This window comes from Rutidosis leptorrhynchoides, chromosome 2 (assembly GCF_046630445.1).
Source record: "Rutidosis leptorrhynchoides isolate AG116_Rl617_1_P2 chromosome 2, CSIRO_AGI_Rlap_v1, whole genome shotgun sequence".
Lineage (NCBI taxonomy): Eukaryota > Viridiplantae > Streptophyta > Magnoliopsida > Asterales > Asteraceae > Rutidosis > Rutidosis leptorrhynchoides.
In genome coordinates this window covers 179,012,183-179,084,271 of record NC_092334.1, presented here as the reverse complement: position 1 = coordinate 179,084,271, position 72,089 = coordinate 179,012,183, and the positions used below count along the sequence as shown (strand labels likewise).

The 72,089-nt window shown below is 33.5% G+C and overlaps 3 protein-coding genes across 4 annotated transcripts; 2 read left to right on the top strand and 1 right to left on the bottom strand.

The window, feature by feature from the left end:
- Positions 1–29,774: 29,774 nt before the first annotated feature.
- On the top strand, positions 29,775–36,108 carry LOC139891581 (probable inactive ATP-dependent zinc metalloprotease FTSHI 1, chloroplastic). Of its 2 annotated transcripts, none has more exons than XM_071874558.1 (15): positions 29,775–30,610; positions 30,710–30,794; positions 31,139–31,573; positions 31,659–31,712; positions 31,852–31,917; positions 32,026–32,121; positions 32,223–32,351; positions 32,453–32,505; positions 33,363–33,558; positions 33,787–33,901; positions 34,018–34,292; positions 34,464–34,547; positions 34,812–34,924; positions 35,057–35,306; positions 35,640–36,108. In XM_071874558.1, exons 1-15 carry the CDS (start codon positions 29,910–29,912, stop codon positions 35,814–35,816), a joined length of 2,829 nt encoding a protein of 942 aa, XP_071730659.1. In that variant the 5' UTR covers positions 29,775–29,909; the 3' UTR covers positions 35,817–36,108. The 2 variants fall into 2 exon arrangements, with proteins under 2 accessions (XP_071730659.1, XP_071730660.1); XM_071874559.1 differs by having other exon boundaries at positions 35,557–35,669.
- A 689-nt stretch (positions 36,109–36,797) lies between these two features.
- Positions 36,798–39,729, top strand: LOC139888454 (SUN domain-containing protein 5-like). Its single transcript, XM_071871462.1, has 4 exons — positions 36,798–36,999; positions 37,498–38,732; positions 39,064–39,149; positions 39,467–39,729. Exons 1-4 carry the CDS (start codon positions 36,798–36,800, stop codon positions 39,699–39,701), a joined length of 1,758 nt encoding a protein of 585 aa, XP_071727563.1. The 3' UTR covers positions 39,702–39,729.
- Positions 39,730–41,599: 1,870 nt separating this feature from the next.
- Positions 41,600–43,988, bottom strand: LOC139891580 (DCD domain-containing protein NRP-B-like). The gene is made up of 4 exons (XM_071874557.1): positions 43,225–43,988; positions 42,364–42,464; positions 42,082–42,276; positions 41,600–41,983 (listed from the first exon to the last, which is right to left on the bottom strand). The coding sequence occupies exons 1-4, from the start codon at positions 43,880–43,882 to the stop codon at positions 41,942–41,944; spliced, it is 996 nt and encodes a 331-aa protein (XP_071730658.1). The 5' UTR covers positions 43,883–43,988; the 3' UTR covers positions 41,600–41,941.
- Positions 43,989–72,089: the final 28,101 nt, after the last annotated feature.

Below are 72,089 nucleotides of genomic sequence, written 5' to 3'. Positions count from 1 at the left end.
TTAAAATCGATAAATCGGTCATTAAACGGTAAAAATCCCCCTTTATAATAATAATATTACTTATATATATATATTTGTATTTTTATAAATTAAACTAATATAGCGTTAAGCTTTGATTAAAAGATTTTTCCTGTGGAACGAACCGGACTTACTAAAAACTACACTACTGTACGATTAGGTACACTGCCTATAAGTGTTGTAGCAATGTTTAAGTATATCCATTCTCTAAATAAATAAATATCTTGTGTAAAATTGTATCGTATTTAATAGTATTTCCTTGTAAAATTTAATAGTATTTTATACCCCTTAGCTTTAACTTTCAACCCTGTATAGCTAACTCCAACATTACTGCATATAGAGTGTCTATGGTTGTTCCGAAAGATATATATAGATGGGTCGATATGATATGTCAAAACATCGTATTCGTGTCTATGGTATCCCAAGATTACATAATATATGTTAGAGTACATGTATAATACAATAAAAGTTAGCTAGGATATGATTAATATAGATTTGTTATCAATTTTCACGTAGCTACAACAAGCAAAATTATCCAATCTTGTTTTACCCATAATTTCTTCGTTTTAAATCTGTTTTGAGTGATTCAAGTTGCTATGGTTTCATATTTAACTTAAGTTTATGAATCTAAATAGAGAAAGTATAAGTTTATAGTCAAAAATACAGGTTACAAGTCATTTTTGTAAAGGTAGTCATTTCAGTCGAAAGAACGACGTCTAGATGACCATTTTGGAAAATATACTTTCACTTTAAGTTTAACCATGATTTTTGGATATAGTTTCATGTTTATAAGAAAAATCATTTTCCCAGAAGAACAACTTTTAAATCAAAGTTTATCATAGTTTTAAATTAACTAACCCAAAACAGTCCGCGGTGTTACTACGACGGCGTATATCCGGTTTTACGGTGTTTTTCGTGTTTTCAGGTTTTAAATCATTAAGTTAGCATATCATATAGATATATAACATGTGTTTAGTTGATTTTAAAAGTCAAGTTAGAAGGATTAACTTTTGTTTGCGAACAAGTTTAGAATTAACTAAACTATGTTCTAGTGATTACAAGTTTAAACCTTCGAATAAGGTAGTTTTATATATATGAATCGAATGATATTATGAACATCATTACTACCTCAGGTTTTGTGGATAAACCTACTGGAAATGAGAAAAATAGATCTAGCTTCAAAGGATCCTTGGATGGCTTGAAAGTTCTTGAAGTAGAATCATGACACGAAAACAAGTTCAAGTAAGATTTCCACTCGAAATAAGATTGTTAAAGTTATAGAAATTGAATCAAAGTTTGAATATGAGTATTACCTTACATTAGAAAGATATATTACTGTAAATAAGAAAGATTTCTTGAGGTTGGATGATCACTCAAAGTGGATTTGCATGATTGGAAGTAAGCTAGTAAACTTGGAAGTGTTGTTGGTGTGTTCTTGAGTAGTTGTTTTATGTCATAACCCGTCCTTAACCATAAGAACGTGTTAGATAACGTATGATTTCATTGCGAGGTATTGACCTCTATATGCGACATTTTTTAAAAGAAAAACTGCATATATTATACATTACAAACCATGATCCTTATTTTTGATACAAGCTTTGGACAAAATAAAGATGATTATCGTTTAGCGATAATCTTCGACTTACAAACTTTACAAATGATTATAACAACCCGATTTCTAGCATATTTTACAACACAAGTTCTTGGATATGCAGTCTTATTTTTGACACAAATATGCGTACGCAAGATCCTGCTTAGATTCAACATGATGCAGCGGAAGCTTCTAATTATCACCTGAGAATAGACATGTTTAAAACGTCAACATAAAGTTGGTGAGATATAGGTTTAATGCCGGCAGCGATATAAATATAGACCACAAGATTTCATATATAAACATTTTAATAAAAATATTCTAAGTGGTTGAGCACTTGGTAACCATACTTAACATTTAATCACGTCGCATATTCCCTTTATTATGAAATCTTACTACACCGTACCAAGTGTAGTCACGAAACGAAGTACTGTGCAACCGTTGAATACTGGTCGTCCAGTCCGGTTGGGGTTGTCAGGCCCGATAGATCTATCAACAGGATTCGCGTTTACAATACCGCTGTAAATAACAGTTACCAAGCTACAGGGAAGTATGCCAGTGGTACAACTCAACGTAGAATATATTTTTCAGTTACTTGTGTCCATATCGTAAAACATAAAATACATGTATTCTCATCCCGAAATATTTAGAGTTTAAAAGTGGGACTATATACTCACTGTTGTCTTGAAGATATATATAATTTGACTTGGTCTCCGGTTGATATCACGAACCTATCCATATATAATATATCAATACCTTTTCTTTTTAAACAAACGTCACATATATATACTTGTTATACTTTTAATACTTTGAATAATTCCTTAGTCCGTAGTTAGCAGTTCGTTGTTAGTAATTCAATTTTAATGGTTCATTTTTAGATGTTTAATATACCCGCAATGAAATAAATAAAACCCCCTAACGAAATAAATAAAACCCCATCGTATATGTATTGGTCGAGATTAATCTTGACCCACGGTACCGGTGTTGTCAAATGACGTGTTGCGTACATAAAGTACCGGTGTTGTCAAATGACGTGTTGCGTACAAACATGGGATCTTATGATTAATCTTCTCGTGTTGTTTGCGGGTGATCCTGAACCATATAAAATTGAATTATAAGTACATATATATAAAATATCATGTTATCTTAGAAATATGTGATTTTATTTAATTTTTCCCAATTAATCCCGAAGTTAAACAAGTCTTAGATATACGATCTCGTTTTGGTCATAGTTTCTTCGTTACAACTCCGTTTTCGTTGATTCAACTTGTCACTTCCTTGGATCGAGTCCCTATTTAAGACTATGAACTGTAAATACCTTAGTTTGTATTCGAAATCACAGGTCATAGGTCAAACTTTAGTGAAACTTATGAAGTTAATCATTTTCCATCATGTAAACAACCTTAAATGATTATTTTTCTAAAAATGCTTATACTTTGAGTTAAATCATGAAATTTTTATGTGTTATCATATTCATAGTAAAAATCATTTTTCCAGAAAATAAACCTCCAATTCAAAGTTTAAGATGGTTTTTAATTATCCAACCCAAAACAGCCCCCGGTTGCACTCCGACGTCGTAAATTCAGTTTTTAAGGTGTTCTTTGAAAAACCAAGTTATTCCTTGTTAAATTAGCATATATTTATGATATATTACAGGTCTTGAAGTATTTTAAAAGTTAAGTTAGAAGGATCTATTTAGTTTGCAAACAAGTTTGAAAACATTCAAACTATGTTCTTGTTGTTAAAATTTTATACCACAAAATAAGATAGCTATATATATATGAATCGAATAAGGTTATGAACATAGATTCTACCTCAAGTTCCTTGGACAAGGTTGCTGTAAAAGAGGAGTAAAAATCTAGAACCAAAAGGGTGATGGAATTGGATGAAAGATTGGAAGTAAGTTTGTGTTCTTGGAAGGATTTCTTGAAGTGTTTTTGTATGGTTTTCTTATGGTGATTAAGTAAGGTTTTTGAAGCTAAATGATGGGAAAAATGCTTGGAGATGATCAAGTATGAAGTTAAGAGTATTTTGAGAGAGAAATGGAAGTGTAAGTATGAGAAAATGGGGTGAAGAAATGGTGTGCATGCATAAAAACGTTTTTAGGTTATAAAGGAAAAAAAAGATACCTAACTTTGTTTTCTTGCTAAATAATTCATGCTACTTGACAAATGGTTGGTTCCACATGTTTCTTAATCATTTAAGGCTGCTAAGGAGCAGATTTTTATTGGTATATACCAATAGTAAATACATCTAGAAGCTGCGTATGATACGGGTACATATACTCTAGGTATACGTATAGAAATCTTTGAGGAAACGGAACGAGGATTCAAATATAGCTATCTTTTGTAAATATACTTATATTGTTTTATGTATGTAAGCCCTTTAAAAGTGATAAAATACATATCTATACGATGCATGTATAAGTAATATAGGTTATAAGTATTTACGTCGAAAAACATTACGTATAGTTATCGTTTTGAAAACTTAAGTTAGTAGTTTTAAAATATACTTATAACTTATTGTTATTAATACAAAATGAGATATTAAAACATTCTTAGATCATGTTAAATATGTATATATACATATATATACACAAACGTATAATTATCATATGTTATATAGTTCGTGATATCATCGGTCAAACTAGACGGTCAAACGTTGTGTAAACTCTTTTCGGAAACATAAATCTCGACAATTTGGATTGCTTATCATGTTGGTAAGGTTTAATTTATGTAAATATTAATCTTATAAGTATAGAACGATCGAAAAAGTGCGGGTCGTTACATTTTATGACTTGGTTTATGTATGGATTTATGAACTAGATTGAGCTAGATTTTGATGAAGATGATGAAGAACACTTAGAACAATGGAAGAACACTTGAGAGAGAGTAGTTTGATGCATGTAAGTTGCAAAATGAAAGTGTTTGTGTACACCATTCTTCACGTGAATATTGATCAATCATATAGGCTCCATTAGTTTGTTATTTTGTGAGATATTTCATACTAGATATTAAATGATGGTTCCCACATGGTTAGGTGACTCACATGGTCTGCTAAGAGCTGATCATTGGAGTGTATATACTAATAGTAAATACATTTAGAAGCTGTGATACGAGTAGGATTGTTGATGAAAATGAATGACGATGTAATTGTAAGCATTTTTGTTAAGTAGAAGTACTTTGATAAGTGTCTTGAAGTCTTTCAAAAGTGTATGAATACATATTAAAACACTACATGTATATACATTTTAACTGATTCGTTAAGTCATCGTTAGTCGTTACATGTAAGTGTTGTTTTGAAACCTTTAGGTTAACGATCTTGTTAAATGTTGTTAACCCATTGTTTATTATATCTAAAGAGATGTTAAATTATTACATTATCATGATATTATGATATATTAATATATCTTAGTATGATATATATACAGTTAAATGTTGTTACAACGATAATCTTTACATATATGTCTCGTTTCGAAGTCATTAAGTTAGTAGTCTTGTTTTTACATATGTAGTTCATTGTTAATACACTTAAAAACATGTTTACTTATCATTTATCATGATTAAATATAGTGTAAAAATATCTTAATATAATTCATATGTATTTAGTAAGACGTTGTTATAACGATAATCGTTATATATATCATTTTCGAGTTTCTTAATTCAATAGTCTCATTTTTATGTATATAAATCATTATTAAAATACCTAATGAGATACTTACTTATCATAATATCATGTTAACTATATATATATATATATCCATATATGTCATCATATAGTTTTTACAAGTTTTAATGTTCGTGAATCACCGGTCAACTTGGGTGGTCAATTGTCTATATGAAACCTATTTAAATTAATCAAGTCTTAACAAGTTTGATTGCTTAACATGTTGGAAACCGCATCCTCTATCCGGTTCCTGCCTCTTCGATTATGGTAAGGTTTTGATCGTTTCCTTTTTCCAATTTGTTCATATCGATTGAAGGTTCATAAATATATGGTTATATCATAGCCACGTTGTTAAAGATAAGGTTATTTTTGTTCTCTAATCTTGCAAAATGTGTTTACTTATAGTGTTGCACAGGTTGTTGTTAAGGAATTGTTTTGGAGAGAACACTTCAATTATTCAAAGATCAGCAGGTAACAGCAATTGCTACGTTCAATCGATTGTATGTATATGTTTAAAAATAAGTTGTTTAACTTTGTATTTTTTTTCCATTAAGACATTTCATTGATTGATTAATAAATATTTATATTTATATTTAACGAATACAAACCCTGGAACTTTTTAATTAGAACTGTGATTTTATCAGTTTGTTTTCCAAGTTCTGTTTGATTGATAACAAGTGGTTCTTAAAGTGCTCAACATATGTTCGATGAAATGCCTTAATGAGTAAGTTTTTAGTTTTTGTCAATATAAAATGTCATTTGAATCTATGGTCTATCACTTTCACTAATTTGTTTTTGTTTATTAATTTGTTATTTTCTACTAAAAGGCATTAACACACTTCTAATATATTCTATTACATCATCATTCTTAAGACTATATAATCTAATTGTATACAACAACAACAACAAAAAATTGATGAACACTCTTTGGGCAGATGGTTTTTGGTCAATGGAATTCCTTTATGAACCTTCATGTTATGATCTTTTACAACGAAGCATTCATTTCTTACTTATTGCCATACAGTGAAACGGTAATAAGGTATAATCTTATTTCGCATACAATTAAGTTAATTGATTTTGATTAAACTTTTGTTGTTGTTTTTTTGTTGGATTATAGGTGAAAGTGATTTGTTATTAAAATTGGTTATTATGTAGATCTCATGTCGAAATTGGATGAAGCATTAGCTATTGGTCCAAATAAACATATTGCATTATGGTGTAAATCTTCTTATGTTCTTTTGACTAATGCTGAAGATGAAGCTAATGACTATTTTGATTATTCTAATACATACTTTCAGGCTATTCTTGATAGGTAATTGCAATATTATGCTATGTGAAGAGTTTAAACTGTTTAAAAGGAAGTTGTGTTGAAATGATGCCGGCATTGTACTAAACTACGTAGGCGCAGCTGACTTGGACACAAAGAAGGTTATGAGGCAAGTTTGTGAAAATCATATATGTAAATATTTTGATAATCTTATCCACGAGTAACCTTTTTAGATGATGTGTGACGCAAAATACTAATGTATAAAATACTATGTGTTTCAAATGTACTTAATTTGGCTTGCTGGTCAATTGCAGAGTATTGAAGAAGTGAATGTAACTTATGACCTGCACATTGTAGCTGAGGTCTCAGACACGTCTGAGGTAATTAGTGCTTTTGCCTCTTGATGATTTGACTTTTTATGTTCTTAGTCTTCAAGTAATTTACAATGTTTTATGTGAATATAGAGCTCAACTTGCTTATTAATGGAACCTACTTTATGACAGCACTACATCTAAGTTAGAATATTGTAGTATTATTTTTTAGGAACATCTAAGGGTCTAATCCATTGAAAACACACTTTTGTGATTACGTGTCATGAGAAGATTTTACATGAATAATTGAGGAATAAGAGGGGGTCTCGGTTATTAGGTTGACGCCATTTTAAAGAGTGGACTTATTTAGGCTTCAAAATGCACCATGGATAATATTTCTCATCATATCGAATTTGATATGTTGACTCAGCAACAACACGTTATCAGTCGAACATTGTTGTCATGACCGTTGCGTCATCAAATGGTCTAAGAGCTAAATTGAAAGTTGCATTAACAATCATACTAGGCTTATATTCTATTCATCACAGTTCATACGAATTGAAATATAGATATCGAATGTTGTATTATGTGATAATAGTAGGTATGGTAATTGGAACTTATGAAGATAAAATAATTAAGTCTGAATTTAAGAAACATGCTTTCATTAATGTTTTCAGCTTTTAAATTTCACTCGTAATTTTGTAATGGTCAGATTATTTAATTACTTCAAGCTAAAATTTAAATGGGTTAAATGGCTCAAAAATGTTTGTTGCAACTTACCTCCTTTTGTTTAATTTAAAAACAAAGCGGACATTGTTCTAATAGCATCGTAGCCTTACATCAAACATTTTATGAAACATATAAAATATAAATGACAAAAAGAAGTGTTGATGGTCGGGCTGATCCATTTGTCATTCCTTGAAAAATAGTGGTAGCAACTTCAACCCATTTACATATGTGCGGGTTGTTTTGCGTTTAACACGAATTTGGGCCAGTCTTTTTTGTGTCTACCCTTGCTGACTTGGATATATTTCAACCCATGCTAAATAATGATCTTTTCTGATCCATATTGTGAGTTACCCATTTGCCACCTATTTTATTGTCTGTACTGCTCTATTGAAGTCTAAAACACAATACGTGCACCAACAACATCTTTGGTGTTTTATTTGTAAGTGCACATTTATGGATATAGTTTCATATTTCTTACAGCACCTAATAAAAATAATTTACATTCGCAGAAAATATGGGTTGTAATGATGAACATGTGGGAGCTGGGTTGAGCAATGAGAGTATACAGGTTTGTATCTTGGCGCAGGTTCGTAGCTTAGTGGAAGGTGAGTTTGTATTTCATGATTCTCATATTCAAGTAAAAGTGTGTATGTATGTGTCATATGCTTATAGTGACTGATAGTGTGTTATGAAAGTGATTATGTGATGATAAAAAGTATGTAATTAGCTGTTATGAAATGAAATGGGCTGTAAGGATAGTGTGGACGTGGATTTGCACTTTTGCTAATGGGATAATCAGCTGTTACATATTTTGACAAATGCAGGCTAATTACTTACTTTACTGACTAAGGAAGGAGTTTTTTGTCAAAAAGAAAATGATATCCGTCTTTGTGAAATGGGAGTATGAAATACGAACTTTTCTTTGTAAACTGGGAAACTAGAAAAAGTGTTCAAATTTGTGTTTCCATAATGATAAATCGAAAAACAATGGCTAACACTAAATATGCGAAACGTAATAATCGCTCAGCGGGTCATGATTCATTGCTATGATTTGTAATATCACGATCTGCTATTCAGATACTTAGTTTAATTTATCTACTATCATTTTATGTCTGTCATAAACAAATTTGATATTCGTAGTAGTTGTTTGTATAGGTAATTTACTTTAGTGCATTTCGATTATATTTATTATTTGTGTATTGCTCTTTCAGCTCAATATGTATGTAATATGTAAGAATTAAGTACTTAATGTATAAGACATACAATATGTAAAAATATTAACGTATTACTATACCAATTTTTAAAGCCACCGTGCAACGCACGGGCTATTAAAGCTAGTTCATATGTATTTAGTAAGACGTTGTTATAACGATAATCGTTATATATATCGTTTTCGAGTTTCTTAATTCAATAGTCTCATTTTTATGTATATAAATCATTGTTAAAATACCTAATGAGATACTTACTTATCGTAATATCATGTTAACTATATATATATATATATATATATATATATATATATATATATATATATATATATATATATATATATATATATATATATATATATATATATATATATATATATATATATATCCATATATGTCATCATATAGTTTTTACAAGTTTTAACGTTCATGAATCACCGGTCAGCTTGGGTGGTCAATTGTCTATATGAAACCTATTTCAATTAATCAAGTCATAACAAGTTTGATTGCTTAACATGTTGGAAACACTTAATCATGTAGATAACAATTTTATTTAATATATATAAACATGGAAAAGTTCGGGTTACTATAGAGGTTAGCCTCGTAGAACACCCAAGGCCTAGGTAATATAAATAGAGACCATATAGCGGGTGATATGGTCAATCATTTTCATTTCAGTTTCTAGCAATTCAAGAAAAGATGGTCAAAAACGTTTCACAGCCCATTTTAAATTCAATATGGAAAAACCAAAATTTTCAACACATTCATGTTAGCTCTACCGGACGTTCCGGTGGTATATTATCCATTTGGAAAGACGTTTGTTTCTCTTTATTGAATCAATGGTCTAATCGATTTTGGATTGCGACATTGTTAAGATACAAGCCTAACTAAAAAGTTCTTCTAATTATTAATGTGTATGCCCCACAACATGAGTAAGATAAAAACTTTGTTTGGAATCATAATAGTACGATGGGCAATCAATGGTCGGGGCTATTTGTGTATTAGGAGACTTTAATTAAGCTGGGCTGGATCCTTAAGCTTAACGGGTCGATTGTGTTTTTTCAAGTGATTGGTTTTATGGCATGGGTATTGGAGATAAAAAGTTTTTGAGGTTGATTGGTTCGGCGACGTTTTGGGCCATATGGTTAGGATTTCATATTCAACGGTAACTACAAGTGTTGGAAGTCTATTGTTCACCAAATCAAACTCAAAATGTTTTCGTGGGCGACTTATTATAAGTTATGTTATAGTCACCAATTTTATGTTTGGGATTTCAATCCCTGTATTTTATGTCTTTCGGCCTAAGTTTATAGCAATAGTATCTTTGTATCTTAGCCGAAAGATTTATTTTGTAATCGTACCTTACATCGTTTTGATGAAGGTTTTTTAATATATTGCTGTTGTGAAAAGATGTTATCCCAAAAGTCAAAAGTGGATGACAACTTTTACATATCACTATTTCACATACTTCATAATTGAAGAATCTCAAATGTACAGATATTTTAGTAGTATATATATCGAGAAAATGTAATCATATGAGGTGCACCATTCTTACATATATATGAAATATATACTCCTCTCTCTCTCTCTCTCTCTCTCTCTCTCTCCATTACTACTCTTTAATATTTAAGTATTGTATAAGATTAGGCAAAAGGTAGTAATAAACTACTAAATTACAACACGTTATCAGCACGAAGTGCTCCGTATAATCAAGATAAGAAATTATTTAACGATACCTTCTATTATATATTAGTAAGGTAAATATTATTATCATCACAAGTAAAATTTTATTTTTGTAATCTAAATTTTATTAACTTCACTAACATTTATATTTATGTTATTTAAGTTATATATAGTCGGTTATACCGCCTGAATTATATTTCTGTAATCTAACTTTTATTAACTTCACTAACATTTCTATTTATGTTATTTAAATTATATATGGTCGGTTATACCGCCTGAATTATATTTCTGTAATCTAACTTTTATTAACTTCACTAACATTTATATTTATGTTATTTAAATTATATATGGTCTGTTATACCGCCTGAATTATATTTCTGTAATCTAACTCTTATTAACTTCACTAACATTTATATTTATGCTATCTAACATTTATGATTACTTATGCAATTAATCATTATTTATTTCATGCATACTAATGTTTATTCTTAAATTTATTATTTATGCATAATATGTTTATTCTCTTAATCTTCGTATTTATACTAAACATATTTATACTAAATGTATTTATAGTAATCGTATTATTACTAATAAAATTCTTTTATTAAAATTATTATTAATACAACGAGTACATAACAGTCGTTAACGTCAACTAACGACGTTACAACGGTCATATATACATAACGATTGTTAACGTTAACTGACGACGTTACAACGACTATATTTTTCAAATATAAAATAAACATCTCCGTTTTCACATTTTCACAAATCAATCTTCATTTTCTCAGATTACCACTCTAAAAAAAAGTTTTTTTGTAAAGATGATTCACACAAGGATGATTTTTCCTATTGTATTGGTCATACTAACTATCATCATTGTTGCTAATATACCACCGGGTGAACCTATATTCTATCATGCTCTTGTGGTTTTATCATTTGTAATCATGCCATTATTCTGTTATTTGCTACTTATGAATTTAAAATGATTCTAATTTCATTTTAATATTTGTTTATGAATAGAAGTTGATTATGATTTATGTTGTTCATCTTTTTAATAATAGAAAATGTCGAATTTGAAAAAGCTTAAATTTGCACCTTTAGAATCAAGTGGGAACAACTACTTAACATGGGTTATGAATGTAGAAAAACATCTCGAATCAATCGGTATTTTAGAAATCCTGAATGAAAATAACAATTGTTCCGAACAAGAGAAAGCAATAGCAAGTATTTTTCTTAACAAACATATTGACGAGTCCTTAGAATCTACATATTATATGATCGAATATCCAAGTGTATTATGGAAAATACTCAAAGATAGATACGATATTAATTATCAAGAAATAATCGTGATCTATGAACAAATAAAATTGAAGATGTTAGTAGACGCGCTTATAAGAATCCCAGAAATTCTTATTAATGATATGGTAACATGGATCATCAGTCTAGTATTTCTTGAATACATGAACATCTTGTTTAGCTCTATAAATAAGTCCTAAAAGAAAAGAAAATGAGAGTGAATCTGTTGAAAAATCTTGATTTAATAAACCCTGAGCTACCTTGAAACTTGAATGGTTTGATTTTCTAAGATGTCTAACTTGTTATGTGTCACTCCTAAATAAATAATTTTAGACAATAACACATATGTTTATTGGGTGTTATCTTTTATGTACTGCGGATTGTAACTTGTTTGCAGGTAATAGATTTTTTTGATTATCTTGTTGAAATTTTAATATGAATACTGCTAAAGTACAAAATCAATCACATGGTGGGAATATTTGTATTGCATATATTGGTACCACACACACACACTATACTCAAATCTAAGAAATATTTCATTAATTTGAAATCAACTGAAGGAATTATAAATACTATATCAGGTATTGCAAACTTGATAAAATGAACGAGAAAGGTAAAATTCATGTTACCAAATGGTACGAATTTTCTGATAAATAAAGTCTTGTTTTCTCTCAAATCAAAAAGAAATTTGTTAAGTTTCTCTGATATATATCATAATGGATATGATTATAGGTCAATGATAACAGAAAATGAGAAATATATATGTAGCACCGGAAAACGCATATGATGAAAAACGCATATGATGAAAAGCACAACGAATATGATTAAAAGCGCATATGATGAAAAACGCATATAATGAAAAGTGCAGCACATATGATTAAAAGTGCATATGATAAAAAGCGCATATGATGAAAAGCGCAACGAATATGATTAAAAGTGCATATGATAAAAAGCGCATATGATGAAAAGCGCATATGATGAAAAGCGCAACGAATATGATGAAAAGCGCATATGATGAAAATCGCATATAATGAAAAGCGCAGCGCATATGATTAAAAGCGCATATGGTGAAAAGGATATATGATGAAAAAAGCATATGGTGATTAATGAAAAAGCACATATGGTTATTAATGAAAAGCACATATGGTGATTAATGAAAAGCACATATGGTGATTAATGAAAAAACACATATGGTAATTAATGAAAAGCACATATTGTAGTGACCCGAACTTTTCCATGTTTATATATATTAATTGAGATTGATATTTACATGATTAAATGTTTCCAACATGTTAAGCAATCAAACTTGTTAAGACTTGATTAATTGAAATATGTTTCATATAGACAATTGACCACCCAAGTTGATCGGTGATTCACGAACGTTAAAACTTGTAAAAACTATATGATGACATATATATGGATATATATATATATAGTTAACATGATACTATGATAAGAAAACATATCATAAAGTATATTAACAATGAACTACATATGTAAAAACAAGACTACTAACTTAATGATTTTTAAACGAGACATATATGTAACGATTATCGTTGTAAAGACATTTAATGTATATATATCATATTAAGAGATATTCATACATGATAATATCATGATAATATAATAATTTAAAATCTCATTTGATATTATAAACATTGGGTTAACAACATTTAACAAGATCGTTAACCTAAAGGTTTCAAAACAACACTTACATGTAACGACTAACGATGACTTAACGACTCAGTTAAAATGTATATACATGTAGTGTTTTAATATGTATTTATACACTTTTGAAAGACTTCAATACACTTATCAAAATACTTCTACTTAACAAAAATGCTTACAATTACATCCTCGTTCAGTTTCATCAACAATTCTACTCGTATGCACCCGTATTCGTACTCGTACAATACACAGCTTTTAGATGTATGTACTATTGGTATATACACTCCAATGATCAGCTCTTAGCAGCCCATGTGAGTCACCTAACACATGTGGGAACCATCATTTGGCAACTAGCATGAAATATCTCATAAAATTACAAAAATATGAGTATCATTCATGACTTATTTACATGAAAACAAAATTACATATCCTTTATATCTAATCCATACACCAACGACCAAAAACACCTACAAAAACTTTCATTCTTCAATTTTCTTCATCTAATTGATCTCTCTCAAATTCTATCTTCAAGTTCTAAGTGTTCTTCATAAATTCCAAAAGTTCTAGTTTCATAAAATCAAGAATACTTTCAAGTTTGCTAGCTCACTTCCAATCTTGTAAGGTGATCATCCAACCTCAATAAATCTTTGTTTCTTACAGTAGGTTATCATTCTAATACAAGGTAATAATCATATTCAAACTTTGGTTCAATTTCTATAACTATAACAATCTTATTTCAAGTGATGATCTTACTTGAACTTGTTTTCGTGTCATGATTCTGCTTCAAGAACTTCGAGCCATCCAAGGATCCATTGAAGCTAGATCCATTTTTCTCTTTTCCAGTAGGTTTATCCAAGGAAATTAAGGTAGTAATGATGTTCATAACATCATTCGATTCATACATATAAAGCTATCTTATTTGAAGGTTTAAACTTGTAATCACTAGAACATAGTTTAGTTAATTCTAAACTTGTTCGCAAACAAAAGTTAATCCTTCTAACTTGACTTTTAAAATCAACTAAACACATTTTCTATATCTATATGATATGCTAACTTAATGATTTAAAACCTGGAAACACGAAAAACACCGTAAAACCGGATTTACGCCGTCGTAGTAACACCGCGGGCTGTTTTGGGTTAGTTAATTAAAAACTATGATAAACTTTGATTTAAAAGTTGTTATTCTGAGAAAATGATTTTTATTATGAACATGAAACTATATCCATAAATTATGGTTAAACTCAAAGTGGAAGTATGTTTTCTAAAATGGTCATCTAGACGTCGTTCTTTCGACTGAAATGACTACCTTTACAAAAACGACTTGTAACTTATTTTTCCAACTATAAACCTATACTTTTTCTATTTAGATTCATAAAATAGAGTTCACTATGAAATCATAGCAATTTGATTCACTCAAAACGGATTTAAAATGAAGAAGTTATGGGTAAAACAAGATTGGATAATTTTTCTCATTTTAGCTACGTGAAAATTGGTAACAAATCTATTCCAACCATAACTTAATCAACTTGTATTGTATATTATGTAATCTTGAGATACCATAGACACGTATACAATGTTTCGACCTATCATGTCGACACATCTATATATATTTCGGAACAACCATAGACACTCTATATGTGAATGTTGGAGTTAGCTATACAGGGTTGAGGTTGATTCCAAAATATATATAGTTTGAGTTGTGATCAATACTGAGATACGTATACACTGGGTCGTGGATTGATTCAAGATAATATTTATCGATTTATTTCTGTACATCTAACTGTGGACAACTAGTTATAGGTTACTAACGAGGACAGCTGACTTAATAAACTTAAAACATCAAAATATATTAAAAGTGTTGTAAATATATTTTGAACATACTTTAATATATATGTATATATTGTTATAGGTTCGTGAATCAACAGTGGCCAAGTCTTACTTCCCGACGAAGTAAAAATCTGTGAAAGTGAGTTATAGTCCCACTTTTAAAATCTAATATTTTTGGGATGAGAATACATGCAGGTTTTATAAATGATTTACAAAATAGACACAAGTACGTGAAACTACATTCTATGGTTGAATTATCAAAATCGAATATGCCCCTTTTTATTAAGTCTGGTAATCTAAGAATTAGGGAACAGACACCCTAATTGACGCGAATCCTAAAGATAGATCTATTGGGCCTAACAAACCCCATCCAAAGTACCGGATGCTTTAGTACTTCGAAATTTATATCATATCCGAAGGGTGTCCCGGAATGATGGGGATATTCTTATATATGCATCTTGTTATTGTCGGTTACCAGGTGTTCACCATATGAATGATTTTTATCTCTATGTATGGGATGTGTATTGAAATATGAAATCTTGTGGTCTATTGTTACGATTTGATATATATAGGTTAAACCTATAACTCACCAACATTTTTGTTGACGTTTAAAGCATGTTTATTCTCAGGTGAATATTAAGAGCTTCCGCTGTTGCATACTAAAATAAGGACAAGATTTGGAGTCCATGTTTGTATGATATTGTGTAAAAACTGCATTCAAGAAACTGATTTCGATGTAACATATTTGTATTGTAAACCATTATGTAATGGTCGTGTGTAAACAGGATATTTTAGATTATCATTATTTGATAATCTACGTAAAGCTTTTTAAACCTTTATTTATGAAATAAAGGTTATGGTTTGTTTTAAAAATGAATACAGTCTTTGAAAAACGTCTCATATAGAGGTCAAAACCTCGCAACGAAATCAATTAATATGGAACGTTTTTAATCAATAAGAACGGGACATTTCAGTTGGTATCAGAGCGTTGGTCTTAGAGAACCAGAAAATTTGCATTAGTGTGTCTTATTAAGTTTGTTAGGATGCATTAGTGAGTCTGGACTTCGACCGTGTTTTCTTTAAAAATGATTGCTTAACATTTTTGTTGGAAACTATATATTTTTAACATATGAATATTATGTGATATATTAATCTCTTAACGTGTTTGATATTATGTGATAGATGTCTACCTCTAGAACAAGTCCCATTGACTCACCTAATAATAATGAAGAGTCAAATGTAAATTGGAATGATTTGTGGACTGATTCACAAGTTCCCGAAGAGGAACCGGAAGAAGAGTCGGAACCGGAAGAAGAATCGGAACCGGATGAAGAAATAGAACCGGTGGGGGAAATAATAAAATGGTTAAGTAAAAGAAAATCCTCAACCAACCGACCAAAGTTAATTATGGTCAATGGTGTTTCCGCCAAGGAAGCAAAATATTGGGAGGATTACCAATTCTCCGATGAATCGGATTCCGACGAGAATTCCGATGATGTTATAGAAATTACCCCAACTGAATTTAAAAAGGTAAAAGAAAATAATAAGGGAAAGGGCATAAAAATAGAGAAATCTAATTCCAACCCCGATGAACTTTATATGTATCGTCAACCCCCGAAGTCCTTAAGTTGTAACAATGACCCGGGAACCTCTAAACCACCAGGTTTTTCTAAACCAATGTGGACAACTACGGCTCGTATTAGGGGAACATCATATATCCCTAGAAACTTGGCAAAACGAACCAAAACCGAAGAAGAAGAAACGAGCGAGTCGGAATAGATAGTTGTATTCGTGTGGTGTAATATATGTAATATAGTGTTCTTATGCTTTATGATATATGTAAAAATTGCTTGTATTAATAAGTATTTTTTTATGAAACTAAATCTTGTCTATTTTACAGTTTAAAAATACAAAATGGATAGACAACCCAATATTTTAAGAGACCTACCCGGAGACATGATTGATGAAATCTTGTCTAGAGTCGGCCAGAATTCTTCGGCACAACTATTTAAGGCGAGATCAGTTTGTAAGACATTCGAAGAACGTTCCAAGAATGTCTTGGTTTATAAGAGACTTTCGTTTGAAAGATGGGGGATATCACATTGGGAAACCCATAAGTTACGATGTGTTTACTTTGACGCATATATTGCGGGGAACCCAAATGCTATTTTACGCAACGGGTTAAGAAATTATTTTGACTCAATATATCCGAATATTGGACTTCGTGATTTAGAAAAAGCGGCTAACATGCAACATAAAGAAGCATGTTATGCTTACGGATTAGTAATGTTCGCTTCTCACCAAAGTGAGAACAAGAACATCGGGCTACAACTATTAAACAAAACGTTTCCACAAGTGACGGAGTCGGTAATTGGGGTAAGAAATGAGGTTTTTAGATTATTACGGGACTGTTGGACATTACGTAACCCTCGTCCCTTTGATGACGTTACAACACGCTGTCTTATCAACGGCCATAACGGTTATGTTGCACAAGACCAAGGATGGGAAGTAGTCCTAGTAAAACCAGAATGCATGACTTGTTTCTGGACGTATGAATTAAGTGTCTTTATTGCCTTTGCTGAACGACTTGTGTACTAGCTAGAATTGTCTTCACAACTATCTTGTATCAAAGTTATTGTGTGCTATACTTCATGCTTTATGTAAAATAAGCGGTATTGTAAGTTTGTAAAATATTGTATAAAAGTTTGAACGCGAAATATTATTACAATCAGTTTTTCATATAGAATTGTAGTAGTTGAATTGTATATTAGCTACTAAGTATGAACTTAACGGGTAGGTACTACCCGAATTTAAACTTATAAAACGCTAATATGAAGAAAAAGCTTTTATAAATGAGTTCATATTATGCTACGAAATACTATTAACTACTCTTAATATTCTGTATGATTAACTTGTTCCATTTAACTATTTTGAAGGAAATGGCACCGACTACTCGACACACCGTGAATATGAATGAAGAGGAATTCCGTACTTTTCTAGCTTCAAACATAGCCGCAGTACAGGCTGCACTACATACCAACAATAACCTTGGATCTAGCAGTACAGGAAATCGTGTAGGATGCACCTACAAAGAATTCACTGCCTGCAAACCTTTGGAATTTGATGGAACCGAAGGACCGATCGGATTGAAACGGTGGACCGAGAAGGTTGAATCGGTGTTTGCCATAAGTAAGTGTACTGAAGAGGACAAAGTGAAGTACGCTACGCATACCTTCACAGGTTCTGCGTTAACATGGTGGAATACCTATCTAGAGCAAGTGGGACAAGATGATGCGTACGCACTACCGTGGTCAGCATTCAAGCACTTGATGAACGAGAAGTACCGTCCCAGAACCGAGGTCAATAAGCTCAAGACAGAACTTAGAGGGTTACGAACCCAAGGATTTGATATTACCACGTACGAAAGACGATTCACAGAATTGTGCCTATTGTGTCCGGGAGCATTCGAAGATGAGGAAGAGAAGATCGACGCATTTGTGAAAGGATTACCGGAAAGAATCCAAGAAGATATAAGTTCACACGAGCCCGCCTCCATACAACAGGCATGTAGAATGGCTCACAAACTAGTGAACCAGATTGAAGAAAGAATTAAAGAACAGACTGCTGAAGAGGCCAATGTGAAGCAAGTCAAAAGAAAGTGGGAGGAAAACGGTGATAAGAATCACCAATACAACAACAACAATAATCGCAACAATTATCCCAACAATCGCAACATCAATCGCAACTACAACAAACGGCCCAACAACAACAACAAGAACAACAGCAACTACAACAATCATCCCAACAACAATAATAACCGCAACAACAACAACAATCAGAAGCAGCTATGCCAAAGGTGTGAAAAGAATCACTCGGGGTTCTGCACCAAATTTTGCAACAAGTGTAAAAGAAATGGTCATAGCGCGGCGAAGTGTGAGGTCTACGGACCAGGGGTTAATAGAACGAAAGGAACAAATGGTGTCGGAACGAGTAATGGCGGAGCAAGTAGTGTCGGAGCAAGTTATGCCAATGTAGTTTGTTATAAATGTGGAAAACCAGGCCACATTATTAGAAATTGCCCGAACCAGGAGAACACGAATGGACAAGGCCGTGGAAGAGTTTTCAATATTAATGCGGTAGAGGCACAGGAAGACCCGGAGCTTGTTACGGGTACGTTTCTTATTGACAATAAATCTGCTTACGTTTTATTTAATTCGGGTGCGGATAGAAGCTATATGAGTAGAGATTTTTGTGCTAAATTAAGTTGTCCATTGACGCCTTTGGATAGTAAATTTTTACTCGAATTAGCAAATGGTAAATTAATTTCAGCAGATAATATATGTCGGAATCGAGAAATTAAACTGGTTAGCGAAACATTTAAGATTGATTTGATACCAGTAGAGTTAGGGAGTTTTGATGTGATAATCGGTATGGACTGGTTGAAAGAAGTGAAAGCGGAGATCGTTTGTTACAAAAATGCAATTCGCATTATACGAGAAAAAGGAAAACCCTTAATGGTGTACGGAGAAAAGGGCAACACGAAGCTACATCTTATTAGTAATTTGAAGGCACAAAAACTAATAAGAAAAGGTTGCTATGCTGTTCTAGCACACGTCGAGAAAGTACAAACTGAAGAAAAGAGCATCAATGATGTTCCCATTGCAAAAGAATTTCCCGATGTATTTCCGAAAGAATTACCGGGATTACCCCCACATCGATCCGTTGAATTTCAAATAGATCTTGTACCAGGAGCTGCACCAATAGCTCGTGCTCCTTACAGACTCGCACCCAGCGAGATGAAAGAACTGCAAAGCCAATTACAAGAACTTTTAGAGCGTGGTTTCATTCGACCAAGCACATCACCGTGGGGAGCTCCTGTTTTGTTTGTCAAGAAGAAAGATGGTACATTCAGGTTGTGTATCGACTACCGAGAGTTGAACAAACTTACCATCAAGAACCGCTACCCACTACCGAGAATCGACGACTTATTTGATCAACTACAAGGCTCGTCTGTTTATTCAAAGATTGACTTACGTTCCGGGTATCATCAAATGCGGGTGAAAGAAGATGATATTCCAAAGACTGCTTTCAGAACACGTTACGGTCATTACGAGTTTATGGTCATGCCGTTTGGTTTAACTAATGCACCAGCTGTGTTCATGGACCTTATGAACCGAGTGTGTGGACCATACCTTGACAAGTTTGTCATTGTTTTCATTGATGACATACTTATTTACTCAAAGAATGACCAAGAACACGGTGAACATTTGAGAAAGGTGTTAGAAGTATTGAGGAAGGAAGAATTGTACGCTAAGTTTTCAAAGTGTGCATTTTGGTTGGAAGAAGTTCAATTCCTCGGTCACATAGTGAACAAAGAAGGTATTAAGGTGGATCCGGCAAAGATAGAAACTGTTGAAAAGTGGGAAACCCCGAAAACTCCGAAACACATACGCCAGTTTTTAGGACTAGCTGGTTACTACAGAAGGTTCATCCAAGACTTTTCCAAAATAGCAAAACCCTTGACTGCATTAACGCATAAAGGGAAGAAATTTGAATGGAATGATGAACAAGAGAAAGCGTTTCAGTTATTGAAGAAAAAGCTAACTACAGCACCTATATTGTCATTGCCTGAAGGGAATGATGATTTTGTGATTTATTGTGATGCATCAAAGCAAGGTCTCGGTTGTGTATTAATGCAACGAACGAAGGTAATTGCTTATGCGTCTAGACAATTGAAGATTCATGAACAAAATTATACGACACATGATTTGGAATTAGGCGCGGTTGTTTTTGCATTAAAGACTTGGAGGCACTACTTATATGGGGTCAAAAGTATTATATATACCGACCACAAAAGTCTTCAACACATATTTAATCAGAAACAACTGAATATGAGGCAGCGTAGGTGGATTGAATTATTGAATGATTACGACTTTGAGATTCGTTACCACCCGGGGAAGGCAAATGTGGTAGCCGATGCCTTGAGCAGGAAGGACAGAGAACCCATTCGAGTAAAATCTATGAATATAATGATTCATAATAACATTACTACTCAAATAAAGGAGGCGCAACAAGGAGTTTTAAAAGAGGGAAATTTAAAGGATGAAATACCCAAAGGATCGGAGAAGCATCTTAATATTCGGGAAGACGGAACCCGGTATAGGGCTGAAAGGATTTGGGTACCAAAATTTGGAGATATGAGAGAAATGGTACTTAGAGAAGCTCATAAAACCAGATACTCAATACATCCTGGAACGGGGAAGATGTACAAGGATCTCAAGAAACATTTTTGGTGGCCGGGTATGAAAGCCGATGTTGCTAAATACGTAGGAGAATGTTTGACGTGTTCTAAGGTCAAAGCTGAGCATCAGAAACCATCAGGTCTACTTCAACAACCCGAAATCCCGGAATGGAAATGGGAAAATATTACCATGGATTTCATCACTAAATTGCCAAGGACTGCAAGTGGTTTTGATACTATTTGGGTAATAGTTGATCGTCTCACCAAATCAGCACACTTCCTACCAATAAGAGAAGATGACAAGATGGAGAAGTTAGCACGACTGTATTTGAAGGAAGTCGTCTCCAGACATGGAATACCAATCTCTATTATCTCTGATAGGGATGGCAGATTTATTTCAAGATTCTGGCAGACATTACAGCAAGCATTAGGAACTCGTCTAGACATGAGTACTGCCTATCATCTACAAACTGATGGGCAGAGCGAAAGGACGATACAAACGCTTGAAGACATGCTACGAGCATGTGTTATTGATTTCGGAAACAGTTGGGATCGACATCTACCGTTAGCAGAATTTTCCTACAACAACAGCTACCATTCAAGCATTGAGATGGCGCCGTTTGAAGCACTTTATGGTAGAAAGTGCAGGTCTCCGATTTGTTGGAGTGAAGTGGGGGATAGACAGATTACGGGTCCGGAGATTATACAAGAAACTACCGAGAAGATCATCCAAATTCAATAACGGTTGAAAACCGCCCAAAGTCGACAAAAGAGCTACGCTGACATTAAAAGAAAAGATATAGAATTTGAAATTGGAGAGATGGTCATGCTTAAAGTTGCACCTTGGAAAGGCGTTGTTCGATTTGGTAAACGAGGGAAATTAAATCCAAGGTATATTGGACCATTCAAGATTATTGATCGTGTCGGACCAGTAGCTTACCGACTAGAGTTACCTCAACAACTCGCGGCGGTACATAACACTTTCCACGTCTCGAATTTAAAGAAATGTTTTGCTAAAGAAGATCTCACTATTCCATTAGATGAAATCCAAATCAACGAAAAACTTCAATTCATCGAAGAACCCGTCGAAATAATGGATCGTGAGGTTAAAAGACTTAAGCAAAACAAGATACCAATTGTTAAGGTTCGATGGAATGCTCGTAGAGGACCCGAGTTCACCTGGGAGCGTGAAGATCAGATGAAGAAGAAATACCCGCATCTATTTCCAGAAGATTCGTCAACACCTTCAACAGCTTAAAATTTCGGGACGAAATTTATTTAACGGGTAGGTACTGTAGTGACCCGAACTTTTCCATGTTTATATATATTAATTGAGATTGATATTTACATGATTAAATGTTTCCAACATGTTAAGCAATCAAACTTGTTAAGACTTGATTAATTGAAATATGTTTCATATAGACAATTGACCACCCAAGTTGATCGGTGATTCACGAACGTTAAAACTTGTAAAAACTATATGATGACATATATATGGATATATATATATATATATAGTTAACATGATACTATGATAAGAAAACATATCATAAAGTATATTAACAATGAACTACATATGTAAAAACAAGACTACTAACTTAATGATTTTTAAACGAGACATATATGTAACGATTATCGTTGTAAAGACATTTAATGTATATATATCATATTAAGAGATATTCATACATGATAATATCATGATAATATAATAATTTAAAATCTCATTTGATATTATAAACATTGGGTTAACAACATTTAACAAGATCGTTAACCTAAAGGTTTCAAAACAACACTTACATGTAACGACTAACGATGACTTAACGACTCAGTTAAAATGTATATACATGTAGTGTTTTAATATGTATTTATACACTTTTGAAAGACTTCAATACACTTATCAAAATACTTCTACTTAACAAAAATGCTTACAATTACATCCTCGTTCAGTTTCATCAACAATTCTACTCGTATGCACCCGTATTCGTACTCGTACAATACACAGCTTTTAGATGTATGTACTATTGGTATATACACTCCAATGATCAGCTCTTAGCAGCCCATGTGAGTCACCTAACACATGTGGGAACCATCATTTGGCAACTAGCATGAAATATCTCATAAAATTACAAAAATATGAGTATCATTCATGACTTATTTACATGAAAACAAAATTACATATCCTTTATATCTAATCCATACACCAACGACCAAAAACACCTACAAACACTTTCATTCTTCAATTTTCTTCATCTAATTGATCTCTCTCAAGTTCTATCTTCAAGTTCTAAGTGTTCTTCATAAATTCCAAAAGTTCTAGTTTCATAAAATCAAGAATACTTTCAAGTTTGCTAGCTCACTTCCAATCTTGTAAGGTGATCATCCAACCTCAAGAAATCTTTGTTTCTTACAGTAGGTTATCATTCTAATACAAGGTAATAATCATATTCAAACTTTGGTTCAATTTCTATAACTATAACAATCTTATTTCAAGTGATGATCTTACTTGAACTTGTTTTCGTGTCATGATTCTGCTTCAAGAACTTCGAGCCATCCAAGGATCCATTGAAGCTAGATCCATTTTTCTCTTTTCCAGTAGGTTTATCCAAGGAAATTAAGGTAGTAATGATGTTCATAACATCATTCGATTCATACATATAAAGCTATCTTATTCGAAGGTTTAAACTTGTAATCACTAGAACATAGTTTAGTTAATTCTAAACTTGTTCGCAAACAAAAGTTAATCCTTCTAACTTGACTTTTAAAATCAACTAAACACATTTTCTATATCTATATGATATGCTAACTTAATGATTTAAAACCTGGAAACACGAAAAACACCGTAAAACCGGATTTACGCCGTCGTAGTAACACCGCGGGCTGTTTTGGGTTAGTTAATTAAAAACTATGATAAACTTTGATTTAAAAGTTGTTATTCTGAGAAAATGATTTTTATTATGAACATGAAACTATATCCAAAAATTATGGTTAAACTCAAAGTGGAAGTATGTTTTCTAAAATGGTCATCTAGACGTCGTTCTTTCGACTGAAATGACTACCTTTACAAAAACGACTTGTAACTTATTTTTCCGACTATAAACCTATACTTTTTCTGTTTAGATTCATAAAATAGAGTTCAATATGAAATCATAGCAATTTGATTCACTCAAAACGGATTTAAAATGAAGAAGTTATGGGTAAAACAAGATTGAATAATTTTTCTCATTTTAGCTACGTGAAAATTGGTAACAAATCTATTCCAACCATAACTTAATCAACTTGTATTGTATATTATGTAATCTTGAGATACCATAGACACGTATACAATGTTTTGACCTATCATGTCGACACATCTATATATATTTCGGAACAACCATAGACACTCTATATGTGAATGTTGGAGTTAGCTATACAGGGTTGAGGTTGATTCCAAAATATATATAGTTTGAGTTGTGATCAATACTGAGATACGTATACACTGGGTCGTGGATTGATTCAAGATAATATTTATCGATTTATTTCTGTACATCTAACTGTGGACAACTAGTTATAGGTTACTAACGAGGACAGCTGACTTAATAAACTTAAAACATCAAAATATATTAAAAGTGTTGTAAATATATTTTGAACATACTTTAATATATATGTATATATTGTTATAGGTTCGTGAATCAACAGTGGCCAAGTCTTACTTCCCGACGAAGTAAAAATCTGTGAAAGTGAGTTATAGTCCCACTTTTAAAATCTAATATTTTTGGGATGAGAATACATGCAGGTTTTATAAATGATTTACAAAATAGACACAAGTACGTGAAACTACATTCTATGGTTGAATTATCAAAATCGAATATGCCCCTTTTTATTAAGTCTGGTAATCTAAGAATTAGGGAACAGACACCCTAATTGACGCGAATCCTAAAGATAGATCTATTGGGCCTAACAAACCCCATCCAAAGTACCGGATGCTTTAGTACTTCGAAATTTATATCATATCCGAAGGGTGTCCCGGAATGATGGGGATATTCTTATATATGCATCTTGTTATTGTCGGTTACCAGGTGTTCACCATATGAATGATTTTTATCTCTATGTATGGGATGTGTATTGAAATATGAAATCTTGTGGTCTATTGTTACGATTTGATATATATAGGTTAAACCTATAACTCACCAACATTTTTGTTGACGTTTAAAGCATGTTTATTCTCAGGTGAATATTAAGAGCTTCCGCTGTTGCATACTAAAATAAGGACAAGATTTGGAGTCCATGTTTGTATGATATTGTGTAAAAACTGCATTCAAGAAACTGATTTCGATGTAACATATTTGTATTGTAAACCATTATGTAATGGTCATGTGTAAACAGGATATTTTAGATTATCATTATTTGATAATCTACGTAAAGCTTTTTAAACCTTTATTTATGAAATAAAGGTTATGGTTTGTTTTAAAAATGAATACAGTCTTTGAAAAACGTCTCATATAGAGGTCAAAACCTCGCAACGAAATCAATTAATATGGAACGTTTTTAATCAATAAGAACGGGACATTTCACATATGGTGATTAATGAAATGAATATTGAGAAAGAATCACCAATGTTTCTTGAAAGAATTCAAGGTTATATATATGGACCAATTCATCCATCATGTGGACCATTTTGATATTTCATGGTTCTAATAGACACATCTAGCGGATGGTCTCATGTTTGTGTGTTATCAAGCCATAATATGGCATTTGCAAAGTTTCTTGCACAAATTATTAAATTGAGAACACATTATTCTGATTACACCTTAAAAGGATGAGACTAGATAATGCTGGTGAGTTAACATCTTAAGCATTTAATGATTATTATATGTCTACAGGGATTGTTATTGAACATCCAGTTGCTCATGTGCATACATAAAATTGGTTTAGCTGAATCAATTGATAAACGCTTGCAGTTAATAACTAGATAATTGGTAATAAGTACAAAACTCTCAATATTTATATGGAGACATGTAAATTTACATGATGCAATATTAATTCGCATTAAACCAAGTGCAAGTCATAAATATTCTCCATTACCAACTTAATTTTGGTCGAGAGCCAAATATTTTCCATCTTAGAACATTTGGTTGTGCGGTTTATGTTCCTATCGCACCACCACAACGCACTAAAATGGGTCCTCAAAGGAGGATGAGAATATATGTTGGATATGAAACATATTCAATTATAAGATATATTGAACCCATGACGGGTGATGTTTTTACAACACATTTTGCTGATTGTCATTATAATGAAAAATTGTTCCTTATATTAGGGGAAAAAAAATAAAGAAAAAGATGTTTCATGATGTGAACATAAATTAATGTATCTTGATCATCGCACAAAAGAATGCGAAAAGAAAGTTCAAAAATAATACATATGCAAGAACTTGCAAATAAATTACCTGATGTATTTACAGATACAAAAAGGAGTGACTAAATCATATATACTAGCAGTAAATGCTTCAGCTAGAATTGAAATTTTAAAAGCTGCCAATAATGTCACTCATGAGTCTTTGCCACGCCAGAAACGTGGGAGACCAATTGGTTCCAAAGATAAAAATCCTCGACAAAGAAAATCAGCTGATAATGAGGTAAAAGAAAGTGTTCAAGAAGAACCACAAATCAATACTCCTTCTGCAGAGGAGATTGATGATGTCAATACGGAAATTGCAATCAATTATGCACATTAAAAAAAAAAAAAATATTATGGAACCAAAATGAAATGAAAAATCTTGATGAGATATTTTCATATAATGTTGCATATGACATCATGAATGATGATGATGATCCAGAACCAAAATCTGTCATTAAATGTCAAAATAGACACGACTGAGCTCAATAGAAAGAAACAATACGAGCTAAATTTGAATCGCTCAATAAAGAAAAGTTTTCATATCAATAGTTATCATTGTGAAATATATGGAATACAAATGAATTTTTATCCGAAAAAGAAATGAGAAAAATGAAGTTACAAGGTAAAGCTAGATTTGTAACTCAAAACTTCTCTCAAAGACCAGAAATTGATTATGAGAAAACTTATTCTCCTGTTATGGATGAAATTACTTAATCAGCCTGGCAATTTCTAAAGATTTAGAAATGCATCTAATGGATGTTATTACTACTTATTTAAATGAATCACTTGATTGTGATATATACATGAATATACATGAAGGATTTAAGGTATCGGAAGCATCAAATGCAAAATCCAATGAAATGTATTCCATTAAATCACAAAGGTCTTTATATGGGTTGAAACAATTGGATCGCATGTGGTATACCCGATTAAGTGATTACTTGATAAGCAAAGGGTATACAAATAATCTTATTTGCCCATGTGTTTTCATTAAGAAAACAACATCCGGATATGTGATTATAGCTGTTTATGTTGATGATCTTAACATCATAGGTACAAATAAAGAGATTCATGAAGTCATTCAACTTCTAAAGAAAGAATTTGAAATGAAAGATCTCGAAAAAACCAAGTATTGCTTTGGTTTATAGATTGAGGATGCCTAATGGTTTACTTGTACATCAAACAAATTATACCAAAAAGTTTTTTTTTAAAACACTTCAATATGGACAAGGCAAAATCATTAAGTACTCCTATGATGGTTAGATCACTCAATGTTGACACTTATCCATTTCGTCCCCGAGAAGAACATGAAGATGTTCTTGGTTCAGAAGTTCCATATCTTAGTGCAATTGGAGCTCTTATGTACCTTACAAATTGTACAAGAACTGACATTTATTTTGCAGTTACTTTGTTGGCAAGGTTTAGCTCAGCTCATACAAAAAGACACTGGAATAGGATCAAACACATATTTCGATACCCTTGAGGAACTGCTGATTTAAAATTATTTTATTCTAACAATTCAAAACAAGATTTATTTGGTTATATAGATGCAGGTTATTTATCTGATCCACATAAATCAAAATCTTAAACTGGATATGTATTGCTAAATAGAGGTACGATAATTTCACGGCGGTTCCAGAAACAAACACTTATTGCTACATCCTCAAATCATGCCAAAGTCATTGTATTACATGAAGCTACCCAATAATGTGTTTTGGTTGAGATCAATGACACAAATCATTATTGATTCTTGTGGACTAGAACGCTATAAAAGCCCAACAACTATCTATGAAGATAATTCGGCTTGCATAGTACAAATGAAAGAAGAGTATCAAAAGTGACAGAACAAAACATAAATGCTGACGAGGCGCTAAAACCATAGACGGTCTTAAAGGTCATAAGTTTGATGGAAAAGAATGGTATGTTGGTAAGGCTCAGAAAAGGACTGAAAGGGAATAGGAATTGAAACAACGGTTTGAACAAACCATGAAGGAGACTGTAGACAAATCACATGGGCTAAACTTGTACATAAAAGATTTAGATGATATAGTTTCAGATGAAAACCTCAGATTCTTTTATATACTCAAGATCTCATAAAAGACAACCAGATTAAAATGAGATATGTTCAATCAACAACTCTGCTGATCTTTATACCAAAGCACTGTCAATTGCTGTCTTCAGAACACACGTTCACAATATTGGCATGAGACAAGTTCAAAAGATGTGATGACTCAACGATATCTACTTGAGGGGGAGTCAACTTTATGCTGCACTCTTTTTCCCTTGGCTAAAGTTTTTATCCCACTGGGTTTTTCTTTAGCAAGGTTTTTAACGAGGCAGTACTAGTTGTTTTTTCAATAAAATTGTCATCCAAGGGGGAGTGTTGTGAAAAGATGTTATCCCAAAAGTCAAAAGTGGATGACCACTTTTACATATCACTATTTCACATGCTTCATAATTGAAGAATCTCAAATGTACAGATATTTTAGTAGTATATATATCGAGGAAATGTAACCATATGAGGTGCACCATTCTTATATATATATATATATATATATATATATATATATATATACTCCTCTCTTTCTCTCCATTACTACTCTTTAATATTTAAGTATTGTATAAGCTTAAGCAAGCGGGAGATGATTCTAACACACCCTTTTTTGATCCTCACACACCTATTTTAACCTTTTACTTTTCTAATAATACTTCATTTTTTTAAATTAGTGTGTAAGGATAAAAAAAGTGTGTGTGAGAGTCATCCCCTTAAGCAAAAGGTAGTAATAAATTATTAAATTACAACAATTACATCCTTTTCGCTGGAAAAAAAAAAAAAAAACTTAGCCGGTTGTCTTCTTCAACTTGACCCAATCAAATATCCGGATCCGGATAAACTTCACTTTTCATCTCGTCATAGAACAGAACACTCATATTCCCATCTTCAAACTCCTGTATGGAATTCATCTAGCATACACTGCAATTCTCCCTTAAACCCTAAATTTCGATAAACCCTAGTTCATCACACAATATGCTTCCCACACAAATACGTACACCTGATAAATTTGCACTACCTAGGGTTTTTTCTTCGCAATCAAGCATTACTCTTCAGACTTCACTTAAAATTAAACTTCCCTTTAAAAAAGATTTGAACTTTATTGAAATTAAGAGAAAAAGATTGCATTTTGCCCATGCCATTTTTCAAAAATCGGATTCGGGTCAAAGTAGTGATAGTTCAAGTTCAACCCAAGATGATTTTGTGACTAGGGTTTTGAAAGAAAACCCTTGCCAGGTGGAACCCAAATATAAAATTGGTGATAAGTTGTATACATTGAAGGAAAAAGAGGATTTAGGTAAAAAAGGTTATGATGGTAATGGGGCTTTGGAGATTATTAAGAAGTTAAATTTGAGAGGAGTATATAAAAATGAAAATAATGATGGTGTTAATCATTCAAATGATGTTTATCTGAATGATATTTTGAGGAAATTCAAGGGGAAACTATATGTACCTGAACAGATATTTGTTGAGGATTTATCTGAAGAAGAGGAATTCGATCGCGAATTCGAATCGTTGCCGAGAATGAGCTATGATGATCTTCAGAAAGTTATGAAAACTGGTATGATAAAGTTTCTAACATTTAAGGAAGATGATGGGGTTGTAAATGGGTATAAGGATTTCATTGTAGACTTAAAAGAGATTCCAGGTGACAAGAATCTTCAGAAAACTAAATGGTGAATATATTATTTTTATATGGCATTTTAGATAGTTTTGTTGTTTGTGCGTTTTTAACTGTTTAAATTGTTTGTTGATGGTTTTATAATTGTGTTTAGGTCGTTGAAGTTGGATGGTGTTCAAGTGCAAGATGTTTTGAAGGAGTATAACGGGCCAAGATATGAAATAGAGACGCAAATGATGGTATTTCATTCATTTAGACATTGAACTTTCGTAATTTTATTTTTTAACGTGTAAGGTTGATGGGTTGCATCTACGGGTGTTTGGATATGTGGTATTGAACTTGTTATTGCAATGTTAAGAGTAAGGGTGCATTTGAGAAAACAGAATGATTAAGCGCTGAATTGTTCAAAATCTGAATCAGGTTTTTGATTGAATTTACACTGAAAATCGAGTATCTGACTAGCTAATAGTCTACGTGTCAAATAAATGGTTTGATACTGGCTGCAACAAAAACTGGTTATCAAAGGGTAGTATGAAAATATATATATGTCCTTGATTTCATCATCCTTCACTTTGTGATGCAGACATCGGTGGGAAACGTGCCACAATATCCAAATCCAGTGGCATCAGCGATATCAAGCAGGCTGATGGTGGAACTCGGTGCAATAACAGCTGCGACTGCTGCAGCTGCTGTTGTCGTTGGAGGTTTTTTAGCATCAGCTGCATTTGCGGCAACCAGCTTTGTGTATGTAGGGACCACGTACGTCATATGGCCGATTGCCAAGTCGTTTCTTACCGTTCCTTTAGAAGTTCTTGTCGGTGTTTTAGAGAGAATGGGGGATGTTATATTAGATATGTTCATTTATGGTGGGATCACTTCGAAGTTCAGTGAATTGTATAGTTTCGGGGTTTTTTCATCGGCTTTTAAAATAGCTAGACCCATGTTGTTGGTTGTTGTATGTATGGTAATTCTTCTTCGTTTCACGCTTTCTAGACGCCCCAAGAATTTCAGGAAATGGGTATGATATTTTTTTAAAAAGTTCAGTTTATTTATACGTCGTGAACTTGTGAAATGTGATAATATTTTTGTTGTTGATTTTGCAGGATATATGGCAAGGAATTGAATTTTCTCAGTCTAAACCACAAGCTCGAGTTGATGTTAGTTCTATAAAGATTGCTTGTTCTTCAGCTTAATCACATCAGTTTATTACTCAGACTTTATTTAGACTTCAGATATCAGTTTCTGTATTATATTTATTTTGAATTTCTTTTTTATATTTTAATAATACTCGTTCAGGGTTCAACTGGAGTTACATTTAGCGATGTGGCGGGAATTGAAATAGCAGTTGAAGAGCTCCAAGAGGTAAATTTATATTACATTCTAAAGAATTTTCATAATTTTATTTGTCATTCTCAAATGAATATATTAGCTTTTTTATGTATTTTGTATAATTTTTTGTCGTATGTTTAGTTGGTCAAGTACTTGAAGAATCCCGAACTATTTGACAAGATGGGTATAAAGCCTCCTCATGGGGTACTTCTAGAGGGGCCTCCAGGATGTGGAAAGGTTAGGTAGTTCATTCTATTCGCGTCGCGAATTATTCGTACGATATTATGAATGTAGATGTGGGTCCCATCTTAATTAACATTCTTTTTAATGTGATTCAGACCCTTGTTGCGAAGGCTATAGCCGGTGAAGCTGGTGTTCCATTTTACCAGATGGCCGGGTCAGAATTCGTGGAAGTATTAGTTGGTGTAGGTTCTGCTCGTATTAGAGATTTATTCAAGAGAGCTAAGGTGATTAGATTACTTCATTATTTATATAGTCTCAATATAGATGTAATCCCATCTTAGTTATTCGAATCTAGTTTTTAAAAATGCTTATCTGATTTCTGCAGGTCAACAAACCATCGGTTATCTTTATTGATGAAATTGATGCACTAGCTACAAGGTATTGCCGTGTTCGTGATATTGTAGTTTTTTATATATATATATATGCTTGCATAATAAATTCTGTGACATAATTTGGATTTTCATATAACTGACAAATTCCAATTTTAACTTTTTTGTTTTTAAGAATGTTTTAAGTTCACCAAAAGGCATTTGATTTAGCTGTATTCATTGAACCCGTTAACCAAGAGGTTGTGGATTCGACATTTGTCTATAAGCTGTGGTTTGTATATATTCATGAGATACATTGTAGGGTTGCCGCTCTAAAAAAGTTGTCTTAGTTTCATTTCAGCCTTTTCTTTCTAGGTGAAGTTTCAAAATGTATCTCATTTTTGATCGTTAGTAATCAGTACAATATACTAATCACATTAATTTGGCTCTCTGGATTCCTCTATTATGCCATCATCCAAGCGGTCTTATAGATAATTTGTAACTATCAAACGGTATATATGGAACCCATCAACCAAAAGGTTGTGGGTTCGACTCTCTGGGGATACAATTTGTATATAATTTTGTGGATTGTATATATACATGAGATAGATAGATTGTAGGGTTGCCATTTTAGGAAAAAAAGACGTCTTTAGTTCTTTGCAACCTTTTCTTAGGTGAAGTTTTAAACTGTCACATTTTTGCCGGTTAGTAATCAAATCAACATACTGATTGCATTGATTTGGCTCTTGGGATTCCTCTTTTTGCATCATCCAGGGGGTATTCTGGATAATTTGTAAATATCGAACTTGCGTCAAACTAGGTCAAATATTAGGTTTATTTTGGGACTGAGAGTAGATTCTTTTTACATTAATTGTATTACTTGTCCATATGTTGGAAAATCCTAACATTTGTTTATCTGATAATAAGGCGACAAGGAATATTTAGTGACAAGACAGACGATCTTTACAATGCTGCCACACAAGAAAGAGAAACCACTCTGAACCAGCTTCTGATAGAGCTAGACGGTTTTGATACTGGAAAAGGTGTCATTTTTTTGGGTGCTACTAATCGTAAAGATTTGTTAGATCCCGCACTTCTTCGTCCCGGTCGATTTGATCGAAAGGTTAGTCATTTGTTACAGTATTATTAAAGGTTGCAAATTGGGCGAGTATAGCGGGTTGGGTAATGAGTCAAAATGGGTAATTTTTTATTCCAATCGTAACGGGCCGAATCTAGTTGACCTGCAAACATAATTTTGACCACTTTTAAAATGATTAAAGCTTAAAATGTAATTATCTCACTCGTTCATCCTTTTCACCTCTAATCTTTTTATTTGGTCTTTATGTTCTAGATAAGAATTCGTCCTCCTAATGCGAAAGGGAGGTTGGAAATTTTAAAAGTTCATGCCCGTAAAGTGAAGTTGTCGGAAACAGTCGATTTGTCCGTTTTTGCACAAAATCTTCCTGGTATGTGTTTCCGTATGCCCCCTTTTTTATGAATTTTATGCTTAATGTATGATGAATTATGTCTATATTTGATAGAATTTTATTTATATCTTAAAAGGTATATGATTATTTATCAGGATGGAGTGGTGCAAGGTTGGCTCAGCTTCTTCAAGAGGCTGCTCTTGTAGCTGTCAGAAACAAACATGGTGCGATCCTACAGTCAGATGTGGGTGAAGCTGTTGATCGGCTAACGGTGGGCCCTAAACGTGTTGCGTTAGACTTGGGTCATCAGGGTCAATGTCGTCGAGCCACGTCTGAAGTGGGGGCCGCATTGACTTCTCATCTTATAAGGAGATTAGAGAATGCAGAAGTTGAACCTTGTGACCGTATATCAATCCATCCTCGTGGCCAGGTTTAAGATAGCTCTTTTCAAAGACTCGTTATCGATTTTCTTTCACTAATTATCATCGAGCAACGCTTTTGTTAGATGGTAAAATAAGCTGAAATATTTACGTTACAAGTGACATAGCAATACGATTTTTTTACCTAATTTACTATTTTTCTTGATTCTATATGCACACAGACACTATCACAAGTTGTCTTCAATCGACTGCATGATGAGAAGTATTTATTTGAACGTAGGCCCCAATTGCTTCACCGCCTTCAGGTGTGATCTCAAACTCCTTATCTATTTACAATCTACACTTGCATATACAGGTGGGAATACGGTTGATCGGGTAGCCATCCCACACACGTAGATTTATGTATGGGTTGGAAAATGGGTCAGGTTAGGTTGATCACAAACACCTTTTGTCAATGTAAAAACATTAAAAGATTACAACTTTACAACTAATATATAATGGAAAACCTAAATAATATAATCAAAATACAAACCCAATAATATCACAACTAATTTATACGTTATTAACAGGTTTTACTTGGTGGGCGGGCAGCTGAAGAGGTGATTTATGGAAGGGATACATCCAAGGCATCCGTTAACTACCTTGCAGATGCAACTTGGCTTGCTCGTAAAATTATTACAGTGTAAAGTTCCCGTTTACCTTTTACCGTCATCGCAAGAAATTATATCGTGTCGATTTGCAGCTCTTAATTGAAGGGTATTTTAGGTTTTGACAAAATGATGAGATATTAATTTATTTTTTCTTTGGCTGCCAGTTGGAATATGGAGAACCCAATGGTCATTCATGGGGAACCACCACCGTGGAGAAGGCAACCTAAATTTGTGGGTCCACGGTTGGACTTTGAAGATTCGTTATATGATGATTATGATTTGATAGAGCCACCGGTCAACTTCTATATGGATGATGATATTGCAAAAAGAACAGAAGAGTTGATATCTAATATGTACGGAAAGACCGTTGGTTTGCTAAGGCGCCACCACACCGCTTTGCTCAAAACCGTAAAGGTTTGTTGTTTTACTTGTATCTAGTTAATACGAAACATTAAAAATCAAAAATCAAAGATCATCTATTATCTATTATTATTATTATTATTAGAAGTAAACGATACGCCACTTTGATAAGATAGAAAACTGTCATTCTAACTAGGGAAGACAATTTCAACCCATTTACTTTTTAAATGGGTTGATTTGGGGTGATGTTTAATGATTTATCTCATACGGGTCAAACAAAACGAATAAGGTTTTCCCTGCTCAGGTTATCTGGAACGGTGAGCATTTTTAGCTAATTGGGATATCGGTCAAATGGGTCGGAAGCCGGCTAAAGTGTTTTTTGTACAGGTTCTTCTTCATCAAATGGAGATGACGGGGGACGAAATCGACTTCATTTTGGACACGTACCCGCCTAATACTCCTACAAGTCGGTTGCTTGAAGAGGGAGATCCTGGAAGCCTTTTATTTTTTAAACGAGCGAAGGGGCAAGATCTCGAGATGGAGTACAGCATCTTAAATCAATGACACTCTTTTCGTCATACTTCCTTGGTATGAAAATCGCTTGGACAATTTTCTTTTCATATGTGAGTTTAATTTAATTTAATGTTTGCCAAAAAGACCGCAGCAGCAGCAACCACAATTATAGTTTACAGAGAATTTGTGGTCTAGAGGTGTTGTATACAGGTTATGTAGAAGAAATCTTGGAAAAAAACCATTTGAGCAATTGTTTGTTTGTTTGTTCTAAAAATTATTAAATAATTCCCAGATTTCAGTGTCATTTAAATTAGGTAATTTATTTTCTGGAATTTGTGTACTTTATGGCATTTATTTAATATAGTTTTTTGAAACATTCAAACTCACTTTGGAACACATTTAATGGACTTTTTTGCTCCGTTGGTCTCTGTATTATACCCCATTTTGCTAACAGCGTCCCTTGGTTATTAATTTGGCATTTAGAATCCTTTGTTTATCAAAAATTTGCAATCAGCGTCCCTCCGATCAGCGTCCCTCGGAGGGACGTTGATTGCAAATTTACATTATACCCCATTTTGCTAACAGCGTCCCTTTGAGGGAGGGACGCTGATTGCAAATTTTTGATAAACAAAGGATTCTAATTAATAACCAAGGGACGCTGTTAGCAAAATAGGGTATAATACAGGGACCAACGGAGCAGAAAGTCGAAAACAATTACCGAATAACCTGATTAGGCTGCGTACATCACGATCTATGTAAATAACTCGTCTTTCGGGGTTACATACCGTTCTTAAATGATATTGTTCTAAAATCTAAATGGTAGTGAAAAATACTTGCAAAAAAGTGTTTCTTAGGAACACATTTAGTGCCACCGTGGCACAAGTTAGTTTGAGGAGATATGACATCATGTAACATGACCTCGGACGACAAATATTATAGGGACTTGGGCTGTGTTTTTCAATAACGAGAAAAACATAGTAAACTTGTCGTGTCCACTCTAATACATAATTTCATAACTTCCATGTGATAGATATGAAGAAACCCAATAATATTGATATTGATGCTGATGATGATGCATCAAAAGATATTGAATATCATCCCAATAACCATAAATTGTTCATCAAAAAGGATGAAAAACAGAGTTTTCTAAAGCTTTCATTGCCTTTAATTATCACATTTTGGTTCCCTTACATGATTTCATTCTCTTCATTTGGCCCCAATTATGGCAATCAAGGTCTCTAAGCTGAATATTTTCAACATTTATTATTTTTTTAGCTATGTAACATACCCTAGAATTATTTGTTTATCTTGTGGATCCCCATTTTTGAGATCTTACAAAAATTCGTGATCTTTAGGGTTTTCCTAATGTACTAATTTGCTCGAATTCAAATTATTTGCGATAAGACTTTCCGTTCTCAATGAAATGTCTCATGTCAATGAAAATATATGATCGAATTTCTTCATTCTTTTGACGTCAATTATGCTTTTGATGTGTATAATTAGGTTGACCTTGGGGGTTGTTTTGATAGGTGCTAGAAAATATAACATGATCTTGGATAGTTAGAATCAGATAATCGACCTCAATAACATGTTTTGCAAAAAAAACTTGTAATATCACTTTTGATCGTTCGCATCGCATATTTCTTAATTATAAGATTGTTATAGATCTAGTTCTGTTCTGGTTAGTATGTTATTGAGAGTACTTTTTTGATTTATGATCTGATTGTTGCAGGAAATGTAGGTGTTTCTAACAAGTTCACTAACATGAGTTCATATCCATACCTTGAAGATCAAGGTAGAAATCATACAGATACTGTCGTTGTAATGTTCAATATATCAACAGTTTATAACGATTCGACTTTTCAAGAAGAAGATAGCGTTGAAGAAGAAGCTGACGACAACCTTCTTCAAGAAACAAGTCCAGGAGAGGACTTATTTTGGAAAATTTTAGGTTCCTCAACCTTATTTTGCGAACGACAAATTCACGATATGTGTTTAGAAAATAAACAAGAACTACAATCCGGTCAAACCCAATTATCGTATTTAGATCTAGATGAGGTTAGAAGCATTGCGAAGCAAGATAACGGGCTAAGTGGTGCACCAAGCAGGCTAGTCAACATCACCCATAGGCTCGAACCAGATGGAACCAAGTACAACTACGCGGCTGCATCAAAAGGTGCAAAAGTTGTGGCTCATGATAAGGAAGCTAAAGGTGCAAGTAATATTTTAGGTGGTGATCACGATATGTATTTAAGGAACCCGTGTTCAGTTCCTGATAAATTTGTAGTTATTGAGCTTGCAGAGGAAACTTTAGTTGATACGATAATGATAGCGAATTTCGAACACCATTCGTCTAATTTTAAGGGATTCGAGTTATTAGGAAGTTTGATTTTTCCTACAGAATCATGGTATGAACTCGGGACATTCGTTGCAGAAAATGTGAAACATAGACAATATTTCAAGTTACCTGAACCTAAATGGACTCGATACGTAATGTTGAGATTAATTACTCATTATGGTTCAGAGTTTTACTGCACACTTAGCGTTTTTGAAGCGTATGGTATTGATGCAATCGAGAAAATGCTTGAAGATTTGATCGTAGCTTCAAATCCTAATCGCACTGCAGCCCCTGCTTTGTATAGTTTAAAAAAACCTGATGGTAAAAAGATTGAACAAATTGAAGATGATGATGATGTATTAAAGAAGCCATTGATAGATATTAATGTTCCTGCAACTGTAACGAAAAATAATGGAAGGATACACAGTGATGCAGTTTTAAAGATTTTGATGCAAAAGATTCGCTCGTTGGAAAATAACTTATTGTTGTTGGAAGATGACATTAACGGATTAAACAAGTTACAAGGCGACGCTCTTTCACATCTTGATGAAGAAATTATGAAGTATTTGGGGCTCGTGGGGCAAACAAAATCAGAGATTAAGGAGTTTTGGCCGTGGAAGAAAATCATGGTTTGTTTTATAGACTAATATGAACTGGTTCTAGTTAACTTAAACAAAAGAACTGGACCCTAGACGGTTTAGTTTGAGTTGGTCCGAGAGAAACAAAGCTGGACCCATCTGATTGAACCGTATTGGGTGCCAATTATTGCTAATAATATGATAGTCTAGTGGTTGAGCCCCTGATTTCCTCAAAAGGGTATCAGGTTCAAACCTCTCTAGCATATTTTGGGGTCAGTAAAAAAGTTCTGAAATAGTCACAAGATAACCTGGTTAAACTACGTATATGTGAGTTGGATTGACCATTTCCCTTATCCATATATACTTGGATTGACCATTTCAGGAGAAGGAAATTGCAGATCTGGAATCATGGAAGGATTCCATTTCATTTCTTTTGGAGTCGATTGTCAAAGAAAACGCAATGCTAAGGTAACTTTCGGCATATAAACCCTTTTTGGTTGTATGAAAGTACCAAAAAGTAAAGATTAAATACAGATTGTATTATTTAGAATACAAATATTGATATACGTATGATGATATTCAGAGAGGGCTTAGCACAGTTCTTTAAATCAGACGTTAACTGAAATTTACTCATTTTTCATTTTACACATTTGACCTTAAAAGTCAAACCATTTCGCCGGTCTTTTTCAAATTTATATTTGACATAGTTATTGGTTTTCTAGTCAACATTTTCTTAATCTATCAACTATGTTAAATGTTACAAGAAGTTTAATATTGTTTCATAGGCAAGATATAGAGAAGATTGCAAGAGATGAAGAAAGCATTGACAAAACGGAGCGCACTTTGGTCTGCACAAGCCTTTCCTTTGCCATTGTTATCGCCTTTAACATTCTATCAGCTCGGTTTTCAAATCCCTCCATTGACTTGCCTCATAAAAAAGTACGTAGGACAGATCGAAGTTGGAAACCGCTAGTTTTCACATGCATTGTTACAACATTAGTTACTTTGACTTTTTGTTAGAGTTATTAAATCGTGACCATCGGACTATTTGTACATTTACCTTATCATAGCTATTCTCGCGGTTCAACATTTTTGTCAAATTAAATACGTACTATACGAATATTTTACTTAATGATAAACCTTGTGCATTGTTATGAATTAACGATGAACAATTAGCGGTTAATGAATTTGCAAAGGTTGGATCAAAATCGGCACAAACCTATCTGATCAAAGAGTAAAACTGAACAGCATTATAATTTATATAGATATATCTAATTAGTATGCCATATTGATCTCAAAATTGTCTTTCAACAATAATAATCTAAACACGTTTGGGAGGGGCTTTCGACATGTTTAACTCTTCTTGTTTCCTTTAAAGTTTGAACCCAAATAAGCTTTTTGGTAAATATATGAACCGAAATCAAGGTTGAAAAAGATGCGACACGTGATCGAGACGGTAGTGACCTTAAAACGTCGCAACGAAAAAAATGGGGTCGAGACGGATGTTGACGAAATTGACTTTTTATATAAATTTAAAACATAAACATTTCGAACATAAATATTTCAAAGTAAACATAGACATTTGCCTTTAATTTGAAATATTTATGTTTGAAAATTTATTTAAAAAGTCAACGTTGGTCAATATCCGTCTCGGTCCCGTTTCAACCGTCTCGGCCTTTTTTACCGTCTCGGTCGTTGTTGACTGTTTTTTAAGCATTGACCGTTTTTTTAACTATTTCTAGGTCCGTTGTAACAGTAACATGGTAAAAACCGTTGTGACGCCCGTCTCGGTCATTTTTTACAACACTGACCGAAATTGCCACTTCTAGAATAAATTCTTGTTCACTCATTTACATGACCGTAAGTAATACTATAATAATAGTCAAAGTCAACATGAAAGCGAATGAACACCATTATTATTAATATAATATAATAGAATGAGAATAGGGTTTATTCATCAATTATGACTTGAAAATTCTACAAGACTTGGTCCTATAACTTGGCGCTGTATTATTGAAGTATAGAATAGAATTTGCCAACACAACAAAGGTAAACAGCGACATCACAACCAAAATATATAAAGAACATTGATTTGGTTGATAGGGTGTCAAACACTATGAATGACTTGTTCAAAGTGTCACACCAACCACCACCACCTCAACCATTATGTCCATTTCAAGATGGTGATGGTAGATGAATCATTCAACTACTCGTATTATTTCACATCTTATCTTACAACCACAGCCTAACTAATACCAAAACAGCCTTATCATGATTACATACTTTATCTATGTATTAACACACACATGTCAATACCAAAGTTCACTAAAAATAAAGTACCCCTTTCTAAACTTACTCATATTATTTTAAATTTTAATCTTATCCTACAACTATAACCTAACTAATATCAAAACCGCCTCTTATCAAGATCACATACTTTATCCATGTAATAACTCACCTATGTCAATAATAAAGCTCACTAAAAAAAGTAGCCCTCTCTAAAGCTAATGGAGTAACTTTTGAGCTTCCACTTGAAATAAACATATTTTTTTTTAACGGCTGGTTAGCTGGTTAGACACACTCACACGTTAGGTAGAAACCCGGATCGAACCTCACAACCATCGTCGGGAATTTCACCCGCACTTGAAATAAACATATTAACAGCTTAAAATAGAATCATACAAGTATGCAACTTGAAATCGTCACAATAATTCTATATTGTAGATGTAGATCCTTTAGGTTACCAAAACGTGATGCTATATTAAATGTTAACACAGTTGTATATAGTCTAGCTAAATTATCATTTTTTCCAATCAACACCTGAAAGAAGCTGCCATTTTACACATTCAAGCCTTCTGTTTTCAGCTCACAGATTTAAACCATTTTTACAATTATCAACATACAATGCACATTAGAACAAAAAAAATAGTATTGTAGTTCATTTATTCATACCGAGTTTGTATTTTTCACATATATATGACCGAGCCAAATAAACAAGAGGGACCGAAGCCATTATCATCTTCGCGGCATACTTGTCCCGTATTTAAACATTTACTACTTTCTTTCTACAGTGTAAAACACTTCAGCTCGATATAAACATATAGTATTAGTTACATACATATATATATGACGTAAAACATCTCTTCTTCCACAAAAGCTCATTAAATCATAAAACTTATCGATTACCCAAAAGAAAAACCGCTCATTAAACCAACCTCTTCTTCCACACAAAGTGTCATACTTTATGCGTCAAACGCACTTCAATTCTTGTTATCTTCAAATATGTCCAAAAGTGAGAGCGCCTGCGTAATAAAGCACAAGTCTTTGTTAGTTATATATGAAAATTGGATGCTATGAAGCGTTGATGCCGAAAACTGAAGGGTAAAAATGTAATTTTTACCTCTGGAATGTTAAGCTCGAGACGGAACTTAGGGCCATCATAGTGGTGAAGAATTGGCCTGAATGAGTCTTCTTCTAAAGGCTCGGCTACTTTCCTAGTTATAACTTGAACTTGAGCAGGAAACCTTGATTCACCAGGGTTCTTTTTGTCTTCCCAGGCAGATGGGTCAATGTTTGTTCCACCAAAACTTGCAGCCTAAATCGTTTAAAACAATAAATGTGAAAACTTTATCTTGAATTTAAACTTTAAAGGTGATAGTTAAGAGAATCAAGGATAGAATACCTCAAAAACACCATGTAGTTGGTGTGTGGAGTAGTTGTAAAGAAAAAGAGGCAGACCAGGTGTAATTTGCCTGACCGAGTCTCGGTAGCGTGGGGGCAAACCTGAGATTCAATTCAATTCAATTCAAGAAAAATTAGGCATTTTTTACGACATAGTAGTGGGATCATACGCAACGATTCAGATGATCAGATCTATTACGACAAAAATATATTTCAGAGTTTAGAATAGAATTAATGTAATCATTTATAGATAACTTTCACCCCAAAGTTTTGATGAATTTGTACAAAATCTACCAAAACTGTGATCACCCCCTGTGCTAATTTCAAGTCACAATCTAAAGTCGACCTAATGAAGGTGCTAAGTAATCACTCGAATTATTTTTATGTGTACTATAAGCTTGCTATTATATAAAGTTGGTTGGAGTTACCAATTTATCATAATTTTATCATAATATAACAAACTTTCAACGTGAAGGTGAAATAAAATTACAGAATTCCTTGATACTGTTACTCCTCATACAATTGAACATATTGTGGAAACTGATCATCTAATTGAGTGACTCCCATAATAACTCCAAAATGTAAATAAAAATCCCAAAAATCCCTAAATTTCAGCCCCTAATATGTTAATCAAAAAAAAGATCAACAATCTAACCACACAAACCCACAAAAAGATGCAAAATTTAGGATATTAAAGAAAAAACATAATCAAACGTATAAACCCAATGTAAAACTGACCAAAAAACATTAATTTTCCCAATTCACAAGCATAACATCCTTACAAGCTCATAATTCACACAATCAACACAAAACCCATATATAAAGTAACAAAATTTATCAAAATTGAATGAGAGAAACATACCAAAAAGCTCCCTTTTGAGATTCTCTTGCATAGTATCATTGTTGCATACAAAGATGTACCCACCAACAGTTTCATTTCTGGGTAAAGATTCAGATGGTGGCAAAGTCTTGAACCTCTTATCAACACTATTTTTATCCTTTTCATTATTATTATTATTATTATTATTATTCACAGTATTATTATTATTGTTGTTTTTCTTGTTCTTCCCATGTTTACCCCCAAAATTATGATGATCATCTTCACCATTTTTCAAATATTTACCATCTTTCTTGAACCCATTTTTCTCAAAATTAACATTATTTATACCATAATTCAAGCTGGGTTTTGAATAGATTCCTTTATTAAAACCACCATTAATTCCAAAATCACCAACTTGGGGTTGACTATTTGACCCAACTTTCCAATCAAAGTTAAACCCATTAAAATCTTGGTTTAAAGGAACGGAATTGTTAGTGTTGACGGCGCCGGAGTTGCTGCCGGAGTTAATGAAGTCACCGCCGACCCGAATGTCAAAGTTCCGGCGATCTTTTTCCGGTCGTTTGGAGACATAAGAGGTGCTCCAAATAGAATCGTTTAAAGAAAGATTGGACAAATTATTGCTTTGAACACGAAGTTGATCACTAAACTGCCAAAAAGATGATTGATTGTTGTTTTCCATGTTTCTAGTTTGGTTCAAGATTGTAAATTTGTTGATACCCAAATGAAAAAATTGTAATTTAATGTGAAATTTAATGTGAAATAAGTGAGATTTAAAGTAAAATTGTGAAGTGGGTGTTGGGTTGTTTATATGAAGAAGAAAAGGGAGTTGGAATGATAGGAAACTTCGTGGAAATTGAAAGTGATTGGAAAGATTGCGTGTTAATTTGTCAAAGGAGAATGGGTTGACGATAATATAGAATAAATAAATAAATAAATAAATAAATAAATAAATAAAAGAAATTTAAAAGAAGGAAATTACTCCATGGTTATTAGACTTGCGAAATGTTGAAATGTAAGTGGATGAAATTTATATAAATATAAATATAAATGATGGAAATTATTTTAGATTAGTTGGAAAGGAAGAATAGTTTGATAGGTCTTGGTGAGCGAATAAACTGGTGACGGCAAAACGCGTAAAGGATGATGATATAAAAACTTAAAATTAAATCCTTAATGTTTAGGGTATGTACAACTATGACCCCTTCAAGTCTAGCGGTTGGTATCGGGTGTGTCTGCTGATTAACCGTTCAATATTCAACATGTGTATTTGTATCATCTAAATAATAAGTATATTGAATTTTTTATTCGTTACACATTAATAAGGTAAGTTTACACATTTCATATCATTCATTTAAAATGATTATCAAGCAATTTATTTTCATCCATAACTAAGTTCATTCAGAGATTCTGAAACATTTAAATTGTGAACCATTCAGCACTAAATTATTCACTTTTATTAAACACACCCTAAGTGGAAAAATCAAAGTTTAGTGAGAAAAAGGGAGCAAGTGGCGATGGTGAAGGTCCAGAAAGGAAAAAGAGCTAAATATTGAAAGAATTTGAGAGCACTGTAATTTTTAGGTGTTATTTAACAAGAGAAAGAATCATGTCAACATATTTTCATCTCATCTTCATTTTCTCAAATTGTTAAAAATTCTAACACCATCTTTTATTTAAGTTTCGGGTTTGGAATTGATAATGAAATTGAGTGTTAATAAACCTCAAAAAGGGTGTATTGCCTTTAATTAAGTGTTTAAAAAGCTGAAATTCTAAAGGGCTATATGAAATTAAGGTTTAAAGGATTAAATGGGTACTTAGTGTTAGTCCACTCGTGATTTAATGATTTAATTATGAGAAAAATATTATTATAAACACTACTTGTAATGTGCAGGCCAACATAAGTTTATTTAAGTGTTAAGTCACTGCCTTCACTATCAGCACAAGATAGTTCAAAGATTCAAGTTTACTTTTAACCAACATAGGATGTATGCAGGACCAGCACGAGTATTCAAAGAAGGACTAGTATCTGAAGAACTAGCAGAGGCTGAAGCAACACACAACACTTAGACAAATCATGCTCCATTACAAGCATGATGGTTTCCTGTGTTGTCTACATCAATTGACACTATTCAACTAACATCGAAGACGAAGTTAAATAGAAAAGGACACGAGTCGGCGGCTGACAAGTGACCTTACAAGACAACTATGGAATGCAGAAGCTTAACCCATGCGTAGTTCATGGTTAATGCTTTGTCAACGTCTAGGGAACACAACATTCTATTTGTTTAATCAATTCGAATGTCCAAAGGGGTGTTCTTGCAATAAGCTACTGAAGAAGGAAAAGGGAGTCACATGCTCTCTGCCACAGTTGTCTGCGAAACAAACATCCTTTGTACTAGTGGACAATATATCAATTACACGATTTTTAGGGCTCCTATAAATAGCTGAATCCACAATTGTATAAATTAGTGGTGTGGGTATTAAATCGATAGAGTCCAAAACTTGTATAAGCTTCATTCGTTCGAAAGCTATCTAGGTGTAATTTGTATCAACTGGTTATCTATTCCGCCAAAGGATAACCACTATTCTTTGAGATTTTATCAATAACAGAATATCGGTGAAATTACATATGACTCCGATTTAATTGATTATTGATTATATGCTTAAACTGTTTAATCTGCTTAATTAACAAAAAGAATTGTATTCACTCCCCACTACAAACTTTCAGCTGTTAAATCGGGTCAAACAACTGGTCTTGATAATTTCACATCTTGGATCTGAATTCTAATATGGTTGCATACAGTAAAGTAAGCATGCCAAATTTAAACATTTATGTAGTTGCTTGAGCCCGCTACACCAAAGTAAGCATGCCAAATTCAACTATCATACGAGGCAACATCTTCAAACATTATAGTTGGGTAGCTGTCGGGTATATTGGTCTCGCCACGTGTTTGGGCATTTTGCCAATTCCCAATGCATACAATCAATTGTCCCCATCATTCAAGGAAATCCATGAAGTCATTCATGAGGATTGTACAAACGCACAATGTCATGATGTGGAGGCTCTCTCATGTACACATTTGCATGCAAATCAATTATGCACCTTGTGAAATCATGTAGAGTTTCCCATGACACTCGTTTTGGATTTTGCAAATACTCATCGAATGCATCTAGTGTATTACTGTATGTTAGCTGACGTAAAGCCGATGTAATTTTTAATTTAATACTAATATTCAAATCGCCTTTTGCATCGCGTCTTGAATGAAACCATCTAAAATAGTAGGGTGGCGAATTTGCGACGTAACTTAGAATGTCATCCAAAAACATCTCATCCGAAATATTCGTTTGAAATTGTCAACAGTATACTTGCAATTTTTTACAAAATAATCGTCCATCAATCGGTTATGTGCCGCCTGATGTTCGCGGCATATGTAACTACGAGAGTGTGATGTAGCAGTTGAATTTAACTTGTCATCAGACTCGCCGATTCTGTCTAACAAATCGAGCGACATAATTGTATATTCATCGTCGGAAGATGAATCTGACGATATTATGTTTTTAAATTAAGTATAAAATATAAAAAATGTGGAAGATTGTTGTAACGACTGAAATGTCCCGTTCTTATTGATTAAAAACGTTCCATATTAATTGATTTCGTTGCGAGGTTTTGACCTCTATATGAGACGTTTTTCAAAGACTGCATTCATTTTAAAACAAACCATAACCTTTATTTCATCAATAAAGGTTTAAAAAGCTTTACGTAGATTATCAAATAATGATAATCTATAATATCCTGTTTACACACGACCATTACATAATGGTTTACAATACAAATATGTTACAACGAAATAAGTTTCTTGAATGCAGTTTTTACACAATATCATACAAGCATGGACTCCAAATCTCGTCCTTATTTAAGTATGCGACAGCGGAAGCTCTTATTAATCACCTGAGAATAAACATGCTTAAAACGTCAACAAAAATGTTGGTGAGTTATAGGTTTAACCTATATATTATCAAACCATAATAATAGACCACAAGATTTCATATTTCAATACACATCCCATACATAAAGATAAAAATTATTCATATGGTGAACACCTGATAATCGACATTAACAAGATGCATATATAAGAATATCCCCATCATTCCGGGACACCCTTCGGATATGATATAAATTTCGAAGTACTAAAGCATCCGGTACTTTGGATGGGGTTTGTTAGGCCCAATAGATCTATCTTTAGGATTCGCGTCAATTAGGGTGTCTGTTCCCTAATTCTTAGATTACCAGACTTAATAAAAAGGGGCATATTCGATTTCGATAATTCAACCATAGAATGTAGTTTCACGTACTTGTGTCTATTTTGTAAATCATTTATAAAACCTGCATGTATTCTCATCCCAAAAATATTAGATTTTAAAAGTGGGACTATAACTCACTTTCACAGATTTTTTACTTCGTTGGAAAGTAAGACTTGGTCACTGGTCGATTCACGAACCTATAACAAATATGTACATATATATCAAAGTATGTTCAAAATATATTTACAACACTTTTAATACATTTTGATGTTTTAAGTTTATTAAGTCAGCTGTCCTCGTTAGTAACCTACAACTAGTTGTCCACAGTTAGATGTACAAAAATAAATCGATATATATTATCTTGAATCAATCCACGACCCAGTGTATACATATCTCAGTATTGATCACAACTCAAACTATATATATTTTGGAATCAACCTCAACCCTGTATAGCTAACTCCAACATTCACATATAGAGTGTCTATGGTTGTTCCGAAATATATATAGATGTGTCGACATGATAGGTCGAAATATTGTATACGTGTCTATGGTATCTCAAGATTACATAATATACAATACAAGTTGATTAAGTTATGGTTGGAATAGATTTGTTACCAATTTTCACGTAGCTAAAATGAGAAAAATTATATAATCTTGTTTTACCCTTAACTTCTTCATTTTAAATCCGTTTTGAGTGAATCAAATTGCTATGGTTTCATATTGAAGTTTAATTTAAGAATCTAAACAGAAAAGTATAGGTTTATAGTCGGAAAATTAAGTTACATGTCAATTACTAAAGAGGTAGTCATTTCCGTCGAAAAAATGACATCTTGATGACCATTTTGGAAAACATACTTTCACTTTGAGTTTAACCATGATTTTTGGATATAGTTTCATGTTCATAAGAAAAATCATTTTCCCAGAAGAACAACTTTTAAATCAAAGTTTATCATAGTTTTTAATTAACTAACCCAAAACAGCCCGCGGTGTTACTACGACGGTGTATGTCCGGTTTTACGGTGTTCTTCGTGTTTCCAGATTTTAAATCATTAAGTTAGCATATCATATAGATATAGAACATGTGTTTAGTTGATTTTAAAAGTCATGTTAGAAGGATTAACTTTTGTTTGTGAACAAGTTTAGAATTAACTAAACTATGTTCTAGTGATTACAAGTTTAAACCTTCGAATAAGATAGCTTTATATGTATGAATCGAATGATGTTATGAACATCATTACTACCTCAAGTTTTGTGGATAAACCTACTGGAAAAGAGACAAATGGATCTAGCTTCAAAGGATCTTGGATGGCTTGAAAGTTCTTGAAGTAGAATCATGACACGAAAATAAGTTCAAGTAAGATTTCCACTCGAAATAAGATTGTTATAGTTATAGAAATTGAATCAAAGTTTGAATATGAGTATTACCTTGTATTAGAAAGATATCTTACTGTAAATAAGAAAGATTTCTTGAGGTTGGATGATCACTCTACAAGATTGGAAGTAAGCTAGCAAACTTGGAAGTATTCTTGATTTTATGAAACTAGAACTTGTAGAATTTATGAAGAACACTTAGAACTTGAAGATAGAACTTGAGAGAGATCAATTAGATGAAGAAAATTGAAGAATGAAAGTGTTTGTAGGTGTTTTTGGTCGTTGGTGTATGGATTAGATATAAAGGATATGTAATTTTGTTTTCATGTAAATAAGTCATGAATGATTACTCATATTTTTGTAATTTTATGAGATATTTCATGCTAGTTGCCAAATGATGGTTCCCACATATGTTAGGTGACTCACATGGGCTGCTAAGAGCTGATCATTGGAGTGTATATACCAATAGTACATACATCTTAAAGCTGTGTATTGTACGAGTACGACTACGGGTGCATACGAGTAGAATTGTTGATGAAACTGAACGAGGATGTAATTGTAAGCATTTTTGTTAAGTAGAAGTATTTTGATAAGTGTCTTGAAGTCTTTCAAAAGTGTATGAATACATATTAAAACACTACATGTATATACATTTTAACTGAGTCGTTAAGTCATCGTTAGTCGTTACATGTAAGTGTTGTTTTGAAACCTTTAGGTTAACGATCTTGTTAAATGTTGTTAACCCAATGTTTATATTATCAAATGAGATTTTAAATTATTATATTATCATGATATTATGGGGTATGAATATCTCTTAATATGATATATAAACATTAAATATCGTTACAACGATAATCGTTACATATATGTCTCGTTTCAAAATCATTAAGTTAGTAGTCTTGTTTTTACATATGTAGTTCATTGTTAATATACTTAATGATATGTTTACTTATCATAATATCATGTTAACTATATATATATATATATATATATATATATATATATATATATATATATATATATATATATATATATATATATATATATATATATATATATTCAAATATATGTCATCATATAGTTTTTACAAGTTTTAACGTTCGTGAATCACCGGTCAACTTGGGTGGTCAATTGTCTATATGAAACCTATTTCAATTAATCAAGTCTTAACAAGTTTGATTGCTTAACATGTTGGAAACACTTAATCATGTAAATAACAATTTCATTTAATATATATATATATATATATATATATATATATATATATATATATATATATATATATATATATATATATATATATATATATATATATATATAAACATGGAAAAGTTCGGGTAACTACAGTACCTACCCGTTAAATAAATTTCGTCCCGAAATTTTAAGCAGTTGGAGGTGTTGACGTATCTTCTGGAAATAAATGCGGGTATTTCTTCTTCATCTGATCTTCTCGTTCCCAGGTGAACTCGGGTCCTCTACGAGCATTCCATCGAACCTTAACAATTGGTATCTTGTTTTGCTTAAGTCTTTTAACCTCACGATCCATTATTTCGACGGGTTCTTCGATGAATTGAAGTTTTTCGTTGATTTGGATTTCATCTAATGGATTAGTGAGATCTTCTTTAGCAAAACATTTCTTCAAATTCGAGACGTGGAAAGTGTTATGTACAGCCGCGAGTTGTTGAGGTAACTCAAGTCGGTAAGCTACTGGTCCGACACGATCAATAATCTTGAATGGTCCAATATACCTTGGATTTAATTTCCCTCGTTTACCAAATCGAACAACGCCTTTCCAAGGTGCAACTTTAAGCATGACCATCTCTCCAATTTCAAATTCTATATCTTTTCTTTTAATGTCAGCGTAGCTCTTTTGTCGACTTTGGGTGGTTTTCAACCGTTGTTGAATTTGGATGATCTTCTCGGCAGTTTCTTGTATTATCTCCGGACCCGTAATCTGTCTATCCCCAACTTCACTTCAACAAATCGGAGACCTGCACTTTCTACCATAAAGTGCTTCAAACGGCGCCATCTCAATGCTTGAATGGTAGCTGTTGTTGTAGGAAAATTCTGCTAACGGTAGATGTCGATCCCAACTGTTTCCGAAATCAATAACACATGCTCGTAGCATGTCTTCAAGCATTTGTATCGTCCTTTCGCTCTGCCCATTAGTTTGTGGATGATAGGCAGTACTCATGTCTAGACGAGTTCCTAATGCTTGCTGTAATGTCTGCCAGAATCTTGAAATAAATCTGCCATCCCTATCAGAGATAATAGAGATTGGTATTCCATGTCTGGAGACGACTTCCTTCAAATACAGTCGTGCTAACTTCTCCATCTTGTCATCTTCTCTTATTAGCAGGAAGTGTGCTGATTTAGTGAGACGATCAACTATTACCCAAATAGTATCAAAACCACTTGCAGTCCTTGACAATTTAGTGATGAAATCCATGGTAATGTTTTCCCATTTCCATTCCAGGATTTCGGGTTGTTGAAGTAGACCTGATGGTTTCTGATGCTCAGCTTTGACCTTAGAACATGTCAAACATTCTCCTACGTATTTAGCAACATCGGCTTTCATACCCGGCCACCAAAAATGTTTCTTGAGATCCTTGTACATCTTCCCCGTTCCAGGATGTATTGAGTATCTGGTTTTATGAGCTTCTCTAAGTACCATTTCTCTCATATCTCCAAATTTTGGTACCCAAATCATTTCAGCCCTATATCGTGTTCCGTCTTCTCGAATATTAAGATGCTTCTCCGATCCTTTGGGTATTTCATCCTTTAAATTTCCCTCTTTTAAAACTCCTTGTTGCGCCTCCTTTATTTGAGTAGTAAGGTTATTGTGAATCATTATATTCATAGATTTTACTCGAATGGGTTCTCTGTCCTTCCTGCTCAAGGCGTCGGCTACCACATTTGCCTTCCTCGGGTGGTAACGAATTTCAAAGTCATAATCATTCAACAATTCAATCCACCTACGCTGCCTCATATTCAGTTGTTTTTGATTAAATATGTGTTGAAGACTTTTGTGGTCGGTATATATAATACTTTTGACCCCATATAAGTAGTGCCTCCAAGTCTTTAATTCAAAAACAACCGCGCCTAATTCCAAATCATGCGTCGTATAATTTTGTTCGTGAATCTTCAATTGTCTAGACGCATAAGTAATTACTTTTGTTCGTTGCATTAATACACAACCGAGACCTTGCTTTGAGGCGTCACAATATATCACAAAATCATCATTCCCTTCAGGTAATGACAATATAGGTGCTGTAGTTAACTTTTTCTTCAATAACTGAAACACTTTCTCTTGTTCATCCTTCCATTCAAATTTCTTCCCTTTATGCGTTAATGCAGTCAAGGGTTTTGCTATTCTGGAAAAGTCTTGGATGAACCTTCTGTAGTAACCAGCTAGTCCTAAAAACTGGCGTATGTGTTTCAGAGTTTTCGGGGTTTCCCACTTTTCAACGGTTTCGATCTTTGTCGGGTCTACCTGGATACCTTCTTTGTTCACTATGTGACCGAGGAATTGAACTTCTTCCAACCAAAATGCACACTTTGAAAATTTAGCGTACAGTTTTTCTTTCCTCAATACTTCTAGCACTTTTCTCAAATGTTCTTCGTGCTCTTGATCATTCTTTGAGTAAATAAGTATGTCATCGATGAAAATAATGACAAACTTGTCAAGATATGGCCCACACACTCGGTTCATAAGGTCCATGAACACAGCTGGTGCATTAGTCAATCCAAACGGCATAACCATAAACTCGTAATGACCATAACGCGTCCTAAAAGCAGTTTTTGGGATATCATCCTCCTTTACTCGCATTTGATGATATCCAGAACGTAAATCGATCTTCGAATAAACTGATGAGCCTTGTAGTTGATCAAATAAGTTGTCAATTATCGGCAGTGGATAACGGTTTTTGATGGTAAGTTTGTTCAACTCTCTGTAGTCAATACACAACCTAAATGTACCATCCTTCTTATTGACAAACAAAACAGGAGCTCCCCATGGTAACGTGCTTGATCGAATGAAACCACGTTCTAATAGTTCTTGCAGTTGGCTTTGCAGTTCTTTCATCTTGCTGGGTGCGAGTCTGTAAGAAGCACGATCTATTGGTGCAGCTCCTGGTACAAGATCTATTTGAAATTCAACAGATCGATGTGGAGGTAGTCCTGGTAATTCTTTCGGAAATACATCGGGAAATTCTTTTGCGACAAAAACATCATTGATGCTCTTTTCTTCAGTTTGTACTTTCTCGACATGTGCTAGAACAGCATAGCAACTTTTTCTTATTAGTTTTTGTGCCTTCAAATTACTAATAAGATGTAGCTTCGTGTTGCTCTTTTCTCCGTACACCATTAAGGGTTCTCCTTCTTCTCGTACAATGCGAATTGCATTTTCGTAACATACAATCTCTGCTTTCATCTTCTTCAGCCAGTCCATGCCAACTATTACATCAAAACTCCCTAACTCTACTGGTATCAAATCAATCTTAAATATTTCGCTACCCAGTTTAATTTCTCGATTCCGGCATATATTATCTGCTGAAATTAATTTACCGTTTGCTAATTCGAGTAAAAATTTACTATCCAACGGCATCAATGGACAACTTAATTTAGCACAAAAATCTCTACTCATATAGCTTCTATCCGCACCCGAATCAAATAAAACGTAAGCAGATTTATTGTCAATAAGAAACGTACCCGTAACAAGCTCCGGGTCTTCCTGTGCCTCTGCCGCATTAATATTGAAAACTCTTCCGCGGCCTTGTCCATTCATGTTCTCCTGGTTTGGGAAATTTCTAATAATGTGGCCCAGTTTTCCACATTTATAACAAACTACATTGGCATAACTTGCTCCGACACTACTTGCTCCGCCATTAATCGTTCCGACACCATTTGTTCCTATCGTTCTGTTAACCCCTGGTCCATAGACCTCACACTTTGCCGCGCTATGACCATTTCTTTTACACTTGTTGCAAAATTTGGTGCAGAACCCCAAGTGATACTTTTCACACCTTTGGCATAGCTGCTTCTGATTGTTGTTGTTGCGGTTGTTATTGTTGTTGGGATGATTGTTGTAGTAGTTGTTGTTGTTGTTGTTGTTGGGCCGTTTGTTGTAGTTGCAATTGATGTTGCGATTGTTGGGATAATTGTTGCGATTATTGTTGTAATTTCTGTTGTTATTGTATTGGTGATTCTTATCACCGTTTTCCTCCCACTTTCTTTTGACTTGCTTCACATTGGCCTCTTCAGCTGTCTGTTCTTTAATTCTTTCCTCAATCTGGTTCACTAATTTGTGAGCCATTCTACATGCCTGTTGTATGGAGGCGGGCTCGTGTGAACTTATATCTTCTTGGATTCTTTCCGATAATCCTTTCACAAACGCGTCGATCTTCTCTTCCTTATCTTCGAACGCTCCCTGACACAATAGGCACAATTCTGTGAATCGTCTTTCGTACGTGGTAATATCAAATCCTTGGGTTCGTAACCCTCTAAGTTCTATCTTGAGCTTATTGACCTCGGTTCTGGGACGGTACTTCTCGTTCATCAAGTGCTTGAATGCTGACCACGGTAGTGCGTACGCATCATCTTGTCCCACTTGCTCTAGATAGGTATTCCACCATGTTAACGCAGAACCTATGAAGGTATGCATAGCGTACTTCACTTTGTCCTCTTCAGTACACTTACTTATGGCAAACACCGATTCGACCTTCTCGGTCCACCGTTTCAATCCGATCGGTCCTTCGGTTCCATCAAATTCCAAAGGTTTGCAGGCAGTGAATTCTTTGTAGGTGTATCCTACATGATTTCCTGTACTGCTAGATCCAAGGTTATTGTTGGTATGTAGCGCAGCCTGTACTGCGGCTATGTTTGAAGCTAGAAAAGTACGGAATTCCTCTTCATTCATATTCACGGTGTGTCGAGTAGTCGGTGCAATTTCCTTCAAAATAGTCAAATGGAACAAGTTAATCATATAGAATATTAAGAGTAGTTAATAGTATTTCGTAGCATAATATGAACTCATTTATAAAAGCTTTTTCTTCATATTAGCGTTTTATAAGTTTAAATTCGGGTAGTACCTACCCGTTAAGTTCATACTTAGTAGCTAATATACAATTCAACTACTACAATTCTATATGAAAAACTGATTATAATAATATTTCCCGTTCAAACTTTTATACAATATTTTACAAATTTACAATACCGCTTATTTTACATAAAGCATGAAATATAGCACACAATAACTTTGATACAAGATAGTTGTGAAGATAATTCTAGCTAGTACACAAGTCGTTCAGCAAAGGCAATAAAGACATGTAATTCATACGTCCAGAAACAAGTCATGCATTCTGGTTTTACTAGGACTACTTCCCATCCTTGGTCTTGTGGAACATAACCGTTATGGCCGTTGATAAGACAGCGTGTTGTAACGTCGTCAAAGGGACGAGGGTTACGTAATGTTCAACAGTCCCGTAACAATCTAAAAACCTTGTTTCTCACCCCAACTACTGAGTCCGTTACTTGTGGAAATGTTTTGTTTAATAGTTGTAGCCCGATGTTCTTGTTCTCACTTTGGTGAGAAGCGAACATTACTAACCCGTAAGCATAACATGCTTCTTTATGTTGCATGTTAGCCGCTTTTTCTAAATCATGAAGTCCTATGTTCGGATACATTGAGTCAAAATAATTTCTTAACCCGTTGCGTAAAATAGCACTTGGGTTCCCCGCAATATATGCGTCAAAGTAAACACATCGTAACTTATGGGTTTCCAAATGTGATATCCCCCATCTTTCAAACGAAAGTCTCTTATAAACCAAGGCATTCTTGGAACGTTCTTCGAATGTCTTACAAACTGATTTCGCCGTAAATAGTTGTGCCGAAGAATTCTGACTGACTCTAGACAAGATTTCATCAATCATGTCTCCGGGTAGGTCTCTTAAAATATTGGGTTGTCTATCCATTTTGTGTTTTTATACTGTAAAATAGACAAGAGTTAGATTCATAAAAAAAATACTTATTAATACAAGCAATTTTTACATATATCATAAAGCATAAGCACACTATATTACATATATTACACCACACGAATACAACTATCTTATTCCGACTCGCTCGTTTCTTCTTCTTTGGTTTTGGTTCGTTTTACCAAGTTTCTAGGGATATATGATGTTCCCCTAATACTAGCTGTCGTTTTCCATAACGGTTTAGAAAAACCTGGTGGTTTAGAGGTTCCCGGGTCATTGTTACAACTTAAGGACTTCGGGGGTTGACGATACATATAAAGTTCATCGGGGTTGGAATTAGATTTCTCTATTTTTATGCCCTTTCCCTTATTATTTTTTTTGCCTTTTTAAATTCAGTTGGGGTAATTTATATAACATCATCGGAATTCTCGTCGGAATCCGATTCATCGGAGAATTGGTAATCCTCCCAATATTTTGCTTCCTTGGCGGAAACACCATTGACCATAATTAACCTTGGTCGGTTGGTTGAGGATTTTCTTTTACTTAACCGTTTTATTATTTCCCCCACCGGTTCTATTTCCTCCTCCGGTTCCTCCTCTTCCGGTTCTGATTCTTCTTCCGGTTCCTCTTCGGGAACTTGTGAATCAGTCCAATATATATTCGACTCTTCGTTATTATTAGGTGAATCAATGAGATTTGTGCTAGAGGTAGACATCTATCACACAATATCAAACATGTTAATAGATTAATATATCACATAATATATACATGTTAATAATATATAGTTTCCAACAAAAATGTTAAGCAATCATTTTTAAAGAAAACACGGTCGAAGTCCAGACTCACTAATGCATCCTAACAAACTCGATAAGACACACTAATGCAAATTTTCTGGTTCTCTAAGACCAACGCTCGGATACCAACTGAAATGTCCCGTTCTTATTGATTAAAAACGTTCCATATTAATTGATTTCGTTGCGAGGTTTTGACCTCTATATGAGACGTTTTTCAAAGACTGCATTCATTTTAAAACAAACCATAACCTTTATTTCATCAATAAAGGTTTAAAAAGCTTTACGTAGATTATCAAATAATGATAATCTATAATATTCTTGTTTACACACGACCATTACATAATGGTTTACAATACAAATATGTTACAACGAAATAAGTTTCTTGAATGCAGTTTTTACACAATATCATACAAGCATGGACTCCAAATCTCGTCCTTATTTAAGTATGCGACAGCGGAAGCTCTTATTAATCACCTGAGAATAAACATGCTTAAAACGTCAACAAAAATGTTGGTGAGTTATAGGTTTAACCTATATATTATCAAACCATAATAATAGACCACAAGATTTCATATTTCAATACACATCCCATACATAAAGATAAAAATTATTCATATGGTGAACACCTGGTAATCGACATTAACAAGATGCATATATAAGAATATCCCCATCATTCCGGGACACCCTTCGGATATGATATAAATTTCGAAGTACTAAAGCATCCGGTACTTTGGATGGGGTTTGTTAGGCCCAATAGATCTATCTTTAGGATTCGCGTCAATTAGGGTGTCTGTTCCCTAATTCTTAGATTACCAGACTTAATAAAAAGGGGCATATTCGATTTCGATAATTCAACCATAGAATGTAGTTTCACGTACTTGTGTCTATTTTTAAATCATTTATAAAACCTGCATGTATTCTCATCCCAAAAATATTAGATTTTAAAAGTGGGACTATAACTCACTTTCACAGATTTTTTACTTCGTCGGGAAGTAAGACTTGGCCACTGGTCGATTCACGAACCTATAACAAATATGTACATATATATCAAAGTATGTTCAAAATATATTTACAACACTTTTAATACATTTTGATGTTTTAAGTTTATTAAGTCAGCTGTCCTCGTTAGTAACCTACAACTAGTTATCCACAGTTAGATGTACAGAAATAAATCGATATATATTATCTTGAATCAATCCACGACCCAGTGTATACATATCTCAGTATTGATCACAACTCAAACTATATATATTTGGAATCAACCTCAACCCTGTATAGCTAACTCCAACATTCACATATAGAGTGTCTATGGTTGTTCCGAAATATATATAGATGTGTCGACATGATAGGTCAAAACATTGTATACATGTCTATGGTATCTCAAGATTACATAATATACAATACAAGTTGATTAAGTTATGGTTGGAATAGATTTGTTACCAATTTTCACGTAGCTAAAATGAGAAAAATTATCCAATCTTGTTTTACCCATAACTTCTTCATTTTAAATCCGTTTTGAGTGAATCAAATTGCTATGGTTTCATATTGAAATCTAATTTAAGAATCTAAACAGAAAAGTATAGGTTTATAGTCAGAAAATTAAGTTACATGTCAATTACTAAAGAGGTAGTCATTTCCGTCGAAAAAACGACATCTTGATGACCATTTTGGAAAACATACTTTCACTTTGAGTTTATCCATGATTTTTGGATATAGTTTCATGTTCATAAGAAAAATAATTTTCCCAGAAGAACAACTTTTAAATTAAAGTTCATCATAGTTTTTAATTAACTAACCCAAAACAGCCCGCGGTGTTACTACGACGGTGTATGTCCGATTTTACGGTGTTCTTCGTGTTTCCAGATTTTAAATTATTAAGTTAGCATATCATATAGATATAGAACATGTGTTTAGTTGATTTTAAAAGTCATGTTAGAAGGATTAACTTTTGTTTGTGAACAAGTTTAGAATTAACTAAACTATGTTCTAGTGATTACAAGTTTAAACCTTCGAATAAGATAGCTTTATATGTATGAATCGAATGATGTTATGAACATCATTACTACCTCAAGTTTTGTGGATAAAACTACTGGAAAAGAGACAAATGGATCTAGCTTCAAAGGATCTTAGATGGCTTGAAAGTTCTTGAAGTAGAATCATGACACGAAAACAAGTTCAAGTAAGATTTCCACTCGAAATAAGATTGTTATAGTTATAGAAATTGAATCAAAGTTTGAATATGAGTATTACCTTGTATTAGAAAGATATATTACTGTAAATAAGAAAGATTTCTTGAGGTTGGATGATCACTCTACAAGATTGTAAGTAAGCTAGCAAACTTGGAAGTATTCTTGATTTTATGAAACTAGAACTTGTAGAATTTATGAAGAACACTTAGAACTTGAAGATAGAACTTGAGAGAGATCAATTAGATGAAGAAAATTGAAGAATGAAAGTGTTTGTAGGTGTTTTTGGTCGATGGTGTATGGATTAGATATAAAGGATATGTAATTTTGTTTTCATGTAAATAAGTCATGAATGATTACTCATATTTTTGTAATTTTATGAGATATTTCATGCTAGTTGCCAAATGATGGTTCCCACATGTGTTAGGTGACTCATATGGGCTGCTAAGAGCTGATCATTGGAGTGTTTATACCAATAGTACATACATCTTAAAGCTGTGTATTGTACGAGTACGACTACGGGTGCATACGAGTAGAATTGTTGATGAAACTGAACGAGGATGTAATTGTAAGCATTTTTGTTAAGTAGAAGTATTTTGATAAGTGTCTTGAAGTCTTTCAAAAGTGTATGAATACATATTAAAACACTACATGTATATACATTTTAACTGAGTCGTTAAGTCATCGTTAGTCGTTACATGTAAGTGTTGTTTTGAAACCTTTAGGTTAACGATCTTGTTAAATTTTGTTAACCCAATGTTTATAATATCAAATGAGATTTTAAATTATTATATTATCATGATATTATGGTGTATGAATATCTCTTAATATGATATATATACATTAAATGTTGTTACAACGATAATCGTTACATATATGTCTCGTTTCAAAATCATTAAGTTAGTAGTCTTGTTTTTACATATGTAGTTCATTGTTAATATACTTAATGATATGTTTACTTATCATAATATCATGTTAACTATATATATATATATATATATATATATACATATATATATATATATACATATATATATATATATATATATATATATATATATATATATATATATATATATATATATCCATATATATGTCATCATATAGTTTTTACAAGTTTTAACGTTCGTGAATCACCGGTCAACTTGGGTGGTCAATTGTCTATATGAAACCTATTTCAATTAATCAAGTCTTAACAAGTTTGATTGCTTAACATGTTGGAAATACTTAATCATGTAAATAACAATATCATTTAATATATATATAAACATGGGAAAGTTCGGGTCACTACAACTGAAATGTCCCGTTCTTATTGATTAAAAACGTTCTATATTAATTGATTTCGTTGCGAGGTTTTGACCTCTATATGAGACATTTTTCAAAGACTGCATTCATTTTAAAACAAACCATAACCTTTATTTCATCAATAAAGGTTTAAAAAGCTTTACGTAGATTATCAAATAATGATAATCTAAAATATCCTGTTTACACACGACCATTACATAATGGTTTACAATACAAATATGTTACAACAAAATAAGTTTCTTGAATGCAGTTTTTACACAATATCATACAAGCATGGACTCCAAATCTCGTCCTTATTTAAGTATGCGACAGCGGAAGCTCTTAATAATCACCTGAGAATAAACATGCTTAAAACGTCAACAAAAATGTTGGTGAGTTATAGGTTTAACCTATATATATCAAATAATAATAATAGACCACAAGATTTCATATTTCAATACACATCCCATACATAGAGATAAAAATCATTCATATGGTGAACACCTGGTAACCGACATTAACAAGATGCATATATAAGAATATCCCCATCATTCCGGGACACCCTTAGGATATGATATAAATTTCGAAGTACTAAAGCATCCGATACTTTGGATGGGGCTTGTTGGGCCCGATAGATCTATCTTTAGGATTCGCGTCAATTAGGGTGTCTGTTCCCTAATTCTTAGATTACCAGACTTAATAAAAAAGGGGCATATTCGATTTCGATAATTCAACCATAGAATGTAGTTTCACGTACTTGTGTCTATTTTGTAAATCATTTATAAAACCTGCATGTATTCTCATACCAAAAATATTAGATTTTAAAAGTGAGACTATAACTCACTTTCACAGATTTTTACTTCGTCGGGAAGTAAGACTTGGCCACTGGTTGATTCACGAACCTATAACAATATATACATATATATCAAAGTATGTTCAAAATATATTTACAACACTTTTAATATATTTTGATGTTTTAAGTTTATTAAGTCAGCTGTCCTCGTAAGTAACCTACAACTAGTTGTCCACAGTTAGATGTACAGAAATAAATCAATAAATATTATCTTGAATCAATCCACGACCCAGTGTATACGTATCTCAGTATTGATCACAACTCAAACTATATATATTTTGGAATCAACCTCAACCCTGTATAGCTAACTCCAACATTCACATATAGAGTGTCTATGGTTGTTCCGAAATATAAATAGATGTGTCGACATGATAGGTCGAAACATTGTATACGTGTCTATGGTATCTCAAGATTACATAATATACAATACAAGTTGATTAAGTTATGGTTGGAATAGATTTGTTACCAATTTTCACGTAGCTAAAATGAGAAAAATTATCCAATCTTGTTTTACCCATAACTTCTTCATTTTAAATCCGTTTTGAGTGAATCAAATTGCTATGGTTTCATATTGAACTCTATTTTATGAATCTAAACAGAAAAGTATAGGTTTATAGTCGGAAAAATAAGTTACAAGTCGTTTTTGTAAAGGTAGTCATTTCAGTCGAAAGAACGACGTCTAGATGACCATTTTAGAAAACATACTTCCACTTTGAGTTTAACCATATTTTTTGGATATAGTTTCATGTTCATAATAAAAATCATTTTCTCAGAATAACAACTTTTAAATCAAAGTTTATCATATTTTTTAATTAACTAACCCAAAACAGCCCGCGGTGTTACTACGACGGCGTAAATCCGGTTTTACGGTGTTTTTCGTGTTTCCAGGTTTTAAATCATTAAGTTAGCATATCATATAGATATAGAACATGTGTTTAGTTGATTTTAAAAGTCAAGTTAGAAGGATTAACTTTTGTTTGCAAACAAGTTTAGAATTAACTAAACTATGTTCTAGTGATTACAAGTTTAAACCTTCGAATAAGATAGCTTTATATGTATGAATCGAATGATGTTATGAACATCATTACTACCTTAAGTTCCTTGGATAAACCTACTGGAAAATAGAAAAATGGATCTAGCTTCAATGGATCCTTGGATGGCTCGAAATTCTTGAAGCAAAATCATGACACGAAAACAAGTTCAAGTAAGATCATCACTTGAAATAAGATTGTTATAGTTATAGAAATTGAACCAAAGTTTGAATATGATTATTACCTTGTATTAGAATGATAACCTACTGTAAGAAACAAAGATTTCTTGAGGTTGGATGATCACCTTACAAGATTGGAAGTGAGCTAGCAAACTTGAAAGTATTCTTGATTTTATGAAACTAGAACTTTTGGAATTTATGAAGAACACTTAGAACTTGAAGATAGAACTTGAGAGAGATCAATTAGATGAAGAAAATTGAAGAATGAAATTGTTTGTAGGTGTTTTTGGTCGTTGGTGTATGGATTAGATATAAAGGATATGTAATTTTGTTTTCATGTAAATAAGTCATGAATGATTACTCATATTTTTGTAATTTTATGAGATATTTCATGCTAGTTGCCAAATGATGGTTCCCACATGTGTTAGGTGACTCACATGGGCTGCTAAGAGCTGATCATTGGAGTGTATATACCAATAGTACATATATCTAAAAGCTGTGTATTGTACGAGTACGAATACGGGTGCATACGAGTAGAATTGTTGATGAAACTGAACGAGGATGTAATTGTAAGAATCTTTGTTAAGTAGAAGTATTTTGATAAGTGTCTTGAAGTGTTTCAAAAGTGTATGAATACATATTAAAACACTACATGTATATACATTTTAACTGAGTCGTTAAGTCATCGTTAGTCGTTACATGTAAATGTTGTTTTGAAACCTTTAGGTTAACGATCTTGTAAAATGTTGTTAACCCAATGTTTATAATATCAAAAGAGATTTTAAATTATTATATTATCATGATATTATGATGTACGAATATCTCTTAATATGATATATATATATACATTAAATGTCGTTACAACGATAATCGTTACATATATGTCTCGTTTCAAAATCATTAAGTTAGTAGTCTTGTTTTTACATATGTAGTTCATTGTTAATATACTTAATGATATGTTTACTTATCATAATATCATGTTAACTATATATATAACCATATATATGTCATCATATAGTTTTTACAAGTTTTAACGTTCGTGAATCACCGGTCAACTTGGGTGGTCAATTGTCTATATGAAACCTATTTCAATTAATCAAGTCTTAACAAGTTTGATTGCTTAACATGTTGGAAACATTTAATCATGTAAATATCAATCTCAATTAATATATATAAACATGGAAAAGTTCGGGTCACTACAGTACCTACCAGTTAAATAAATTTCGTCCCGAAATTTTAAGCTGTTGAAGGTGTTGACGAATCTTCTGGAAATAGATGCGGGTATTTCTTCTTCATCTGATCTTCACGCTCCCAGGTGAACTCGGGTCCTCTACGAGCATTCCATCGAACCTTAACAATTGGTATCTTGTTTTGCTTAAGTCTTTTAACCTCACGATCCATTATTTCGACGGGTTCTTCGATGAATTGAAGTTTTTCGTTGATTTGGATTTCATCTAACGGAATAGTGAGATCTTCTTTAGCAAAACATTTCTTCAAATTCGAGACGTGGAAAGTGTTATGTACAGCCGCGAGTTGTTGAGGTAACTCAAGTCGGTAAGCTACTGGTCCGACACGATCAATAATCTTGAATGGTCCAATATACCATGGATTTAATTTCCATCGTTTACCAAATCGAACAACGCCTTTCCAAGGTGCAACTTTAAGCATGACCATCTCTCCAATTTCAAATTCTATATCTTTTCTTTTAATGTCAGCGTAGCTCTTTTGTCGACTTTGGGCGGTTTTCAACCGTTGTTGAATTTGGATGATCTTCTCGGTAGTTTCTTGTATAATCTCCGGACCCGTAATCTGTCTATCCCCCACTTCACTCCAACAAATCGGAGACTTGCACTTTCTACCATAAAGTGCTTCAAACGGCGCCATCTCAATGCTTGAATGGTAGCTGTTGTTGTAGGAAAATTCTGCTAACGGTAGATGTCGATCCCAACTGTTTTCGAAATCAATAACACATGCTCGTAGCATGTCTTCAAGCGTTTGTATCATCCTTTCGCTCTGCCCATCAGGTTGTGGATGATAGGCAGTACTCATGTCTAGACGAGTTCCTAATGCTTGCTGTAATGTCTGCCAGAATCTTGAAATAAATCTGCCATCCCTATCAGAGATAATAGAGATTGGTATTCCATGTCTGGAGACGACTTCCTTCAAATACAGTCGTGCTAACTTCTCCATCTTGTCATCTTCTCTTATTGGCAGGAAGTGTGCTGATTTGGTGAGACGATCAACTATTACCCAAATAGTATCAAAACCACTTGCAGTCCTTAGCAATTTAGTGATGAAATCCATGGTAATGTTTTCCCATTTCCATTCCGGGATTTCGGGTTGTTGAAGTAGACCTGATGGTTTCTGATGCTCAGCTTTGACCTTAAAACACGTCAAACATTCTCCTACGTATTTAGCAACATCGGCTTTCATACCCGGCCACCAAAAATGTTTCTTGAGATCCTTGTACATCTTCCCCGTTCCAGGATGTATTGAGTATCTGGTTTTATGAGCTTCTCTAAGTACCATTTCTCTCATATCTCCAAATTTTGGTACCCAAATCCTTTCAGCCCTATACCGGGTTCCGTCTTCCCGAATAGTAAGATGTTTCTCCGATCCTTTGGGTATTTCATCCTTTAAATTTCCCTCTTTTAAAACTCCTTGTTGCGCCTCCTTTATTTGAGTAGTAAGGTTATTATGAATCATTATATTCATAGATTTTACTCGAATGGGTTCTCTGTCCTTCCTGCTCAAGGCATCGGCTACCACATTTGCCTTCCCCGGGTGGTAACGAATCTCAAAGTCGTAATCATTCAATAATTCAATCCACCTACGCTGCCTCATATTCAGTTGTTTCTGATTAAATATGTGTTGAAGACTTTTGTGGTCGGTATATATAATACTTTTGACCCCATATAAGTAGTGCCTCCAAGTCTTTAATGCAAAAACAACCGCGCCTAATTCCAAATCATGCGTCGTATAATTTTGTTCGTGAATCTTCAATTGTCTAGACGCATAAGCAATCACCTTAGTTCGTTGCATTAATACACAACCGAGACCTTGCTTTGATGCGTCACAATAAATCACAAAATCATCATTCCCTTCAGGCAATGACAATATAGGTGCCGTAGTTAGCTTTTTTCTTCAATAACTGAAACGCTTTCTCTTGTTCATCATTCCATTCAAATTTCTTCCCTTTATGCGTTAATGCAGTCAAGGGTTTTGCTATTCTGGAAAAGTCTTGGATGAACCTTCTGTAGTAACCAGCTAGTCCTAAAAACTGGTGTATGTGTTTCGGAGTTTTCGGGGTTTCCCACTTTTTAACAGTTTCTATCTTTGCCGGATCCACCTTAATACCTTCTTTGTTCACTATGTGACCGAGGAATTGAACTTCTTCCAACCAAAATGCATACTTTGAAAACTTAGCGTACAATTCTTCCTTCCTCAATACTTCTAACACCTTTCTCAAATGTTCACCGTGTTCTTGGTCATTCTTTGAGTAAATAAGTATGTCATCAATGAAAACAATGACAAACTTGTCAAGGTATGGTCCACACACTCGGTTCATAAGGTCCAAGAACACAGCTGGTGCATTAGTTAAACCCAATGGCATGACCATAAACTCGTAATGACCGTAACGTGTTCTGAAAGCAGTCTTTGGAATATCATCTTCTTTCACCCGCATTTGATGATACCCGGAACGTAAGTCAATCTTTGAATAAACAGACGAGCCTTGTAGTTGATCAAATAAGTCGTCGATTCTCGGTAGTGGGTAGCGGTTCTTGATGGTAAGTTTGTTCAACTCTCGGTAGTCGATACACAACCTGAATGTACCATCTTTCTTCTTGACAAACAAAACAGGAGCTCCCCATGGTGATGTGCTTGGTCGAATGAAACCACGCTCTAAAAGTTCTTGTAATTGGCTTTGCAGTTCTTTCATCTCGTTGGGTGCGAGTCTGTAAGGAGCACGAGCTATTGGTGCAGCTCCTGGTACAAGATCTATTTGAAATTCAACGGATCGATGTGGGGGTAATCCCGGTAATTCTTTCGGAAATACATCGGGAAATTCTTTTGCGACGGGAACATCATTGATGCTCTTTTCTTCAGTTTGTACTTTCTCGACGTGTGCTAGAACAGCATAGCAACCTTTTCTTATTAGTTTTTGTGCCTTCAAATTACTAATAACATGTAGCTTCGTGTTGCCCTTTTCTCCGTACACCATTAAGGGTTTTCCTTTTTCTCGTATAATGCGAATTGCATTTTTGTAACAAACGATCTCTGCTTTCACTTCTTTCAAACAGTCCATACCGATTATCACATCAAAACTCCCTAACTCTACTGGTATCAAATCAATCTTAAATGTTTCGCTAACCAGTTTAATTTCTCGATTCCGACATATATTATCTGCTGAAATTAATTTACCATTTGATAATTCGAGTAAAAATTTACTATCCAAAGGCGTCAATGGACAACTTAATTTAGCACAAAAATCTCTACTCATATAGCTTCTATCCGTACCCGAATCAAATAAAACGTAAGCAGATTTATTGTCAATAAGAAACGTACCCGTAACAAGCTCCGGGTCTTCCTGTGCCTCTGCCGCATTAATATTGAAAACTCTTCCACGGCCTTGTCCATTCGTGTTCTCCTGGTTCGGGTAATTTCTAATAATGTGGCCCGGTTTTCCACATTTATAACAAACTACATTGGCATAACTTGCCCCGACACTACTTGCTCCGCCATTACTCGTTCCGACACCATTTATTCCTTTCGTTCTATTAACCCCTGGTCCGTAGACCTCACACTTCGCCGCGCTATGACCATTTCTTTTACACATGTTGCAAAATTTGGTGCAGAACCCCGAGTGATACTTTTCACACCTTTGGCATAGCTGCTTCTGATTGTTGTTGTTGTTGCGGTTATTATTATTGTTGGGATGATTGTTGTAGTTGCTGTTGTTGTTGTTGTTGGGCCGTTTGTTGTAGTTGCGATTGATGTTGCGATTGTTGGGATAATTGTTGCGATTATTGTTGTAATTGCTATTGTTGTTGTATTGGTGATTCTTATCACCGTTTTCCTCCCACTTTCTTTTGACTTGCTTCACATTGGCCTCTTCAGCAGTCTGTTCTTTAATTCTTTCTTCAATCTGGTTCACTAGTTTGTGAGCCATTCTACATGCCTGTTGTATGGAGGCGGGCTCGTGTGAACTTATATCTTCTTGGATTCTTTCCGGTAATCCTTTCACAAACGCGTCGATCTTCTCTTCCTCATCTTCGAATGCTCCCGGACACAATAGGCACAATTCTGTGAATCGTCTTTCGTACATGGTAATATCAAATCCTTGGGTTCGTAACCCTCTAAGTTCTGTCTTGAGCTTATTGACCTCGGTTCTGGGACGGTACTTCTCGTTCATCAAGTGCTTGAATGCTGACCATGGTAGTGCGTATGCATCGTCTTGTCCCACTTGCTCTAGATAGGTATTCCACCATGTTAACGCAGAACCTGTGAAGGTATGCGTAGCGTACTTCACTTTGTCCTCTTCAGTACACTTACTTATGGCAAACACCGATTCGACCTTCTCGGTCCACCGTTTCAATCCGATCGGTCCTTCGATTCCATCAAATTCCAAAGGTTTGCAGGCAGTGAATTCTTTGTAGGTGCATCCTACACAATTTCCTGTACTGCTAGATCCAAGGTTATTATTGGTATGTAGCGCAGCCTGTACTGCGGCTATGTTTGAAGCTAGAAAAGTACGGAATTCCTCTTCATTCATATTCACGGTGTGTCGAGTAGTCGGTGCCATTTCCTTCAAAATAGTCAAATGGAACAAGTTAATCATACAGAATATTAAGAGTAGTTAATAGTATTTCGTAGCATAATATGAACTCATTTATAAAAGCTTTTTCTTCATATTAGCGTTTTATAAGTTTAAATTCGGGTAGTACCTACCCGTTAAGTTCATACTTAGTAGCTAATATACAATTCAACTACTACAATTCTATATGAAAAACTGATTATAATAATATTTCGCGTTCAAACTTTTACACAATATTTTACAAACTTACAATACCGCTTATTTTACATATAGCATGAAATATAGCACACAATAAATTTGATACAAGATGGTTGTGAAGATAATTCTAGCTAGTACACAAGTCGTTCAGCAAAGGCAATAAAGACACGTAATTCATACGTCCAGAAACAAGTCATGCATTCTGGTTTTACTAGGATTACTTCCCATCCTTGGTCTTGTGGAACATAACCGTTATGGCCGTTGATAAAACAGCGTGTTGTAACGTCGTCAAAGGGACGAGGGTTACGTAATGTCCAACAGTCCCGTAACAATCTAAAAACCTCATTTCTTACCCCAATTACAGACTCCGTCACTTGTGGGAACATTTTGTTTAATAGTTGTAGCCCGATGTTCTTGTTCTCACTTTGGTGAGAAGCGAACATTACTAATCCGTAAGCATAACATGCTTCTTTATGTTGCATGTTAGCCGCTTTTTCTAACTCACGAAGTCCTATATTCGGATATACTGAGTCAAAATAATTTCTTAACCCGTTGCCTAAAATAGCATTTGGGTTCCCCGCAATATATGCGTCAAAGTAAACACATCGTAACTTATGGATTTCCCAATGTGATATCCCCCATCTTTCGAACGAAAGCCTTTTATAAACCAAGGCATTCTTGAAACGTTCTTCGAATGTCTTACAAACTGATCTCGCCTTAAATAGTTGTGCCGAAGAATTCTGACCGACTCTAGACAAGATTTCATCAATCATGTCTCCGGGTAGGTCTCTTAAAATATTGGGTTGTCTATCCATTTTGTGTTTTTATACTGTAAAATAGACAAGAGTTAGATTCATAAAAAAAATACTTATTAATACAAGCAATTTTTACATATATCATAAAGCATAAGCACACTATATTACATATATTACAGCACACGAATACAACTATCTTATTCCGACTCGCTTGTTTCTTCTTCTTCGGTTTTGGATCGTTTTGCCAAGTTTCTAGGGATATATGATGTTCCCCTAATACGAGCCGTCGTTGTCCACATTGGTTTAGAAAAACCTGGTGGTTTAGAGGTTCCCGGGTCATTGTTACAACTTAAGGACTTCGGGGGTTGACGATACATATAAAGTTCATCGGGGTTGGAATTAGATTTCTCTATTTTTATGCCCTTTCCCTTATTATTTTCTTTTGCCTTTTTAAATTCAGTTGGGGTAATTTCTATAACATCATCGGAATTCTCGTCGGAATCCGATTCATAGGAGAATTGGTAATCCTCCCAATATTTTGCTTCCTTGGCGGAAGCACCATTGACCATAATTAACCTTGGTCGGTTGGTTGAGGATTTTCTTTTACTTAACCGTTTTATTATTTCCCCCACCGGTTCTATTTCTTCATCCGGTTCCGATTCTTCTTCCGGTTCTGATTCTTCTTCCGGTTCCGACTCTTCTTCCGGTTCCTCTTCGGGAACTTGTGAATCAGTCCACGAATCATTCCAATTTACATTTGACTCTTCATTATTATTAGGTGAGTCAATGGGACTTGTTCTAGAGGTAGACATCTATCACATAATATCAAACGCGTTAAGAGATTAATATATCACATAGTATTCACATGTTAAAAATATATAGTTTCCAACAAAATTTGTCAAGCAATCATTTTTCAAGTAAACACGGTCGAAGTCCACACTCACTAATGCATCCTAACAAACTCGATAAGACACACTAATGCAAAATTCTGGTTCTCTAAGACCAACGCTCGGATACCAACTGAAATGTCCCGTTCTTATTGATTAAAAACGTTCCATATTAATTGATTTCGTTGCGAGGTTTTGACCTCTATATGAGACGTTTTTCAAAGACTGCATTCATTTTAAAACAAACCATAACTTTTATTTCATCAATAAAGGTTTAAAAAGCTTTACGTAGATTATCAAATAATGATAATCTAAAATATCCTGTTTACACATGACCATTACATAATGGTTTACAATACAAATATGTTACAACAAAATAAGTTTCTTGAATGCAGTTTTTACACAATATCATACAAGCATGGACTCCAAATCTCGTCCTTATTTAAGTATGCGACAGCGGAAGCTCTTAATAATCACCTGAGAATAAACATGCTTAAAACGTCAACAAAAATGTTGGTGAGTTATAAGTTTAACCTATATATATCAAATCATAATAATAGACCACAAGATTTCATATTTCAATACATATCCCATACATAGAGATAAAAATCATTCATATGGTGAACACCTGGTAACCGACATTAACAAGATGCATATATAAGAATATCCCCATCATTCCGGGACACCCTTCGGATATGATATAAATTTCGAAGTACTAAAGCATCCGGTACTTTGGATGGGGCTTGTTGGGCCCGATAGATCTATCTTTAGGATTCGCGTCAATTAGGGTGTCTGTTCCCTAATTCTTAGATTACCAGACTTAATAAAAAAGGGGCATATTCGATTTTGATAATTCAACCATAGAATGTAGTTTCACGTACTTGTGTCTATTTTGTAAATCATTTATAAAACCTGCATGTATTTTCATCCCAAAAATATTAGATTTTAAAAGTGGGACTATAACTCACTTTCACAGATTTTTACTTCGTCGGGAAGTAAGACTTGGCCACTGGTTGATTCACGAACCTATAACAATATATACATATATATCAAAGTATGTTCAAAATATATTTACAACACTTTTAATATATTTTGATGTTTTAAGTTTATTAAGTCAGCTGTCCTCGTTAGTAACCTACAACTAGTTGTCCACAGTTAGATGTACAGAAATAAATCGATAAATATTATCTTGAATCAATCCACGACCCAGTGTATACGTATCTCAGTATTGATCACAACTCAAACTATATATATTTTGGAATCAACCTCAACCCTGTATAGCTAACTCCAACATTCACATATAGAGTGTCTATGGTTGTTCCGAAATATATATAGATGTGTCGACATGATAGGTCGAAACATTGTATACGTGTCTATGGTATCTCAAGATTACATAATATACAATACAAGTTGATTAAGTTATGGTTGGAATAGATTTGTTACCAATTTTCACGTAGCTAAAATGAGAAAAATTATCCAATCTTGTTTTACCCATAACTTCTTCATTTTAAATCCGTTTTGAGTGAATCAAATTGCTATGGTTTCATATTGAACTCTATTTTATGAATCTAAACAGAAAATTATAGGTTTATAGTTGGAAAAATAAGTTACAAGTCGTTTTTGTAAAGGTAGTCATTTCAGTCGAAAGAACGACGTCTAGATGACCATTTTAGAAAACATACTTCCACTTTGAGTTTAACCATAATTTTTGGATATAGTTTCATGTTCATAATAAAAATCATTTTCTCAGAATAACAACTTTTAAATCAAAGTTTATCATAGTTTTTAATTAACTAACCCAAAACAGCCCGCGGTGTTACTACGACGGCGTAAATCCGATTTTACGGTGTTTTTCGTGTTTCCAGGTTTTAAATCATTAAGTTAGCATATCATATAGATATAGAACATGTGTTTAGTTGATTTTAAAAGTCAAGTTAGAAGGATTAACTTTTGTTTGCGAACAAGTTTAGAATTAACTAAACTATGTTCTAGTGATTACAAGTTTAAACCTTCGAATAAGATAGCTTTATATGTATGAATCGAATGATGTTATGAATATCATTACTACCTTAAGTTCCTTGGATAAACCTACTGGAAAAGAGAAAAATGGATCTAGCTTCAATGGATCCTTGGATGGCTCGAAATTCTTGAAGCAAAATCATGACACGAAAACAAGTTCAAGTAAGATCATCACTTGAAATAAGATTGTTATAGTTATAGAAATTGAACCAAAGTTTGAATATGATTATTACCTTA

Excerpts from the sequence above, each read along its gene's own strand:
- LOC139891581 (XM_071874558.1), top strand. The coding sequence starts at position 29,910 with ATGCTTCCCACACAAATACGTACACCTGATAAATTTGCACTACCTAGG. Across the intron at positions 31,918-32,025 it reads CAGTTGAAGAGCTCCAAGAG|TTGGTCAAGTACTTGAAGAA; the intron begins GTAAATTTATAT and ends TCGTATGTTTAG. Across the intron at positions 34,548-34,811 it reads AATTGCTTCACCGCCTTCAG|GTTTTACTTGGTGGGCGGGC; the intron begins GTGTGATCTCAA and ends CGTTATTAACAG.
- LOC139888454 (XM_071871462.1), top strand. The coding sequence starts at position 36,798 with ATGAAGAAACCCAATAATATTGATATTGATGCTGATGATGATGCATCA. Across the intron at positions 37,000-37,497 it reads CCCCAATTATGGCAATCAAG|GAAATGTAGGTGTTTCTAAC; the intron begins GTCTCTAAGCTG and ends TGATTGTTGCAG. Across the intron at positions 38,733-39,063 it reads GGCCGTGGAAGAAAATCATG|GAGAAGGAAATTGCAGATCT; the intron begins GTTTGTTTTATA and ends TGACCATTTCAG.
- LOC139891580 (XM_071874557.1), bottom strand. The coding sequence starts at position 43,882 with ATGGAAAACAACAATCAATCATCTTTTTGGCAGTTTAGTGATCAACTT. Across the intron at positions 42,465-43,224 it reads TCTCAAAAGGGAGCTTTTTG|GTTTGCCCCCACGCTACCGA; the intron begins GTATGTTTCTCT and ends ATTGAATCTCAG. Across the intron at positions 41,984-42,081 it reads TCGAGCTTAACATTCCAGAG|GCGCTCTCACTTTTGGACAT; the intron begins GTAAAAATTACA and ends TTTATTACGCAG.